The following is a 72,089-nucleotide window of genomic DNA, read 5'->3' on the forward strand; positions in this document are numbered from 1 at the left end:
AAGTTGTTTCTAAAGGAAGAGTTTGTGGAGCTGTGCAAAGGAGCTGAAAATACCATCAGATTTCTCCTGCAAGGCAGACATTTGCTTTTGTTCTGTTTTGCTGAGGAAAGACGAGTTATGCAGGCAAGTTATGCAAGAAAAATACTACATCAGAAAGTTACTTTGTGGTTATAATTAACCATTGTTCATTTCATGTCTCCTATCCCATGCTATTAAGTAAATTAAGGCATTGACAATCTTTTTCACTCCTCCATTTCCTTCTCTCCAGGCTGTCATTTACTCTCTTCACATCTCTACCTCTGAACTCGTAATCACTGTCAATCAACACATGCCCACCATCCTATGCATACATTCACAGACACATTTGACATCCTTTATGGTACATTTGCAATATTTGCAAGTCAGAAGGCGCAATGTTTGTGCAGAGGAAACACTCTGAGTCAAGTGTCAGTATATCTATAAACAGTGTTATAGATAATGCAAATTTCATTCCAGGTTTGATAAAATATAAACACTTTACCTGCTTGGTACCACTACCCACAGTATTATCATAACATGTTATGTGTGGAATTGTTGAGTCTCTTAATGTTAAGCGCCTTGAGATAATTTTATATTGGGGCTTGGTGCAATTTTTAATGAAACTGAATTGAATAAAGCATTGGTCATGTCCTGTCTGTCTGTTTAATTACATGTTTGAGTTTAAGTGGAAAATAAAGTCAATTAAAACCATCCAGCTAAACCAAATTACATGTGATGATGCATTTCAGTGCATTGGATAAAGCAACTAAAAAGAAAACTTAATAAAGGTAAATGTGATAAACAGGCTTTTTCCAGCAGCTGGACCAGAGCCACTGTAAAGAGAGAATATGGGACATATTGTACAGTCATCAGCAGCTACTCAATGATGATTTCATGTCTAACATTTTCCATCTTTGTAGCTCTCTTTTGGTTTCAAAAAGCTCTTAGGTGGAAACCTCTATGGCCAAATCCCCCACCACCATATTCACCTCTCTATTTTGTGCTGGACAGGTAGCTGAGAACAGTCAGCAACAGCTGCCTGGAGTGGCTGTTACAAAGCTACCACAGAACAGTAGGGATGAAGAATTCCATTCAATTTCAATTCAGTTTTATTTATACAGCACCAAATCACAACGATTGTCATCTCAAGAAGTGAACAATTTAACTCAAAACCCGATTTAACATTACAGATTCAATTACAACGATGCCTGGACAACTGGGACGGATATTATGTGCCATAAACTAGTTGATGGCCCAAATTCAAAAGTCAGTTGACTAAGGTTTTGCTGCAGACCCTGCAGAGTCAAAGCTAGTTTTTCCACATCGATGATAGAGAAAGAGTGGGAGTGCACCAAGTGGCCTTTGCTAAAAATTTGAACTGTGTGTCAGCTGGGCTGTAGCAAGATGCTCCATTTAGCATTGAAAGCAACATGTGCAACCATCATCCTTGCAAGCTAAGTGAAAAAAAATACGAATACCAACAACCAACAGTGGCATAGTTTAAAATGCACCATCTAGAAATAATTAGAATTTTATAAAAAGGAAGGAACATTGGAGAAAAAGAAAAAAATATTGAGCAAAAATTAACACGACAAAATGTGAACAATCTCCCGGTGAGATGTTATGGTTAGTCCCTGGATGCCAATGCAGTTAGCACCGGCAAAGTAATAGCACAAGATAAAGATGAAGAAACAGATATTGCATACACTGCTTTATTATAACTTAAGCTGGGTTATAAAAGCATGTGACATATGCACCTCAGTACCACAGATATACCGTATTTTTACACAGTTACAGCAATTTTCCGCAGCTATTTGACAACTGGTAGAAAAATGCTGTGCAACGTAGTCAACTCAAGTCAACTGTTCTTCTCTTACACAAGTAATCAAACCTAATTAAAGGTCCAACATCGTGTTATATCAGTGTTTTCTTGTCTAAACATATTTCATCATCTCTTTTGGCATCTCAAACTGTTGCTAAACTAATTAGTCACTGTTTCTAAATGTCCTAATTATTTAGCTTAGAAAAGGCAAACAGTCTACTCTCATGCTTCACTATTTCTACTTTTTAAGGCACTTTTGACTGATAGCGATTTTAAGAAGCTATCATAAAGTGAAGAGTTGAGACCAAAAGAACAGGACATAATTTGAAATAATGTGAAATGAAAACTCCAAATAGCCTTGGCTGTTGTAACAAATAAGTGATATATTCTATTTAACACAGTTTTGTTGACCAAGAGTGAAATAGCATAGAAACAAGCATACACAAGTTGACATATGGTTGGACAAGATCCCTTGAGATCAAGCAACAGAAGAATTCTTCTTGCAAGTGGAAGTGACCAAGCAGAACCATAGAACGCAATGAAGTGAGGAGACTCTCATCCTTGAATAGTTTTGTTGCTTGCTGCATCTAGAGGTCAGCGTATAGGTGAGGAACTGCATGAGGGAATGACTCAGAACAAGACTTACCTCGAAGCAGGGCAAGAAACCAAGATCTTCTTTTATGAGACCCATCTCTGAACCGAGATAAAAACTATAAATAAACTAAATATATTCAAGGTTCATTCAATATATTCAGAGTTTCATTCAATATATTCAAGGTTCATTCAATATATTCAGAGTTTCATTCCATATATCCAGAGTTTCATTCCATATATTCAAGGTTCATTCAATATATTCAAAGTTTCATTCAATATATTCAAGGTTCATTCAATATATTCAAAGTTTCATTCCATATATTCAAAGATTAATTTCCTGAACGGCATGCCTCTAACCCTAACGGCAAATGGGGAGACCAGTTGCTGGACCTTTGGGAGATGGCTGTTGTCTACAGTTTGCAAACAGACATAAAGCCATAAGAGCGCTCTCGGTTTGGAGAGGCAGTTAGCAGGATTGATGGCCTAACTAAGCTAACAGCTATTTAAAACCGAGACAAGAGAAGAAAGTATTTTAACGATCTAAAACAACTCAAACCTCATAAACGTATAGCAGTTGGAGCTAACTATGGTTTACTTTACACCAGTTCTCTTTGGCCACAGAAGGTTCCTTTCTTTAGTGCTACTTTTCATCAACAGAAGAATGTGTTTGTTGTGCAGGTAGTGCAAATCCACCGGGCAGTGATTGCTTGTGCAGTGCCTGAGTATTACTGGCACAACACAGACATTCTGCTGTTGAAAAAGTATATTACCAGTGTGAATATCTATCTGAGCCTAAAGAGAAGCTGTGTACAAATCCACACTACAACATTACAACAAGGGAAAGGGACACTCCTTTGAGGACATTAATGTACACATTCTTTGACAGAGAAGACAGATTGTTTGAGAGAGGAGTCGAGGAAGCCATCTATATTAAAGTGGAAAAAACATTGTTGAACAGAGGAGTTGGTCTCGGGTATCACCTTCCCAGCATCTACACTGCAGCAGTGTCTCTTCTCCCCAGGCAGTTTCACAATCATTCACACCTTGGATCCTAAGAGCGAAACTCGCCCTTTCCGACAGGTATACAATTCAGAGGTGATAATGACTCTAATAACATGTACATTGGTATGGGGGTGCAGTGACGCAGGCGACTGTAATGACCCTCTCTGCTTATAAGCTGATACTCCCCACCATCTAGTTTAGAACTGTAGAAGCCTTTCAGATGAGAGGTGAAATGTCTTCAAGATCCAAAAAGAAGTCCAGTTGCCCTCATTCAAGATCTTATGATTACCATGACCTGGATGACATATAACCTTCGACATTAGCTCAAACCAGTAAAGGTTTATAAGGCTTGCTTTTGATGGTGAAAACTTGTTCTCTGCCTGTTCTCATCTTGAGCAGCCACTAGCTTGGACCGCTCTTTGGTCCTGCTCCCTGCTTTTTTAAATTCAGACTGTTGTCCACAGCAGGTAAGGTACGAACTACTCTTAACAACTTAACTTACACCACTCCAAGAAAAACACAGATATAGCTTTAAAAGCATTCAGTAAAGACATTTTAATTAATATAGATTCTTAAATGGTTATTTTTGTTAAAAAAAATGCTGCACTATGTGATTAAAAAAAAAAACTTATTGTAGGGACCAGCATGAGGTTGTTTTCCTCATGGCACAGTAAAACTACTGAGGTGCCAAACATGAATTGAATTAACTTGAATTACTTTAATAGTGTGTAGTTTGCAACTGCTTGTTGCAGGAAAATGCAAGTATTGGAGTGAGCCTCAGACACTGGGACAAAAAATGTGATAAATGGGATATCCCTATATGATACATAATCATAAGTCAGGGGCCATACTACCTGCTTAATCAGTGCGTTGATTTTGTCAATGACATATGGGTATACATTATTCTTGATGTCATAGCAGCAATTTATTAGTAAAAAGTGAGTTGGAACAACCAAAAGGCGAGATCCTCTGTATAACTCTATATAAGGATGTTTAAAACAGTATACAATGTAGAGACTGTATGTCATTAGGTTAGCTTGCCAAATAACAAGTTAATGCTGAAAAATTATGTTCACAAACAAAATCTGCAGCAGTTTCTTTATTTGCAGGCTTCTCTCTTATACAGAGGGTTTGTTTAGCTTTTACTCCAACGTGACCTGGTTTGAGGCTCAAAAACCTGGTGACTTTTATAGCACAGACTGAAATAACGGGTTAGATTGGTCTCTAGGTACAAAAATAATCCTAATGTCTGGAATTGGTTTGCTGAGGAGGAAACACAGATCAGAATGGACCTGATAATCTTTTTGGAAATGAGAATTGAGTTGCCATAGGGAAGGCGCTTTGGTTTTCTTTGCCATGTAATATTAAAATAGGCTTTGTGTGTATGACAAACTGTTTTTTGTGAAAGAGTCCAAGCTGTGGGAAGAGGCACAGGAATACTGCTTTACTTATGAGATGGACCCTAATTCAGACAACAGCAACTTCATTATATCTGAGTTTTTCTGTACATAGGCTTCAAAATGACATTTCGGACTCAAACAGGAAATACTACTACTGCTACTACTACTACTACTAAATACAGGTCATAAATAGCAAGATTGGGTACTGGTAATCGTTCTTAACTTCAAAACTTCTATTGAAAAAAAATTTCAATACGTGAAATTTGGATTACAAATAGATTGTACAAATAATAGAAATCGTAAATGATGATCACTAAAATAAGATCATGGTGCAGTCTGACAGCTGATTGTGTTTTCTCAGACCGTATAGTAGTAGTATTATTGAACAGTGTGAGGCTATCATTGTGGACCTATTATTACAGCAAAGCTCAAGAACCTTTTTTACACTATTGTTTGAACAGTATGTTGTCTAAAGGGTGTGTAATATTGTCCATTACACTGAGCAGCTTGTGCAACTTTACTCTCTCCACAATCAGCTCTGCAGCTCCAGAGCAGTCTCTAGGTTGGAGCCAGTTTGGGTCTCTGGCTCGAATGTTGCTGCCCCAACAGATGGCTTCAAAGAAAATTATACTTTCTATTAAAGACATTTAGAAGGAATGCAACATATCGCTGCAAACATTTAAGGACCTAAGCTCCCTCAAGAAGTAGAACCCAGTCTGTGTCATGTAAGCGTGGTGTTGAGGGGGGAGGACCCAGATGCAGACTTCAAGGTAACTTGGGTTTATTAACAAAAAAGGCACAAGGCAAGAACAAAGGACGCAGCTGAGCCGGTTATCAAAAATACTTAACGGTGAAACAAAAAACAAGACTAGGATTAAACAAGACTATGAAGTAAACTATGAGGCAAAAACCCTGACCTGATGAGACTGTGGTAAAGCGTAGCATGAGAGGTAAAGTGCGGTGAGGATTTTGCAAACTGGGAACTAAATACTGTGGGGAGGTGATTAGTGATGACGTGCAGCTGTGGAACTAAGACAGGTGATGTGAGTGAAACTTAACGTGACAGGGGAAAAAACATGACAAGAATGAACCTAGAACCTGAAAACATGACAAAACACAACTTAAAACGTCTGTTGTTCAGGAACAGACTTTACAACCTCCACCTCTTCTCCGACGATGATAATGGTGTCCTGTTTACTCCTAATTGTCAAGACAAATCATCTCCTTTGTCATGTTTACATTCAAGATGAGATGATTGTTCTCATGCCATGCCACAAAGCAGTCTAATGGTTGTCTGTACCCAGTCTCCTGCTCAGTATAACTATGGGTTGTAGTGTAAGTCTTAGGTGTGCAGAGTGAAGGAATAGAGTGAGAATGTAGACTTCTTCAGGGCTCTTGTGCTGCTAAAAACTCACTCAGACACCCAACCATTCAATTGTGTTTGTGAACTGGCAAATAATTGAAGCAGTTGTAGAGGCATCCATCTGTACTTTTCTGAAACTTGTTATAACCTTGGATTATTAATAATGCATGCACTCTTTGGACGGTTAACAGACTTACTTAACGTCTGCAACAACACTCATACACAGGTAGCATCTCACCGGTAGCAGCACATGACAAGGGGTACACCTCTAAGCGCTCCTGGGGGTCCCGGGGTTCATTAATAAAGGTTCAGGATGCAGTACCCTTATAAAACAGTAACACGATTTCAGTTTGTGACACTTATCATACAGCAGTGGAGTTTAAATTGTATACTAAAGAACATGATCCTGACAATCCCTGCTTTGTCCAGATGCAAGTGGGCTCACTGAAGCAGAGAGATAATCTTCAACCTCAGGGTGATACATAAACTACATTGGGCCCTGAACGGTGACTGCTTAGATGAGCAGTAACCGTATCTCCCAAGACTTTCTTTATATGGGATGTTGGTTTATAATCACTGAGGGCAGATGGATGAAAAATGTTTAGATACCATAACAAGGTAGGATATCTTCCACTGCACTGGAACTAGGGATGGCCAATATGGCAAAAATAAAACGATTTTTTAGAAATAAAATCATGATTTCGATTTTATCACGATCTTAAATTGAAAAATGAAAAAAATTTAGTCCAAAGAACTCGTACCGCGGGTCAACTACTTTAAGCATGCGTTTGAACCCCTCGTTTTCTACCATCTTGAACGGTACCATATCTTTTGCAAGATAAAAGGTAACTGCTTCTGTTACCACTTTCTATCGCTTGCTTGACTTGTCATACAGAGTGCCTTTGTCAAATGCCTGTTTTAGTGTTGTCTGCTTTGGTCTTATGCTAGCTGCTGCCTCCGGCTGCGGTGCCGGTGCTGCCGGGCTCCTCGCCGGTTGGCTCTCAGCATACTGTTTGGGATGCTTCCTCTTCAAGTGATTGAAAAGGTTTGTGAACCGTTTCTGTGCAGACTTTGCTAATTCCATTTGCTTGCGCTTGATCAGTTGCAGAAAATCCAAATCAATTCCATATAATGGAGGTGGAATTTTTTTTAGCTACCAACTCCTCCGTTTGGCTTTCAGCCATGTCTCTCCATGCGGCTACTGCTACACACAAACAAGGAGGCGGATAAGAAAGCGCGTCACTGCCTGTAATTCACTATGATTGGTCGGTCAGGTTGACGACGTAATATGTCTGGTGGCTACATCCCGGTGCATCTGCATTAGTGTTGGGAACTTTGAGTCTTTTGGCTGAATCGGATCTTTAACTCTCGAACAGTAAATTGAACGAATCTTTGAACGAATCATTTCATTCATTTTTCCAGCAGGTGGCGCTGTAACCCTACAGTGGGCGTTGCACAAAACGGCCACATTTCTAAACACTTAACACTGAAGGAAACATAGTTTGCTTCAGCTGAGCTGATAAAGTACAATATACAAAATGCCACAAACAATTCAAACCATGTGAAAACCTGGGAAAGCAAATACAAAATAAGGTGACTTGTGTCTGTATCCTCCCTGCCATTGTTGTTTAAAGCCCGACACTGACTCAGTAGCTGTCAGGGCTGAACGATCGTTCTCGTTCGTTAATTTGTCACGTGACAGCTGGTAGAAAACAAGTGAATGTCAAACTCACATTGATTTTGACAATTAGTAACACAATTAAGTGAGAAAAAAAGTAACAATAAGGTCCCTAAAATGTTAAATAGTGCATTTATTGTGTCTTATTATTATTATTATTATTATTATTATTATTATTATTATTATTATTATTATTATTATTATTATTATTATTATTATTATTATATCATTTTATGGTAGAGTATAACACAAAATCAATATGTTGATATAATTGTCAAAAGTATCTATTCACATTATTACATTATCATTTATCTATTTACACACAACACTATACATATCTACAAGAACCGAAGACCACTAATTAATTATGATTTCATGACAAATGAATGAACATCACAAATCAGACGTCATTAATTTCCTTCTTCGTTTCTCAGTCCACAGTAGAGTCCTGTGCGGGACTGTTTTCTTCATCCCGCTCCCGCTGAATTTCTGACCATTACCACCGCAACGTGTGTGTTACACTCCCGCCCGCAGCCGCAAAACTTTGAGAATTTATGCCCGCACAATAAAAGAAATGCATTGATTTTGTGTCTTCTCCCGTCCCGCAGGAGAAAACACGTCATTTTATAGGCTATTAATAAAGAGATTCACGGACAATTGAGAAACTTCTCCAAATATCACACTTGCCTTGCTTTGTCTTTGTGCTGTAAAGACCTTCTTTGAGCTTCCTTTCCACATCATTTATTGACATCCTGTCGCTAGGCTACATCCCGATCTCACAGTGTTTTTAGCCGCCAGCCGCCAGCAGTTGAGTTGTGAACGAATCAAAACTGTTTCCTGTGCGAGGAGCCATAACCCGAGGAGTTGACTCGTGAACGAATCAAAACTGTTTCCTGTGCGAGGAGCAGTAACCCGAGGAGTTGACTCGTGAACGAATCAATACTGTTTCCTGTGCGAGGAGCAGTAATCCGAGGAGTTGACTCGTGAACGAATCAAAACTGTTTCCTGTGCGAGGAGCAGTAACCCGAGTAGTTGACTCGTGAACGAATCAAAACTGTTTCCTGTGCGAGGAATGAATCAAAACTGTTTCCTGTCCTGCTGACTGAGTTTATGCAGCTGCCGCCTGCCATGTGGCGAGAGAGGGTACTGCATGGAAATGAATTAATCATTTCTGTTTCCTGTCGTGCTGACTGAGTTTATGCAGCAGCCGCCTGTCATATGGGGAGGAAGGGTGCTGCGTGAAAACGAACAAATCACTCACTGAGACTACTCGTTACTCCCGAGTCATATAAAAGATTAGTTAATATCGAACGAATCGTTCGCGACCGACACATCACTAATCTGCATAGAACTGCAATTTATAGAATGTGCCCTAGACGATCCTGCGATCTCTGCAGTTTGACAGATTGTCTTACCGTTGTAATCCAATCTAATATCGTCTTCACGTTGTAATCCGATCTAATAGCGTCTTCACGTTGTAATCCGATCTAATATCGTCATATCGCCCACACCTAACTGGAACCTTCCGCTGACAGGCTAAAGTGAAAAGATGCTGTAGCTACATGCATAGCTGGTCCATGTAAGCCTTCAGAATCTTAAAGATGATATAATTTAGTGCTACAGCCTTGTTTTGTGATTCTTTAGAATTCCAAAACATGTTCAGTGATGTTTCAACAGTAGCTTCCTTGAATTGCTGATAATGAGGTCGACAGAATGATAAATATTCTGTAAAGATTATAGTGTGTTTCATGAAACACAGTGGGCCCTGTGATATGGCTAATTGAGTGTAAATTGACATCTTTGACAATAGCTTTGTGATAAAGAATCACTTTGCCTGTATATATGTGGATAAAGAGATTTGAAAAGGGACAATAAAATCCTGGAAAAAACTGAGTAGAAGAAAACAAAACAGTCTTCTATTGACAAATGGGAATGCCAAGATTATATTTACATTATAACAGCACATCTTCAAATGCTGAATCACTAGCTACGAAAAAGTACACAGTTTTTGGAAATTTGTGGCAGATTTTGGGTTGGGAGCATAGCTTTGTGCAATTAGACTGCTGCAAATGTCCCAGCTAGTTATGATTGAACTGAGTTATGCTGTTGAGGCAGTTACTAATGGACCGATGTATTACATATATAATTAGCTGTGACACAGAACATGTCAGTCAGATTAAGATTGAATGCAGGACAAAGACCACACACTGAATAGATGCATGCCATTTAATTTGGGACAAACACTTCATGGTCAGATCTAAATGTTGTATTACTGTGAGTAAAAACAAAAATCAACAAGTGCTACGGTTCTATATCTTTCTGTGTTTTGGATGTTAGTGTCATAGTGTTTTGGTCCACCGCTGGTTAAGACTGAAATATGTTAACAACGACTTGATAGATTGCTGTAAGATTTTGTACATAGATCTTTGGTGCTTCAGAAGCCTCAAGAGGAACTCTATTTCTTCCTCTATCCCAAAATTGTCCATTCATTAATCCATTTTCTACCACTTATTTAGAATCTGGTTGCAAGAGCAACAGTCAAAACAGAGATACACAGACCTCACCTCTTTACAGCCACTTCCAGCTCCTCCATGGGGACACTGTGGTGTTCCCAAGCAGGCTGAGACGTAATCTCTCCAGCGACTCCTGGGTCTGCACCGAGGGCTCCTGCCAGTGGTACATGTTTCAAACACTTCTCTGGGAATCAACTGGAAGGCATCCAAATGAGATACCCAAAACACCTAATTAGGCTCCTTTCAATGCGGCTGAACAATGACTCTACTCTCTTTGCCCCCCAAAGGGTGAGTGAGCTCCCCAAATCACTAAGGGTTTGCCTAGAAAACCTTCAGAAGGAATCTAATCTCAGCTACTTGTACTCATGATCTTCTTTTTTGGTTACTACCAAAAGCTATCGACGATCAGTTCAGGTTGAAATGTAGACTAATTGGTATATTTGTGTTGCACCCTCAAAATGAACTGCCAACAACCTTCGTTTTTGCAACTTTTAATAAAAGAAAAACTGTCCACGGTTCAACACAAGCACACATTTTGTTTTTTCCTGTATGTGCAACAACATACTTCACTCGTCCTCTTAAAGTGACAGTACTTTTTCTAAAGGATAAGTACAAACATTTCCAATTTTCAAAATATGCAGAAATTCAGGTAAATAATATTTTAACTTTGAAATAATTATTACAGTATGAATTAACTGTAACACATAAACCAAATTACTTCCACTGGACACTGATATTCTAACATTAAGAAATATGAAATTGCTGTTACAGTGTGCCACATTTGGATTTATTTGGTAGAAATTTGGAAAATTGATTTGAAGAGAAGCTTCAATGTAATCTGTTGGATTTCTGAGTTAGGCAACTTTTTTTTTAAACTGGCATGCTATGAATTGGACTAATGTTTTATTGATTTTATTTGAATATATTTGTATTACAATGAATTGGATTATATTTTGCTAGAATTGTACTATATCTTTGAGGTGCCTTGAGATGACATAGTGATTTGCCACTGTATAAATCAACTGAATCAATTTCATTTGAAGTGTTCTTTATTTTATATGATATAATCTAAAGTATTTTGCAGTGCACACAGAAATCTGCTACATATCTTTAAAGTTTACATGAGCAAATCTACAATAGTCCACAAGATAGAGCACGGAGCCAAAGGCAGTTTAACGCTTCATGTAACTGATGTTACTCTGTACCTGACCTTGAATCATTTATTTAACACAACCTCATCTTCTATTATTATTCTGGATAATGAAAGTGAAGAACAAAAAAACATGTCCATGAGCTGTTCATGAACACAGAACACCCTTGGTGATATTCTTTTGGCAACTTTGGGTAAAGACGAGCCAAAAGTGTTTCAGAGAGTAGATGTGCCTTGCTGAGTTGTACAAGACGACGCAAAGAGAGCTTTCTTCTGTGAACGAGCGTGTGTGTAAGTGATGCCCTACATTACCGCACCCCTCACCTTTTCAGTCGTTTTACAGGACATGCCTACCTGGAAGGCTCTGTTCAACAGTAAGAATCTCACACAATCCTATTTAAAATCAGCTCTGTGGATTTAAACACTTTTTGAATTCAAATCACTCACACCGCAGTGTCAGGACAAAGAGAGGGTGGTAGGGGCAGCTGGAGTTAATATAAAACCCAAATCCCATTAGAGATGGACGGCAGCGAAAATGAGGGGCTGGCACTGCTCAACTTAACACACTATGTGAAGAGAGAGCTCTTTGATGGAGGTTAGAGATGATGTCCCACACTGCGCACTTTTTACTTTTTTTGTTTTCACATGTCTACCCATCAAACTGGAAATAGCCAGAAGTGAAATGTATCATTACAGGATCTGTGTCCACAGAGGAGCAAGGCTAGAAGGAGTAGGTGACTTATCTGCCACAGACGAAGGTCTTTGGGGTAATAAGGCATGCATGAGAAGCTGTTTCCCTCCTCTGAATGGGGTATCCATGTCGCTTGGTCCCTGTGTAGCCTGCAGACTCTCTGAAGTGGTCGACTTAGCGTGGCCTTCTTGTATAATTAGTCTCCTGAACCATGTAGGATGTGTTACTCACCTCCTCTATTTTCATTTATATCTGTTCCTCCCTCTCTTTCTTTCTGTCCTGCAACTTGACCAAATTCATTTTCTCTAAAGGCTACAAAAACACAATTACATAGTCATTGTTAATATTATTACATCATTTTCCCCAATGTTCATAGGTGGTTTTCATGCCTTTATTGTTTTTCAATTTTTACACAACAAAATTATAATATCAAGTTTTTGATGCTAAACGAGCCCTCCGGTACTCTCAAGTGTTTTTTTTATGTGAATATCCTTTGTGTTTTTCTTCCTTGCAGTTCATTCTCAATAGAGTAACAAAATGGAAGATTACAAAATTGTGTTTCTGTGTGAGTCTCCTGGGAGCCTATAGTAACACTTTTTTAGTACAGTTTGTTTTGTCCTTTTAGTCAAATAACTGGAGCAAGTTCAATGTAGATGCTCTTATTTCTGCCCTGAGAATATCATGATAACTGCTCAAACTGTCTGATTTCAAACAATATCTATGAGGAAATTCAACATCTATCACGTTCGACAAAATCAGACTAATGTACTAAGAAAAAGCAGTTGGGAGTCAAATTACTCGTGCATATATTCGCTCAGTTGGACCCAAACTGAACCCAGGCCCTTTGCATATGCTCTACACTTCCTGCCATGGGCTTGACTCAGAAGTAACAGAAAACGTAAGTTCTCAGAAGAAAAAGAAGCTTGACACAACAGAGAATAACTACGAGAGATAGCGGAGCATCTCATTTGTAAAACAAAAGGTGTACAACTCATACAAAATGTACAGAGAAGTAATGCTGTCCCACTTGCCACCTGATATGACAAAAATTTGCTGCAAGTTAATTGTTTGTCAATAATTTTGGCATGTGATGTAATAGATCAACTAAAAAAAAAGAGCAATGCTTAAGAGCTGAAAGTGGGCACACCACCTCCTATCATAGCAAAGTCAGACATATTTTGATTAATTGATTTCCCTCTCATCCTTATATACAGGGACAAGCAGTATACAGTATGTATACAGGTAGCTCAATTAGATGGCTAAGTTGAGTTATAAATGTAGCTCTGCTTAACTGAGTTTCGAGACATGGGGACCATGATGGGTTTCCATACTGACTAAACCTGAATCACAAAAAAACAAACAAAAATCAGTTTGCAGCTTTACAGTGCAAAATGGGAGCAGCACATACTAAAATCTGACAATCAAATGTTTGCTGTACAACTTTTGTTTGACCTTGTTTGAGGTAAAAGCAAGCAGGCATACTGAGGTCATCTGGTTCAAATGGTCAGATTAGCAGGGGAAAACTATTGCGTAGGCAGCCAGCCTCTGACCTTTGGAAAAAATCGACCAATCAGGTGCCTTTGAGCAAGGCCCCTTAACCCTCAGTTTGGCACTCGAGTAACATTAGGGGACACAGTTGGACTTTGGAGCTCATCTGCGTGGGTGTTCATTCGAACATAGTTGGTTTAAGAAAAAAAAAGTTCATCCTTTGTCAAGCTTCCATGAATACATTAACCTTCTGGCAACAAGTTTGGCTCAATGTATTGTAAAACTACTTAACCAACTTAAATAAGATAAAGAGTGCCACTTCCTTGGTTACAATTCTTCCATGCTTCACTGTGACAAAGATTGTTCAGAAGTTCATAAAAAAGAAGAAATAAATGACTGAGACATGGAAGGGGAGGAGAGAAGCTTGGCTTTGCTTGCCTCTCTGGTTAAAGCAAATAATAATTACTGGAGCAATACAGCAATATATCAAATGATCATGTCTATTTTGACCATGCAGGGGGAATTATTAGAATGATTAACAAGCTAGAAGAGTTGTCTTGCTGAAATTGCGAAATCTGTGAAAAAAAAAACTTCAAGTTAATAACAGAAGACATTTTACAAATTTATCAATTTGAAAAACATCAGACCTATTGGATGAAAATCTTTTTTTCCACTGCTGTTTGTAACATCTGGTTTGCCACATCTTACTAGAATTTTAGGATTTTCCATTTTGTGATATGCAAACAACACAGACAATTTTCAGTATATTCTCAGTGAAAGGATTTATCTCTTCTCTGATATCTTCTGGTATGTCTACAGATATAGATCATGTCTCTCAAAGACAGCTGTCCCTGAGACGTAATACCCTAGTTACATCAACGGCCCCCAGCACAAGTACAGAAAGCATCAGATGAAAATTTATTTCCTCAGTTGTGCCTCTTTGGGCCACAGAAGGTTCATGGGATCAACCCAATCCCAATGAAATTACAGCAATTTCAAAACAAGGCACTTTTTCTTTTCACAGCGTCTGCCTTTTGACCATCTCTATTTGGCAATCTTAGATTATGTAAAGGCATGAGGTGAATGATTATGCCTATGGGCTCCATTCACAGTTTATTAATACCCTCAACAACTGCTGCATCTAAGAACTGTGTTCCCGGGAAAACGTTTGTGCTGGAAACATTGCGTTGTGATTTTTTTGTTAGCTGTCCCACAATACAGGTTTTAATTCAGTAGCCAGGTTTCCATCAACACCTTTTGATGTGTATTAGAAAAAGTTGGTGGAAATGGAATAATTTTGGGGAAAAACAGACATAATATTACAAAAAAGTGCATATGCACACTTGAAGTGATTTTTGGCTTCTTTCCAAAAAGATTTAGACTGTGAATCATGAGAGGACATCTGATAGCTGAATTTGCAAACATTCATAAAGCAAAGTGCAACACTCAAGTTAGAGTGATAAGCTAGAAAGATAGAAACAATATAGCTGATATTGATGCATGTATAATGCTGGGACAAATATGTCCAGAGTCAAATCATGGAGCTATGCAAATAATATTTATGGTGTTCATTTCAGCTAATCAATCTTCGCTCTCTTTAATCATAATCATAACTCCACCACAGCCCAAATGATAAACCATCCAGTTGTAGCACACTACATTTATCTCTGGAGTTCCCACAAGTGGTAAATGTTCCCTCAGCTGGATTTATATAATATATTTAAAGCATGGAATCCTATCTTACCTCTTTAATTAATTCCATAAATCATTATTAATAACCTTTAAAACCCCCCATCTGCAAGGTTATAATCACCGCAGTCAATCTTTGGTGTCAGTTTTGATTGCCAATCCATGTCCTTCTTTAATTGACCTTGTCCAGTGAGGGAAGAGCAGACAATATTGCTTTTTCCCACTGGTGCCCCACTCATTTCTTCTTGAAATGAAGGCTGCTCCCAGTTTGTTCAGCAGATTCCCTTCCATCACTTTATCTTTTAAATAGCTGACTTACAGTTTACTCTAAGTCAAAGTTATTAAATACGTGAAATTCTCGCCAGCATTCAATAAAAACAGATGTCGGCACTTCCAACACTATTCAACCATTCAAACATGGGGATACAGCTACACTTATGGATTATTCTGCATAGATTTTAAACAGTGCAGAAAAAGTCTGACAAGTCTTCTATACTGTTTCACTAAGCTTCATTAAAGCAGAACTTTATCAAGAATATCTTTAGTCATATCTGCTAAAATGGACACTATAGCCTGATAGTAATACATCAGAGAGACAAACCTGTGAAGAAAAACGTTTTTCCTGTTTCCTCCTAAAGCTCATGAAAACTAACAAGAGCCTCAGAGCCTGAAAGAAAACAACCAATTTGAAGCCAGGAGGACTTTCTAATGAATGTCAGTCACTGCCACTTCTACAGTTTCCATGTATACAAATACAAAGCCAGTGGTCTAATTAAATTGCCAGGTCGAACTCTAACTGTAGCCTGACTCAACAGTGTAACTGTACCAATGACGTTTTGGAACATTGCTCATATGTGCCACAAAGTTGATCAGGTTTCCTGCATTTAGCTGATTCTGAGCAGGCTGTAGAGCTACATGCAGTTCATAATTCATCTGACCCCTGATTTCAGTCACTAATAAATGTCAGTGATCAAGTGCAATTGGAAGCCATGCATCCAAATGTCATCAGCAACCACAGTGCCTCTGTTTAACGGGTAATGTTTTATGTTTCAGATCACAAACTGTTCCAAGGCTACCTACTTTTTCCTTCTGAAATTGTGATTAATCTCTTTTGTTTTGTTTTTCTGAATAAAGATGGCTTGTTCCACAGATCTCCTTTTATTAGATGTTGTAGGTTTATATTAATAGCTTTCAAATATATGGGGCAGGAAATGTATTTTGAGTTTCCTGATTGCTGTAATTACTAGTCAATTGGGTATCTGCTTGTAGTATATAAACGCGAGATGGCATGTTACGTCTCTGTCATGCTTTGAGCTCTCCTCTGGTGTTGAGTGCACGCCCTGTGACCTGACCTCCGTTGCTCTTACAGGTATGAGGCAGGTATGATTTTGTAATATTTATTGTAAGCATTTACTCATCCTTCGATCATCTCACTGTGTGGCTTCCTCCTGTCCTTTTGCTTCTTACCTGTCCTTAATCTTTAACATATTGATATTAAGCGGATGCTTTGCTTTGCCGCAGGTTTATAACGCAGATATTTGGATAAGCGTCATGCTGCCTCCTGTGTTGGTGTTGGGAATCACTGCCCCAAAATTAAACCTAACCTGCTGTTTTATTTATGCTAGGGATCCTGGGCCTGTTTTGAGGTCCTTGGTTTAGCTGGGATGTGATCGTTGCTCACACTGCTGCAGCTGTGTTTTAGGCTGCGGGAATACTTCTGTTTTGCCCTACTTCATTAATTCGTTGTTCGTACTTTGCACTCCTGTTATTTTTTTCATGTTAGGCTTCTGACTTAGTTATTTGGGTTCGTAACAATATGACTTTGTGCAGGTTTTGCTCAATCGCTCACTGCTACTCGCGGGCAGAGTGCAAGACTTCCTGGTTACCGCAGCACTGGCAGGCGCTGTGGCATGAGTGTGTTCGCTTTGTGTGAGGGTGGGGAATGATCTGATTCTTAAACCTTTTGGAAAGAGAAATGTTGTCTTCCCTGTCTGTTCAACAGATTGCCTGGTGTTTTATGTGATTTATCTAAGAGTAGCTAACATTTTTGTTTAGGTTTCTTTTCATTTTGTTTCTGTTTCTCTGTTGGCGGGAGGCCTTATCTTAGCTGTTGACCCAAACACATGTGCTGTGGGATGATTTGAGATGTCTTCTATCCCTTAACCTGCCTCCTCCACCGGTAAGCCTCAGCTATATTTTTAAGCGGTTTTGATTGCTTGTTATTTAATTTTTGTTATTTAGAGTAAATAAACTTTATTTTTGTATGGAACATGTCTCCTGTTCTAAGTTGAACGAACCTGAGTGCCTTTTATTCTTGAGGTGGTAATTGTAGTAGTTTCTAATCACCTTTTAATTAAGGAATAAATAATATATATATATAAAATATATATATATTATTTATTCCTTAATTTGCATCTGGGCAAAATGGCTCTTGAATAAACCACGAAGACCACATCCAACTGCAGTCGAACCTGACTCTACAACACAGAGGCTCTATTCTATTTATGGTATTCAACAAGAAAAATTGTTATAGAGTAGATAGATATTCAAATGAAGTAAAATATGACAGTGTTTGCTTGTTATCACATCAATGTAGCTTGTCTGTAGATTTAATTTTATTTAGCATCTAGTCATAACACATTGAATGTGTACCTGTGCAGCTGAATTACACCAATATTAGAACTGGTACTTACTTAGCAGAGACATGGAAGGCCAGTGTCAGCTGCTGGCAGATGGAGATGTGAGCTGGGCCAGATTATCATATTAATAGCTGTAGAGTCACATCTTGAGCAATTTTAAAGGCATGAAAGACAACTAATTATACAATTTGAAGCTACACAGGTCTGGTTTTAGAGGATTTATAACAGCCAGAGCGGGACTTAAACATTTATTGATTCAGTGTCGTAACTAACGAGACTTCAACCTCAACCTGTTTTTCTAAGAGAGATGTTAATCACATTTTGAGACCAGCTTCTTTTAAAATGCTACAAGTTTAAAGTGATGTAAGGGAGAAAGGACTTGGAAAAGGACTTGGAAAGGACCATGGTCTCGATTCAGCTCTTGAACCTCAAAACTATCCAGGTTATGTTTAACTTTTGTGGCACCCCCTAACTTAGAAGTCATGGTATGTGCAGTGTATTAAATTGCGATGCTTTGATAAAGACTAAAAACTATTAAACAATGCATATATTTGGTAAAAGATAACAGTATAGGCCAAGTTGAAGGCACATCTTTTTGTCCTTTGTTATTCCTCACCTTGTCACAAACTATGCTGAAGAAAACAAGTTCTTGAAGTGACCTGATACACATGCAGTCATACAGTAGATACACATACACACAACAGCAGGGTGATTTATTTTAAGAACCAGAGTCTAAGAATGCCATTTAGTAAAGTTGGCAGTGGGTAATAAATCCTCATCAAGTCTGATGCATCCTGTTAGCTTCTTCTCTCCTAGTGACAGCTTTTTAATAAGCTGTGTGTGGTCCTGTATGTGCACTTGACATTTACTAGCTGACGTTACCCCTCCTTGTCCGTCAGTGCACATTATGTATTTTCCACTATACCCAAGCAAAGCATTAGCATGTACTATAACCATGTCATTCATACCATTCAAGCTCTAGGGGAATGGGGCTAGCCTGTTTGTAGTCATAATTGATTTCTTTTCAGCTGCACAAATGAGTTTCTTATTTATTTGGAAGTTATTTATATGGAAATGGTAAGATGTTGTGACTACATTAAAGGAGTAATTCTTACCTCCTTCTAAAGTCACTACCTCCTGGGGAAACTCCTTTTTTTTGCCATTTGCTATTTGCTGATTCTGTCAGCAAAAATTAATTGGTGTCCATTTTAACTCCCTCCAAGCCTTAATTTCTATGAGCAGAGAGATACCCGGGCCCAATTACGTGGCGTAAATAACATTTGCTCTATAATTGCTTCAATAAAGATTTATCGCCTTTTCGTCATTGTCCTTATGTTAAAGCATTGCAAGGCAAGCCAGAGGAGACTGGGGCATGAAAAAATTAGCTCACAGTGTGGCTATGGCAGGCTATGTTGTGTGCCTTGCCTGGAGGAGGTCAGGGGAACAGAATAGATCAATATTAGATAGACTCTGATCTTATCCATATCGATCATTAATTGAGTAAAATTCCATCAAATGCAAATTTCCTCTCAAAACAAAACCAGGTAACATGAAAGAATTCTCTGCTAACTGAGTGATGTTTCTTTTTATGACCACCTGAGCCTCTTTTTATCATAAGCCTTACATTTCACAGCAACAAGTGTCACTGTAATAATGTGTCCTTGATTTTATGATCTAACAAAGTCATATTTTATCAGCTGTAACTACTTTGTTAACTGCTGTTTTCAAGGGTTCAAAAGACTGCTGTTTTGCCTTCATAAGACATTCTAAGTCATGAGGCTTTCACTCCAATCCAATGAGGTTCCAATCCATTCACATGACCAAGGTGTCCAAATACTGCTGTTCAGTCAGAGCCAATGCCTCTCTGAGATACAGACATGGTATACTTTTGGCGTCGTAGACTGACACACCAGTTGTTTCAATATTAGATTCTGCAAGGTTCATTTGTTGCAGGTGCTGAAAAACTACATTATCCATTATGCATGGAAAAGCAACTAGTTCCTCATAAGACAGCTGAAGGGATGGTGGAGGAAAGTCACAGGACTAACAAAAATGATCAGTGATGAGTAGCATCGTGCAGGTTCTTCATTCTAGAAAATAGTGACCTAGAAAATAACTATCTGATGCAAAAGTGATGCTGTGTACAAGACTTTTAGGTTTGAGTTGTTTGAGACTATGAAAACATGCTTTTCTGTGGCCTTGCTTTCAGCTTAACTCTCCCATCAGAGTTGTTTACTACAGGTAAGACACTAACTATTCATAACTACTTCACACAACCCAGTGTTGATAGTTACAAATGACAGACAGCTATGCCATTTATTGAATTTGCCTGGGCTATTACCATTATGACACATAATAACCAACAGTATGTGAATACTTCCTCCACCGTAAATTGGTTTTTCATAATGTCTCCCAATACTCAGCAATTCAGAGACATCACATGATGTATTTTCTGGATGACAAAGTTTTCCAAACTTTGAGCAGCAAAGGTTTACTTTCATTGCACACAAATGGCACTAGAATGAGGTCAGCCACTTTAATAAAAAAACAAACAAAAAACAACCCACAAATGATGCAAATGGATGCTAACATTTTTGAAAATATGTCATGCACATCATGCATACAAGTCAACCTCTTGTTACATTAGACTCTGTCTTAACTTGTCTGCATCATACAGGAAGACCAGGAACAATTTTAGAAAACTTTCTCAGATGACGTGAATGAATAAATACTTCATGGTTGTATTAATGGCATTTAAGGGTATGATTTGATTTTTAATGAGGGAGAACCTGCGATATGATCAACTGCTCATCGGGGACCTTACGTAATTTTTTAACCATTTTGAAAAGCCTTGCTTGCCAATTCATCCATTTCCCATGTACAATCCAAATAAAGATGGCATTGCTTGCCAGGTGGATCTGGGGCTCGCCATCTCCGCTCCTCAGTTTCTTTTCCTGTATTAATAGCTCCTCAGGAGAGCCAGAGAGGTCTGTATGTCAGGTTTTATCTCCAGAGAAGAACAGGGGGAAACTAAATGAAGCCTGAACTTGAGAACAAGCCTATCTAAGCTTCTCAAGGGGATGCTCGGAGCACATTAAGGGAAACATCAGTAATGTGCAAAACAAATGGAGAGATGTGAAAACCCCTGAAGACTTCCCTACCACAAGCTACATTGAGCCTGTGCCATAAATCTCAGGACCCCTGTGCACAATGTTGTATCCTGACTAGATGAGAAAAAGAGAGACGAAGCCAGGTTTCTTCCACATGGAAGCACTGTAACTGTCAGTCGGAGGCTTTTCATTTCACTGCTTAGCTGTGAAGGTGGGCTGCTTGTTGTCACTTTGCCAAAGGCTTTTTCAGAGTTGATGTACTAAACAGTTAGTCGAAAAGTTAAAGCAATTATCCATCACTGATGTCCGGAGAGTATTTCTCCTGCCTTCAATGACAGTCTGTTTGTAACTACATGATTTGGATAAAGACTAATGGAGAGTGTGGAAAGCACAGAAGCAATGGGATTATACTAATAAAGATGTATTATGGGAGAGAACAAAAAGCCTTGGCAAGGTTTCCGACCACTGGGGCTTGTGAGTTGCTATGGATAGGATGGGTGGGTGGAACACACTGAGGTGTATATTTTCCCTGATGAAACAGGGGCATACTTTAGATGATATTGCAGATTACACTGTGAATGATGGAGAAGCAACGCATGATGGAATTTTATTATTAGACCATCTTGATTTATCGATTAAACAGTGATCTTTTTGGATTCAGGGATAGTTAAGTTAGTTTGTTATTTAGTCTGACATTTTGGTTTAGACTTAAAGATCTGATTGATTTAGGTGAATTTACTTGAATTCTTAGTCATTTATGGCCCTAATAGGTCGAAGCCAACTGATTTAGCTTAAAAGTGAACAATACAGATCAGGAGAGTGCCACTGTCATTGCCTAATTCGTTTCCCTCTTCTTTGCCTTCAAAACCTCGTTTGTTACTTTACACAGTATATTTTAGGTCTTTGTTCATCTGTCCTGTAAAGCACCATTCAAACAGCATTCCCACATTTAGCTGAATATGAGCAGATAGTATTTATCCCTACACAGTTTAGAGCTCGGCCAACTGCTTCTGTCTTTGCCATCAATTAAGGCTGTTGACCCCTGTGTAATACTGCTTCCACCTGCTGCACAGATGATGATTTCATGTTCATCCTGTACTTTGGTACTGGATGATCTTAAATTTCACCTTTCCAAATAAGAAAATTTGGTTCAGTTAATCTTATTTAACCACAGACTGTACAGAAAAATTAAAAACAATTCTTGAGGTTTATGAAGGATTTGCACCTTGTGGTAAATCCTCAGCATTTGCTCTCAAGAGGTCCTCTTTTTATTTTAGACTTGGGTAACCTGCCTTTTAACATTAGGCTACATAAAACCTGAAAAAAATTGCAAATTGCTAAATTTTTCTCAAAAATATTGTGAATAATAATTTGTAGCTGAAGCCTATTTCAGCTGTCACTGGGTAAGAGGCAAAGCATTTAAGTGTTATTTTAAATACCGACAGCAAATTGAACAAACCCCATTATGTACAAGCAATAAGATCAGAGTAACAAACATTTTCTCACTTACTTAAGAAAAGGTTCCAGCGATCATCCACCTCTGTTGTCTTCTGGGTAGTTCCTGCCGTTTTTGTTATTCACTGAGCCGATTCCTTTCTCAGAATGTGCAAATCTATTGATTTGGTTTCTATAGTCTGTCAGATGTATTTGTTGTATTTTTGCAGTTTAATGACCCTCTGGGAGGGAAAGTGACAATAGTCCAGCTTCGCTCCGAGACCCATTACTTTGGCTTGTTCGGCATGACAGTTTACTGCTGTTACAAGTGCATAGCTTGGTGAACTTTTGATGTGACAAATTTCCCCACAGCTAACAGACATGAGGCATCCATTGAGGCACTGAAGGTAAAATGGAAGTTTAACAGAGGCTGTGTGTGTCTGAATTCCAGAAAATGTATAACACAACTCTGTGGTTGGAAATGATAATTGGACATTACTGGTGCTGAGTATCTTCTCTGGTGATGCTCTGTACTAAACTTAAACTCCAGCTTGTTCCATGGGCTTGCCCCTTTATGTTTCTTCTTCAGCATATGGAAGGTATACTCAATTGGATTTAAATCGGACTTGGCCATTCAAGAACTTCTCTTTTTCTAGCTTTGAGAAACTCTGGTGGTGCCTTAGCAGTATGTTTAGTATCATTATCTTGTTTCAGGATGAAGCACCATCCAGTGAGTTTGAAGGCATTTACTGGAACTTAAGTAGATAAGATGTTTCTATACACCTTAGAATTCATTGTGCAGCTGCCATCAGCAGTTACATCATCAATCAAGATTAGTGTGTCAGTACTTGTGGTAGCCATACATGCCCAATCCATAACATTCCCGCCATCATGTCTAACTGAGCTGGTTTTCTTTAGATCATGGGCAGTTCCTCTTTGTGTATTCTTTCTTCTAAATGATGTTCCAGACAGTTGATTTTTGTACTCCTCAGGCTTGCCAGATTTTTCTAATGGTTTTATTCTTGTATTTCAGCCTCATAATAACTTCCTTGACTTTCATTGGCACAGCTTCTCTCCTCATGTTGAACAAAGGCAACGACAGATAACAGAGTCTAGAAGCAATCCTTATCCCTGCACTGTAGAAGCAATGAAACACACCTGAGTAACCACAAACACCTGGGAAGCCAACTGTCTCAAACATTATGATGCCCTGAAAAGAGGGGGACTGTGTATGAAAGGTATTGCAATTTCTATATTGTGGAACTGAAGTCTGGAATGGGCACTTTAATCACATCTGAATTGTTCGTTTTATAATTTTACACTGCAGAACAGAGGGAGAACTAAAAAGAAAAATGGGACTTTGTCCCAAACATTAGGATACTGTAGTAGTAAACCTGAAGCACATTTTAGGTGTGTTTTAGAGTAAGCAATATGTAGAAAACAGATTAATCTTAAAGCTGGTATTATATTCACTGCACACAGACAGAGACAACTGCCACCAATAAAATTTGCACCAACCAGTGCTCTGTATCCAGCAGTTTCCATATTCTTCCTCCAATTTGGATGCTAATATCGTACTGTCTAATTAAAGTATGTTTTAATTATATCAATGTAACATGCATTCCAAAGACAAAAATGTATATACGATAAAAATCATACATATCATTTAAAAATTTATACAATATGATGAAGGAAGTATTTAGTAGCAGCTTGTCAAGCTAATAGTTTGTTAACTTGTTTGCAACTTAATTTAACCACCTTTCAGGCTCGTTTACTTTGTTAAATAACAGTGAGGAAAAATGAAAAACAATTTGCAGTCCTGTTGGCACGGTATATAAGTGTGGTGCCACACTTATATTTAGCACATTTAAACATGCAAACACAATAAGTTAAAACTGCAGTGGAAGAGAAAGAGAAAGATATTTCGAAACCACACGGCTGGAAAAACTCCCACCCACTACTCCTCCCAAAGCCATACCTTAACGAAGAGCAACGAGTTAGCCTTGGACTAACACCAGAAACCGTGTCAATGAAATACAGCCACTGACACAGTGCAACTACATACTGTACATACTGTGCTTGCTGTATAATAAGCCCAAGTAAGCCATTCATGTCCCCCATTCAGATTAAAACAATGACAGAAACATTTCACAAACAGCAGTAGTATAATATAAGAGTGATAAAAGTAAAAACTGAGTAAAAACAAAAAGGTTTAAAAGAGAAAGGAAAACAAACCCAACCATTAACTGTTCAGCAGAAAAACAGTAGCCAAGGTGTCAGTAATTCCCAGAATGGTAGCCATTGTGTAAAATCCATCCTTCTGTTGACTCTGTAACTAATGTGGAGGGTTTAAGTTTTCGCTCATTCTCTGCCATTACTGTGCGGTCTGCTGGTGACTGGCCCTGCAGCCATCTGTAGAATAGGTGACACTTGATTAATACACAGACAGTGCACACAGGAGGAACGGTGACCGGGAAGAGGAGCTGGTAGGGCATCCAATAATTGCATTTATGGTAAATATATTAGCAATGACATTTGTGAGCATGATAGCAGACTGCTGGTACCATCAGATTAATAATGCTATGTCTGAGTACTGCACCACTGAGCTGTGGCATGATTTTGTCTCTTAGATTTTTTATGCACTTATTGTAAATGTAGGTTCATTCAATCAAAAATAAGTGTACTAACTTCTTTCTTCATTATTTGTAATGGCAAGCTATGACAAGAACCCCTTTCATACATTTTAATGTCAAAATTAGCAGCAGTTAAAATGTTTAATGCTATTTATCAGCCGACTAAAGGTAGCAAAGACATTTGTAGGTTGGGTATGAATTACCATTCTGCTCCTTCCCCTCTAACTGTTGCTCATGCAGACTGGTCAAAGTGGCTTTCCTGGCCTCATTTGCTGGTTAATTGCATTTTATAGTTGAGCTAAAGACCTGTCATCTGTTTCTCTGGTTTCATTTATCTTACAAATAACCCAGATAGGGTGGGTTAAACTACCTGTGCAAGCTCAATAAACTCTTTTGCTGAATTTCTCTTAAAGCTTTTACAGCAGATAAAGCTTTTTCACGCTTTATTTCATGGCCTTGATGAGACAGAATTCAATTCTGGGAATCCGTGCAGCTGAAATTATTGGAAAAATTAAAACATGAACAAAAGTATCTTCAGATTTGTGAAATAAAGTTGTCAGTTAAGAACTTCTAAAAGAGAAAAAAAGAACTTACATCCTTCATAGTGGGAATCTTGTCCCAGTTTTTGAACAGCAAATTTATTAAAAATCCACCTACCTAAAAGCAAGAACAATATCAAAACAGCTGTGCTGCTGCAGCTCACAACACAGTGTTGCATCCTCTTTTCTTCAAGGTACCGTGTATTCCCACTGTGAATGGTGTCCCCATTCCTTGTAATTATGCAAATGACACATTAATGAGGTGTAATTGTAAATTCATAAAACAGCAGGGGTAAACTATATAAAGATGCAATGTCTTAATAAGGGTAGTGGGAAGCTTCATCATTGAAGGGCTGAACACGCTAATTGTTTACCCACCACTGCTACTTTAAGTAGCACATATTCATTTTGGGGGCATGAAGTCTAGTTATGAGTGTTTATACTACTTGATGAATGGTGTTGAGTGTTTGCCATGGCGAAGAACATTCACAACACAAAGTGTACATTTTAAGCGACAAAGAGCCGGTGTAAAACAGCCGGGAGCAAGCGCTCAGCTATTTAGCCTTGACATAATTTGTTCCATACTTCATGTGAGATAATTAGTGCTTTGCATTACTCCTTATTGCTGTCGGTGGCTTTTTGCAGTTGAGGTGAGTCAGCTGTTTCATAAGCAGCATAACATTAAAATGTGTCTAGTGAGAAGAAGTAGAAGACTTTCCATAGTGTTTCGAATATGAACAATTCAGGATTTAAACTGTTCATGAATCTAAATCATCTGTGAAACATGTTTCCTTTCACAAACGCCCCTTTTCACCACCTGTTCTCAGACTAACATAATTAAGTTATTAACACGTCTGTCTTTTTTTAATCATGCATTTTGTCAATAAATTCATAAAGGCAAATTTATTTTTTGCCCCTAAATTGAAATACTTATAAGAGCTGCGATGTTCTTTCGTACATCTACTGCAGCACTGAAGCTCTTGTCTCCTTCTATTCAAATATCAGCTTTTTGTTTCTTCACCTGAATGTTTGAGCTTCAATGAATAAAACCACTTATATGTACAGAATTTGACACATATTCATCTGGCTTTCTCTGTGCAAGCATAACACTGAATTTTGTGACATCTTAACTAGGATGTATTACAGAAGTACAAGCGTAACCGTGAAGTGGAGACTTAAAACACGTAAACAGCACTCATTAAATTGACTTTTCTTAGTGGTAGGAGGCATTTTGTGTCTAGTATAACTTCAGTTCCTGAAGGATTGGAAAGCTGTGTAAGATTTAATTCAAAAGCAGAATTAAATGTTTCGCAAATCTCATAAGTAAGCAAGTAAGTAAGTGGGACTGAAAGCTGGAGGTACATGTTGCATCTAATTTGGTGAATTGGCAGCATTAACATGGCAGTAACCTGATCAATAATATGATTGCGTGTAAAAAGAGCAGCTTAAAAGGCAGAGTCTCAGAAATAAAGATGGGCAGAGGAGCAATTTCAGAATAATGTTCCTCAATGTAAACTGTGGAAACTTTGAATATTTCATTATTTAGAGTACATAAGATTGTCAAAACATTCAGATAATCTGCAGACACGACACGGCTGAAAATCAATATTTGATGCCCGCGATCTTCAGGTTCTCAGGTGGCACTGCATTAAAATCAGACATGATACTGTTTGGGCTCAGGCACACTGACAGAAGTTTTTTGTTTGTGGACATAGTTTGCTGTGCCATCCACAAACGCAGCTTTTAACGCTCTATCATGCGAAGAAGAAACAATATGTGCTTCATTTAAAATGGGCTCAGGCAAAGCTGAAAACTGTTCTGTGATCAGATTAATCCAAATTCCATTGCTTTATTCAAAATCATCAATGCTGTGTCCTCAAAACTAAAGAGAAAAGGGACAGTCCAATTTGTTATAGTGCTCAGTACAGATCATCAGATCTGCATCTCTGAGGGTATGGGTTTGTATTAGTGTCTGTGGAACTGGCAACTTTCACATCTGGAAAGGCACAATCAATGCTGAAAGCTATATACAGATGTTTGAGCACTATATGCTTCCATCCAGATTACATATTCTTCAGGGTAGGCCTTGAACATTCAATAGAGTGTGAATCACTGCGTTCTCTTTCTATTAACATTTTACACATTGTCCCAACGTACCTGAAACTGGGGCTGTAGTTATAAAGGAACAGTTCACAACTTAAGTAGGGCACTTAACAGATAAAGTGAACAAGCACATTTAGATAGAGTACAATTTAATTTAATTTAACAATTTAATCCATCATAATATCTGTATTAATAAAGACTTACATGTATAAGATGAAGCTACCTTCCACTGTAAAAAACTACTAGCATCAAAATGTATCAGGAGTATTGATACTTATTGGACTTGATAAGCAACAATCAGAACTGTTGCTAAAATGTTACAGAGAGGTATTGATAGTTCTTACTGGTTTTTAAATTTAATTAATGGTGTTCTTGGTAATGATCAGGGCATTTTAAATGATAAGTTGCTAAAATCACTTACAGCCTGTGGCTGATTAATGAGATAATTTTTTATAAAAATGTGAAAACATTGTTTTCTTTCAAATGAGTCGTCAAATCTACAAAGGTTGCTTCACTGCTACAATACAGTCCAATAACAGAAGAAAAAGATTGCAACCATTTACTTTGATAACCAGAACCATAAAACAACACCTGAGCTGGAACAAAACAATGGTATTTTTTTCTTTAAGAATAGACATTAAAGAAACAACACCTATGGGAAAGCTTTTTAGTATTCAGACACAAGGTGTTAAGGTGGCAATGCATCTGCTGAAAAACAATAGCTGTGTCACTCCTCTTTGGATTTTAAGTAGCTATGCGAATGTCAGCGGAGGAGAGAGAGTAGCACAGAGGCTGTGCTTTTGCGTTTGTGACACATATAGATGTCTGGAATCAACTGCACATATCAGGCCTTTAATTAGTTTCAACATCAAATCGATGGGGTCTGATTAATTAGACAGGGGCCAGTGCGAAGGTTGAGGCAGGTTACTGAAACAAGAGAGCTTGCTTAAGGAGAAAAACTAATTGTATGAATTATTGAGCAAGCTGTCCACTGTGAGCAATGATGCAATTGCTTTTTTGAGGAATAAATAAATAAATAATAAAACAAAATGTACCCACTGGACCTAAAATTTCCTTTAACTTGATTTAGTGTAGGAGAACTATGGTGGATGAATGAATATTTCTTTATAACTCTAAAAGCTGCTTAATTCCATAATGAGAACCCATCAAAGTACTGATTGATAGCATGATCGTACTTCATAATTCTGTGAAAAAATCATATTCATTTTGGTTTCTTTTTGAAAGTCTTTTGTGAGTGTGGGCACCCATGTGTAGTTTATGGGATCAGCTTTTATACTGCTTCCCAACTGTTCATATTCTTAATGCCCTTCTTGTAAATAAACAGTTTTCCTGAAAACCTTAGCTGACAAATTTAAGAGAATGTCTGACAGAATGCCATTAATGCAGGAATTATAAATGAGAAAGATCCTTTGGGAGATGCAGGCACTGTAAAATAAAAACCTCAGAGACCCATGCAAAGTGTGGAAAATTTTGTCTTGTATTAATGCTTTTAGATTAATTAATAACTCTTGTAATTGGCTTTTTATGAAAATGTTTCTTCTATTATATTCTTCTATTATATTATATTCTATTCATGACACGATTGTAAATTTAAAATCAGTTACTAACAAATTTGAATGACTCCCTGTTTGATAAAAAGCCTTTTTATACCAAATATGCAAGTCTTAGTCCAATTTATTTGCCACAATCTATTTCCTACTTACTGTAGTGGCTGGCTGTGAAAGCCAACATCCAGAAAATGTCTTAAACACACAACGTGATTGTCAGTAATGTGCTGCTGCTGTTATTCTGATGGAAATCCACAGCATGCGTGGTGAAACAAAACAGCTGCGCAGCTCTGTCTCTATACTTGAGCAGACTCTGAAAAAAGCACATTATAGAGGGCATTAGGGTCAGAGAAACTATTTGCTGTTAACATGTAATCACTTGACCTCTGACATTTGTGATTATAAGGCATATCTTTGTTGATTATAATTTCAGTGATCGACTAAAACAGTTGAAAGGAAATTTATCCATCTTTTTATGATTCTTGCTTTCCTTTAAACGAACAGCTTGGAGAACAGACAGTAAAGCTAGAATTAGCACCGTGCATTGGTATGACTCAACCTGTCAAGTAGCAGTTTACATCCATCGCTGCTTCTGTTTCAGGTGTTGAATAATATTCAGAAGTGGTTTTGCATTATGAGTATTATGACGTCTCAGTAAAACTAGCTTTTGATGATTTGGGTATATAATCACATCAAAGATATTTATGTGCAATTTGATCATGATTACAGGGCTCCAGGAGCATTCATGCAATTTGCGATTATTCCTGTTTGTTTTCTTTAATCATCATCATATATCTTATGAAATACCACGAGGGAGCGAGAATCAGAGTGTATATAAGTTGTTTCATCATTGTGTGTGAGTCAGAGAGAACTAAAAGCTAACGACAGGCTTTAGTCATCATAACAGTACAAGGTAAGAACAATTCTCTGTCTGGCTCTACTTAATAATTAGCCTCTTATAGCTTGGCCTTAGAACTGTCTTTTTTTTTTCAAAACTAAAGATTATTCTGAACCTTGTTAGCCACTATACTCCCAAATTTCTCACAAGGAAAACATGAGGAACTAGCAGGTGATGTTGTCAAAAGACAAAAAACTCCTCTATTTGACATAAAGGACAGTTTTTTATTTTGGTGAGATCTTGCAAAGAAACTAATGCTGCCTACTGTAGGCAGAGCCCTCGGTGTGACCCAGCATTCATTGATTTGTCCATACATAGAAACATGAAACACTGTAAAGCCAAATAACATGAAATCATAACTCTAACAGACAAATTCACCCCTGAAAAAGCAGCACATCTGCCAGTCATGGTCTGTACTTCAGGTTATGTTCATTTCCTTGAGTATTTAGTCATTGTTTTTGAGCTTTTCGCTTTCTTTTGTATTTTCTGTATCTTTTACTTCCTGTGCTTCCTATGAAGCAACTCTTCCTATCTGCATTTTAATAGGTTTTGCTTCCTCTGTTGGCTTTGCTCCATACTCGTAACTAGCTTGCTAATCTAGTTAATCACACAGTCCATTTTTTTCTTGTCTTTGTGTCTTGCCTCTTTAACCAATCATTGCTATGAGTTAAATTTTAACTCTGTTTTTGCCCAGCTTGTTTGTATTCCAGTTTGAATTTATGTTTGGGCTTTTGTTGAAATTTCCTGCTTATGCAGAACCTTTTTGTTGGTTCCTGCAAGTTTAGTTGAAGTCTTTTTGTTCTTTATTTGTTGGTCTCCTGTGTGTGTCTCTATTTGGGTCCTCTTCTGAGCTGCAGCAGAAATCTACTAACTGGTCTGCAGAGGAGGCTGAAACCACAATAAAATTCAATACAGTTCACATCGTAAAGGAACAGTTGCCATTTACTTCACAGGTTACATTTAATTATTTAAAAAAACCAAACCTATAGAAGCAACACATTATGTGTTCAACTCCGTGGCAGGAACACTATGTGTCGTCCAACTAACTTACGTCAATATTAATCATAAGAAATTGGCATGATGATTATATTACTGATAAATGCTTTGGTAGCAAGTAATTGCTAAAGTTGTAAACTTATTAAAGGGCAGAAAGACAACCTGAAAACCTGATCCTGTTCACAGGCATAAAAATTGGAGGTGGAGTAGAACTGGAATGAGAGTCGGACACTCAGTCCAAGTACAGAACAGTGTGTGGACCGAACACAGACAAATGCCGTAACACTGTCTGAGAGGAGGCGGGCAGACTAGATTGACTGCCTGACAGCTGCTAACCAACTGTAAATCAGTGTCCTTGTCTGCCTGAGTAATAGCAAACATTTCAACTGATCAGCTTTTTGTCCAATTGTTTATTTTAGTTAACTCATCTAATGCTTTCCTTACAGGAATTCTCAGACATGTTGCCATGCAGAATGATGAAATGATGCATTTCTTTTTCATCACTGACAAATACAAGCACTTTTGTTTTACACAAAAGTAGGAAAGTGCAACAAATATCTTACAAGAATGTGTTTCCTACCGAGAATGTTGAAACTACTGGAAATGACTTGCTGGCTTACTTTGAATGCATGCCGAGTTGTACAATATGTAATGTTGAGGAAGATCCATCCTACAGCCTCAAATTTGCAAAAAATTTAAAATGAATAAATCAGTATCAGGGTAAATTCACAATACAAACAAAAGTGGAAGACCTGAGAATAATGCTTTTAAATGCAGGTTAGTGGTTGCTGCACCTGTCGCTGCTGCTGCAAAGAAGAGGCTTCAGGTACAGCAGAGGGACCAAGAGCTGATCACCTGAGAGCAAATAGAGCAAAAAGTAAATAGCGAAATTTACTGTCTTTGGCTATGTATTGAGGTTGACATGTTTCTAATTATTTTTAAGAATGACAATGAAATTGTACCATTTTTCATCACATGAATAAAACATTGGATATTACACATTCTGAGCTTTTTACAAGGAACATTTGTGCAGTCTAATGCAATCCAGCTCAACAGTTCAGTCATATATTACACTTCTAAATACTTAAATTTAACTGTTTTATACTGCAAAATGTTCAGAATATTTAGCCTATTCACATAGTGAGAGGGAAAAATATTAGGAAATCTTTTCAATATGGTTCAGTCTAGAACCTATTACACCCTCAGCAATAAACAGAAGTAGAAAGACCACCTCACTGAACATCAACAAATATGGAAAATCCTGCTTTTACCCAAATGAAAAAAAATCTACACAGCATCAAACAGTAATAAATGTTAAATGTGATTTTGTGGCATGAATGTGCTGGTTTGTTGAGAGTAAATACACAAGAATTAGGATACTGAAAACTGCTGGATTTCTACTCAGTGTGCCATGGGAGGCAGCGAGAAGCTTGCTTGCTTTGTCCTGATTGAACTTTCTGCTAACTACAGGAGCACCGGGCTAGGTGGGTAACAGAGTGAACACAGCAGATGCAAAGCTTAGAGAGAATCTGCTTCACTATCAGGTGCAAGCTATCTTGAAGGTCGCGCACCCAAGTCTTCGCTCTGCTATGTCCCAGCTAACCAAGCATTGCTGGAGCTAGCGGCTTCTACTTCAAGCAAACATCCAACTGTTTTAGTGGCTTCAGCGGCAAGCGACCTTCCTGTCTGCAAATGCCACAACTGTTGTTGCATGGCCTTGCTTCTGCTGATTGCCAGTAATCCTAGCAACTTTACTACCTCTGGGAGCTCTGTGCTAGCTAGCATCTCTGAGATAACTGGGCTCCTGTGTCTAGCTCAGTGTTGCCAGGTGGGAAATGTAGTATTATCGTACCAGAGACATAAAATTATCGTATTTTGAGGGAAATTTTCGTACACCTGTCATAACCAAAATAACAATTCTATTGATTCGCTATAGTCAGTCTAGTGTTGAATAGCGTCTAACAGGCACTACCGGCTTTGCATCAGCAACCCCACAGTTGGCTTAGGCTAAATGTCCCCAGTAAACAATGATGAGTGGGAACTAATGAGCCAAATAATGAGGCCTGGAGGCCACCTACTGTTAGGAACTTCTGAGGAAAACGCATGCACGTCACTCGTAGCTCACATATAAAAGCATGACTGGCTTGAAACTTGTCACATGGAAATGGAAATGACTTCAGGGTTCACGAAAAACTCTGACAGAGAGTTGCGACAGGCTGATTACAACCGATTACTACCACACATTCACAGAATGGTCAAATTATCGTATATTTGGCCTTTTTTAGGATTATTGATCGTACATCGTACACAGGGCAAAATTATCGTACAAATACGATAATTATCGTACACCTGGCAACACTGTCTGGCTGCACCTTCGCAAAGTCCCTTCCACAAACTGCTTCTGTTGCTTCTATTTTAGCAAGAAATTGGCAAAACAGAACGATGGTGAAAGCTATATATATATATAGTGAAGGGTCAATTGCTGAAAGCATAGAAAGTGAATGCATTACCATTAGGATACTTTTACATGCATTTGACCTCGTATAATGGAGCAGTGATGGGGTACGAGGATTATATCGGACCAAGGACCAATCAGGGAAAGCCAAGTCTAAACCATGGCTGCTCCCCAACTTTTGGACCAATAACATTTATATCATATTTGAATGGCAATATAAAAGTTTGTTTTTCAAAAGAGTGGTACCCTTTTTCTGATCAGACTGTCTGGCAGAGGTCCAAAGAAGTCCACAGCACTGTGTAACTTGAACCATTTAATAAGCTCTGAGCTGGAGTTTGTATTTCCTCTCTCAGACAAACGAACATGACAGTACACACGAGTTTTCCAGGAGTTTAAAAAAGGAGGACTTTAAGAGATTAAGTCGCTTCACAACAACAATCTTCGGAATTAAAGAATTACCTGATATCTTTGGGAAAAAAAATCATTTTTGAAATTTGAGCTGGCATATTAGAAAGCTAAGCTAATGTTGATTTAGCTTGCTTGTTTGGGGAACAAAGTCTTATTATCGGGTTTAAATGCTACAATAAAATTACAGATGTTTTTTTTTTTTAATTCTGGACAGAGTACATAAGAAAGGGAACACATGAAAAACAGGAGCACGAGCTGCAAAATAACAGAGAAGCAGCATTTGAGAGCTTTTCAAAGAACGTGAAAAACCTGAGCTGTCATGCAAGCTGTGTAGATACTTCAATTCAGCAACAAGGGAGCAAATCTGTTCCACCAGATGCACAAGACAGATCAGCATTGAGGGAACTTGCTTTCACTTTTCATTTAAGAGTACTCCCTGATCACTAGTATTGAATACTGTTGTTGGAGATAGTGTAGCTGGTGACCTGCAGAGTTATCTAAGATTAACCTTATTTTAATACTAAGCAGATTGGAGACAAGTGTCTAATCAACTGACAATATCTTAGAAGAGACTGGCTTAACTTCTCATTGCAGCAGAGTTCACAGAGACCACTGCGCATATTTGCCTCTGCACTTTTATTTCATCATTATTTTCCACAATCATTTTTTATGTATTTCTTAGTCATCGAGTTGTTTTGTCACACAGATGTATTTAAATAATTATTTCAAAGCTGCTGTTGTAATGTTGTGTGTGCAACTGACACAAATTGTTTGTGAATTTTGTCATTTGTTTTATACAAAGAGCTGTCAAACTCTCACTATTCATTATTTAAAACAAAACTCTTACTGTTTGTCCCCTGGTTCAGAGACTGTAACATTACTTACTACATTACTTACTATGGTTAGAGACAATTCCTGCAAACTTCTTCGTTCTACATATGGCTTATACATATTTAAATCAATCACAGCTATAAACGACCTCTAATTTGTCAGAGTTAAGCATGCAATGCTGTCTTCATTCTGTCTCCCTGCATTGACATTGGATTCATAATTAGACAAGATTAAGAAAAGGAGAGTAACCACCACGATTCACCAGAAAGATGTGTTCACCTGCCAGCCCTGCAGCATCACCTATGATTAATGTGCATATGTCAGAGCCTCTTTTGGCAGGGTCTTGTCTGACATGTCTTAAAAGTTCAATTGTATTCATGCAAATCAGCATTTAATTCAAATGAGTGCATTAGAATTGCAAATTATACTTGATGGTTTATAAGTGCAAGTGCAGTGTCTTATTAGGTTGGGTTAAATATATCTAGGTGGAATAATAATTCAAAGGAAGAAAGAAGCTGTGCCAATATGTGTTGTGAGGTGGAACAATGTGGGACATAAAATCAAATAAACTGGTAGATAAAAGGGCCAATTGCATCTAGGCTGAACAGCTGGTTGATTTTTTTTCTGATTAAGGACAAGAAGAGTTGGTGAGGATGAACTCTCAGTTCACAGTCATGCCATCACAATTCCCATCAAATGCTTGTCCAGATCAACCTGTTAGCTCTTCGCCACTTTGCAATGTCTCATTTTGAGTACTCTAAACTGAAATAGACAGAAAAAGACAATTCCACTTCAGATTGGCTGTTAATCACTTTGGCATTTTCTCCCAATGTGCCAAATATTTCTTGGTGTTCAGAATTTTCATTTGCATGCTAATGAAGGTGAAGGGCAGAAGCCACTAATTACAGTCCAGTAAAGGCCTGCCTAATGGTCCACTAAAGACATAGCATGGCTGAGCCCATAATTCCATTATGCAAATGCATAGTCAGGAATGAAAAACCTACAGTCATTGCAATCTCGATCCACTGTTCCTGGACTTCACACTTAGACAGGATGTAAAACAATATACTTGTCTTTGTGGTTTGTATGAATAATGGTCACTGACATACTGTAGACAACAAGATTTTTATCTTTACATTTAGCTGCTAAAAACTATAATCTGATCAGGGAGCACATGCATAACAGTCGAAGAACTAATGTTATTTTGACCCTGGTTTTACAGTGCAAACCACTCTGAGGGAACAAGCAATATTTCTATGTATCTACCGCAGGTGTATCTAAAATGTGAAAGTGACTACTTAAGGCACTTACAGCTTTCAGCATCTTCGTCTAGTGCTTGATTTAGTTGCTAATAAGCAACTTAGTTGATTTTGTGAACATATGAGCGTATCAGCGTATCTAAGTATATCTTACCCACAGTAAGTGTAAAATGAGCTCCATTTATAATACTGTGACCACATTAAAGCCCAAGTGACACTATTTTCAATATAATATAATATAATATAATATAATATAATATAATATAATATAATATAATATAATATAATATAATATAATATAATATAATATAATATAATATAATATAATATAATATAATATAATATAATATTTCATTATTATTATATTTACTTTTGACACTCTATGCACACATTTAGATACTTTAACACATGATGATAAGAACACTTGTTTTGATTTAATTGCAGGGCATTTAATTGCTAAAAAGTGTAAATGCTTTTTAAAAAATGTCTTTATTTAGTTTTATTATAACTCTGCAATATTGCTTCCACCAGTGATGTCTGCTCTGGGTAAAAGAAAATGCATTGTATATATTTTTTCAAATCAAACTGAATAAATACTTGGTTTGCATGAGTGACAACTAAACACAGCTTTAATACTGCCATGAGACAATGAAAGGTGACCACTGAGGGTAATTCAGGAGATAATAGATAATATCTTGCAAATCCCTCATGTAAAGGTAATCTGAACACAGTATGAGGATGGCAGACGAAAAAATTAAAACCTTTGTATGAAGAAAATGACAGAATGTCAATATATGTTGAATGAATGTTGCTTCAAAATTGCTGGCCATTCAAATATGAGAAACAAGATTGAATTTAATTCATGATGTCAACCAATTAGGACTTGATGCAACATATGCACATAGCTCCCTTTCAGACCTGGAGTGGCATTTAAATGTCTTGACCTTTCATTGTCATTTTCAACAAACAAAACTATATTTATTTATTTAAAATGTTGATTATTATAAGCGCTAAGTCAATTTATTGTAAAGACAGAAGGTGTAACCTCTCAAATGGCATAGTTTCGTCAAGATTGTCCTCTTCCCCAAAACTTGCCCATTTGTTCATACAGGTGGAAATGGCCAATAATAACGTTCAAAGAACATGAAACCTCCAGTTATTTATTTATTTTTCTTTTTTTCTTTTTTTTTCTTTTCTTCCCCCTTGTCCTGTTCAGCATTATGGCAGCAGAATTGTAGTCTGAATACCTTTGATGCCAAACAGATTTGCTTTGCCAAGGGAAGTTTTATAAATGTAAAGCTCCCCTTGATGCCCATTTATTTATTTCTGTTGACAATATATGACATGTAATAGAACTGAACTGGACCAGGGGACAAGGAAAGAAGAAGAGGAAAGAAGAGGAAACAGAACAAAAATAGAAACAAAAACCAGACAACCAGCTGCTCCACCTGTAAAAAACAAAACAGACAACAATCCATGGCCTCTGAGGGGAATCCAGCCTTGGCGCCACCAGGAGCACCTGAAAGCAGACAAGCAGAGAAAAAACAAACACACAAACAAACAAAAACAAGCACAAGAAGCGGTAATCGCATACAACACAGCTGTGGATATAGATGACCTGAGACGACATGATAATACATCAACTGCTTAGCGAGCATGCTACTGGGCTAATAAATGTGTGTGTGAGAACATGCAACACCCATGACACAGGACCTACATGATAACCGTGCTTAGTTATGAGTGTATAAGTGTACAGAGCCACAATCCACAGCCCCCCCCCCCCCCCCCCCCCCCCAGCAATCAGAAGCAGGCAGAGAGAGCCACAAGACCCAGGCCACCAGCAGCCCCCACGGATCACAGAACCCAGGACGCCCACCACAGGGACAACCACGCATCCACCCAGAAGACTGCAGAGGAAGCCCCCGGACAGAGCCCCCATAAGCATAGGGCAGAGGCCCTCCGAGAGCCAGGGGCAACAGCCCACCGACCCCGCCAGGCCCCAGCCGCCCAGACACGGGCCGTGCACTGGACCCGGGCCCCAGGAGCCGGAGCGCCCCCAAACACCCCGGCAGAGGACCCACTCAATACCCAGGAGGGCCAAGCGCCCCAGACAGCCACACAGTGGGTCAGCGCCTGCCCCAGCGCCCCTGGCCAAGTGCCCTGGGAGACAAGACGTGCCCACTGGTGGGTGAAGTCGCGAGCAGCGGGGAGAGGCAACACCGCCCCCCCATCGGGAGAAGCACAGGCAGGCCAGGCGACAGCAAGTCCCAGATCCAGGCCCAATCATTACCACACACACTTTCACGTCCCACACATCCACACGTCCTCCCTCCCTCAACTCCGCTGGGGTGTAGCGCAGCGGGCACACCAGGGGGCCAGCAGCCCCCCAGCCACCACAGACCCCGAACCAGCAGAACAATTAATTAATCCTCTTGGCCCCTCCCGCCCCGAGCAGCAACCAGGAAGCAGGGGTGTGGGAAGAAGACCCCTCCCCTCACCCTTCTGGCTCTTCAATATTTTCTAATAGTGAGCGATTAAAATTGAGGGGCAGCCAAACTTGTAGAACTGGGAGCGCGGCCCCCTGGGCAGCCTACATACCCAAAGAGCCCCGCCCACCAGATGCCACTCAGTGTAACCACCCCCCAAGACCTAATGTGTGTGTGTGAGTGTGTTTGATAAGTAGTAATGTCTAAAGTGTAATTAAAACAGGGGCGGGGAACTGCAGAGTGCAAACAACGGGGACCACCTACGTGGCCCCATCCACTACAGCCCACCGAACACACACGCCCCCAAAACACTTCATGTGTGAGTGTGTGCTGTGTACAGGAGCCAGAAGGGAGAGGGGTATGGGGATATACACCGGGGGAGCTACTCTCCCCCGGAGAGGGCAACCAGGGACTGGCTGCAATAGGCATCCCCGCTACCCGGGAGCCAACCCAGGGCAGGAGGGGCTGATGTCCACCAGGCTCGGGGCCTGCAGCGACCATATTCCGGGAGCTACTGTACCCCCAGAAGGTACCCATCCCGCCCCACCCCACCCCAGAGGACCTCTACAAAAAAACAAACAAACAAACAACAACAAAAAACAAACAAACAAACCACCCGGTCACACCAGTCGCAGCAGCCCGGGCCTGAGACCCACCATCACCCAGGCCCCCCCAGGCCCCCCCCAACAGGGGAAAAGCACCCCCCCCCCCCCCCCCCCCCCCCCACCGCACGCCCCAACACCCTGAAAAAAAAAAAAACAACCATCTGCGGACACCTTGGAGGTCCCAGAGCAACAAGCCCGGTACCAGGACCTGCACCAACCCACCCATACTGTGGGTTAACCTCCAGTTATAACGAGAGCAACTGCATGTGAAGTGTAAAAATAGCATCCAGAAGGGCTATGAAAATTAATTTTTTTATGGATTGTTTACCAAGTGGTTTTGATTAAAATCCAAGCTGACCTGGAAGTGACTAAATTTTGTTGTAACACGCGTGTACACACAAGCAAGGCAACTGGTACAGTGGTCATCAAGGTGACATCAAGGTGACATTCATGTTGAAAGAAGAAGGTATTTTATTGTTTTGGCCCATAGATGAAAACACTTTGTGGCTTCTTAAACAAAAGAAGTGAGAAATGCATCTGTTCTAATGAGGAAGTTCGAAAATAAAGCTTTCAGTCAACAGTGACACTTCTGTCAAGTGTTTCAGGAAAAACTCCCTTTGAATGACGAAAAGTGAACTGTGCAAAGCCAATGCCAAGATCTGTGAGACTTTGTGATTTACGTAATAACGCATTATGTAAATGACACGGAAATCCTCCAATATTTGCCTGCTTCATAGTGATTTGTAGTCAAGGTTAGGCAAACTGAGATTGTGTCTAAATCCACAAACACACACCATCCTCACTTCCTAAATGATAGAGACAATACCTCCCAGCTGTCACGTTTTAGGTTTTGATTCATGTCTTGTCTCGTCATTTCCTGTTTTATTTTGAAATATTAACTCTCCTCTCGTTTCAGATACCTTGCCCTTCCTCCTGTCTCAAGTGTCTGATTGTGATTCCCAAAGTGTTTCCACCTGTTCCCCATGGCTCCTCATGTGCTCAAATAGTCTGCGTCTCCCTTGTCTTGTGCCAGAGTGTTGCCACATGTTATGTGCCTCACTCTCACGTCTTTGTCCAACAGAATCCACAGTTTTGAATCCATGAGCCTGAAGTTGAGCGATCCTCCTTCAGAGCTATATTTTGTTGTAAGTTATGCCATAGCTATAGTTTATGCAATGGTAAGTTCTATAGCCTGTTTCTGTTCCTCTGTTTTTGGAGTGATTTTGTGTTTTGTATTTCAGTGATCCTGTTGTGCCTCCGTTAAAGGAGTGCTTTAAGTTAATTAAAGTTTCATAGTGCCTCTGTTTTCGAGAGAGCTTCTTTTGTTTAAGTCCGCCTCATTAGGAGAGCGTGAAGATTAGGAGGAAAACAGAAAGTTTTGTTTGATAATTTTCATAGCTGCACCCTCCTCGAATATAGTTATTGAGGAGAGTGCTTCAGGAATTTCACAGCCCTTTTGTTTGCTCTGTTTGGAAATCCTCAACCTGTTTGTGATTAATAAACACTCTTGATCTGAAACTACCCTGCATCTGTGGCTTGTGACACCAGCGTGAATTTCTCACTTTTTCAAATGACTACAACCATTGCAGCTAATATACCACATTGTCAACAGCAAGTCAGGTAAGTAGGAGTCGAAGTTCCCCTCAGATAGAATCAGAGAATATGTCATTTAGAAAGAGGCTTTAGGGTGCAAAGGTGCCAGGCTTGGTGGATTAATTTCAAAGCTGAGGCAATTTGCACTTGTAATTGGTAATGAAGGAGCTATTTGCTTGCATTTTTCAGGGCTTGTTTGCACCACAACTTGATTTACATAATTCTATTAGGGAAATAAGGAAAGGTGTTGCAACTGAATTACCACTATAGATACAAACTGTCTTGTGACTCTCTGCTTACAGCACTGCAAGAAATCAATGCTGATTTTCAGGTACTCTTGATATTTTTGCCAGTGCTATTGCATCAGACATATTTATGTATTCATGTTTTCATGATTGGACCCTCACCGGTCTCACTCGGATCCATGCAAAAAGGAAGATAACTCAAAAGAGCAACTCCCCCCTTCCAGCTATGCTTCTGTCATTGAGTGGCAGTCAAGTGTCTGTTTGATTTGCAGCAACCTGCCAATGATCACAGTATCCCTGGGGGATGTACAGCCGCACAGCAGGTGACAGTCATTTAAAAATGTTGGCTTGGCTCTAGATTCCTACATCAAAGATGAAGAAACAGAACTAATCTCTATTCAGGTTTTGCTTGCGGCGCTCTCTGTTCAGTTACAGAAGGATCACTCTGGATCGCTCCCTTATTCTATATTACAAACCAAAATCATAGTTAAACACAATCAAATACTTAAAATGGCAGTGTCTGTTGGATAGGTTTTCACCCATAATATAAGTTTCTTATTATTTAAAACACTCACACTGCAACAGAACTGTAATGCAGTGTCTATATTGTAGTCACAGAAGAATCCAGGGAGCAGCATCACTTTTTATTAAGACCCTATGGAAAGCTGCCAAAAATCGGGATGACTGGGAGATTTCCCGGTCGGCCGGCCGGCCAATGAGCTCAAGAGAACCAGCCTGCACATTGCCCTGCACAGCCGTGTGAAGTTCATGAGCGGCCCATTGAGTTAGAACTGTTGTCAATCAAGCATGTTCCCGTGAAAATCTCCAAGATCTCTGACAGCTATATATAACACTTATATATATATAACACTTGTTGTCTCTCTACATCTCACTGGTTGCTGGAGTGTCAGACTCATGCTCATTAATCCAGCCTTCTGATTTTGTTTAGCCTCCTATCTTGATCTAATTCTTTTTATTCAGATGTTACACTTTATTGTCAATTGTGTGATTTTGCCTTCTGCTATGTAGTTATCATATTTCCGTTGAGTGCATGTGTTTTGTTTGTGTAGTTGAAATATGGGAGGATGGGTTGGGCCGGTGGTGGGCCGGTGCAGTCAGAAATGTCCCGGTGGATTTTTGTGTCCCACTCCGCCCCTGATTTGAGCTATTTGATTTAACCATTCCAGTGCACAGAGGACTGCTATGGCAGGTGGGAGTTCTACATAATTTTGGTTTCTTGTTGGACTACTGCCTAGTCTGGTCTCACGTTACTGTCTAATGTAATTGATCAGATCCTAGTCTCACAGAAAAACTTTAAGTGGCCACAAAATCCAATCTATTGTTTCATCTCCATAGGCACTATTTTAGTTTTTTTCTTCTTTTTGCACTACTGGACTCAAAAATAACTCAGCTGTGTCAACCATTCTGTCATATGGTCATGAAATGACTGATGCTTCACATTTCATTTTTGCATTCAGTCACTGTATTTCTTTGACTTTCATTCTCTGTTTCATCGTTGTTTAACACTTTGACTTTTCAACATATTTATGACATTGTTTTGGTCCCATTACTTAATGTGCAAGGTCACTGAAGCTGTATAATTTGGTGTCTAAACCTCACAAAGCAACTGTGGTACAAAATAAGAAAATGAGTACTTTTTATTTTTTTTTACCTTTATTTATACAGGTAAAATCTTATTGAGACCCAGGGTCTCATTTACAAGAGAGAGCTGTTCCGGATAGGCAGCAGCAAAACACAAAGTTACAGACTAACTGAATGTACAAGAGACAAAACACTAACATAGGATAACTAATACAGGTACCAAAGTACAAAATGAAAATAACTAGTTAAGTACATGCGCAGACCCCCACTGACTGTCTCATCAGCCTTCCTACAAGTAATTTGAAATCCCCAAGCGAAATATACTGTGTATATCTATGATGCCACTGGCTTTGAGAAAATGCAGCTAAGCTTCTCTCGATGAAGTGCAATAGTTATGTTTGTTCCCAGTATAAAAATGTCGTGTTGCAGAAAAGACCCCCAAACCTGTGGAATGGCAGTGTTTTACATTACCTATTGTTTTGTAAAGGGCAACATATGACACATGACAGATAACCCTAAAACATGCATTATTTATAGTTTTTTTTTTTTTATACCTAACTTTAACAATTTATTTTTTAAACCTGACCGTGCTTTTTTTATACCTAAGCCATAGTAAAAGACAGTGAAGACGGAATGTCAAACAATTTTAGAAAATGCCAGAACCCAAACTGGGGTCTGTTGCAGGCCAACCTGTAGATTTACGCTACTGGATGTCCTCTTCTTAAGTGTCCTTCCTCTTCAAAAGTGGAAAATATTTTTTTTGTAAACTTTACATGAGTATTGATAGTTTCATGTTGTCTTGAATTTTTAAAGACAAACATAGTTATGTAAGGATTTGGGAGTCTTGAGCTTGTAGTCATTTTACAAATTCAGCCTGTGTTGTGAAACTGCGAAGTTTTGCAATGTGGACCAATGTAGCTATTACATATTCAGGAGTGAAATTTTTACAGCAAAATGGCTTTATTTAGTTGATTTGGGGAAATTACCATTTTAACTATGAACTGCTGTTTAATTATTTTGTCCCACTAATCATATATTTATCCAACCACCTTGACATAGCTGCGAGACCCAATTCTAGGTTGTGGAGGAGATGGAGTGTAACAACAACCATGCACACTCACTCCTAAAGTCAATTTAGAATCACCAACCAGCCGAATATTCATAGTTTTGGATAGTGGTAGGAAGTGAGAGTACCTAGAGAGAATCATTGCATCCAAGGGGAAAACGAGCAAAAAAAGGGCCAAGCACCACACCACTGTGCACCCCATCATCTGCTCATTGATAAATATGCATGCAGTGGATAAAAAGTTACAACTAGGGGACCAATGAGTGTCTCTTTTGCTGTCCATAATGTAAAGTATGACAAACTTTTTTCTGTAGAGCTGTGATAGGTTACTCACAGATCACATTAACATAAATCCTCTCTATGTAGGCTTTTGACAACTCAGTCCAAGCACAGGAATAACTAGAGGGAAAACTGTGACTGTACTTAACTTTTTAACCTCAGGATGGACTAAAATAGCATAGAATATAGTACAGTAATTATAGTTGGAATCACCAATGGAGAAATGGCTCTGTCTCTAAGGCCAAAAGTCTAAGACCCTGCACATCTGCTTTGAAAGACAAAAGAAAAAAATCCAACTTTTCTTTCCAGTCCATATGGCCAATTAGAAGAGAAATCCTTAGTGAGTTTGGTTTTAATTATTTCTCCAACTCTCTTCCTCTCGCAATGAATGGAATCATTTTAGCGTAAAGGACTTCTAATCAAGGAAAAAAAAAGTCATATTATAGCTTTTAATGGATACTCCCCTCACTGGCGTAAGAAAGTTTTCAAGTGCAGATGTGCTTAAGTGCAGATGTGCTTAAGTGCAGATGTGCTTAAGTGCAGATGTGCTTACGTGCAGATGTGCTTAAGTGCAGATGTGCTTACGTGCAGATGTGCTTAAGTGCAGATGTGCTTAAGTGCAGATGTGCTTACGTGCAGATGTGCTTAAGTGCAGATGTGCTTAAGTGCAGATGTACTTAAGTGCAGATGTACTTAAGCACATCTTGATGTAAAAGAAAAAAACAGGCATTGTGCAAGCATCTGTGAGAATGTATTATAACTCAATAAACTGTCATATGCAACACCTCTGTGCAGTTTACAAAGCAGTCGCTTCATGTGAATAAATGATTCTGCTTATCAGGATTGAAACAGGAGAAAGGCCTGCAGCGGGCGTCCCTCCACATAACAATCAGTGTTGTTCCGCAGGGACCGTGTCATATCAAACACATCTACAAAGTGCACTCAGGTATGTGGAGTCACACAGAAAGCTATAAGCCTGATTTCCATAGATAGCATTCTTTCTAATGCACACTCGCACTTCTTGTGTTTCCCAATTCGCTGTACCCTTGTTGAGCTTATTTGCACTTATTTAATGTGTAAAGCAAAAGAACCCAGACAGCTCATTTTACTGGGAAAACTAAATGTCTCATGCATTTTCCAACTGTTTTGAAGAAATATAAAGTAAGAACAAAGAAAGTCGTCTTTATTCATCGTGTTCTAAATCCCTTCTGTTCTATACATGAGGGAAATTTTAGTAAGAGCCACCTTCCTTTAACACCTGTCATTTAATACATATTCTAAAAAATGATGGTTTCCTCCAATTGACTTGTCTTTTTTGGGGGGAGAGATAAGCAATGTGGATTTAGTCTTTAATTAAACGTCAGTTTTGTACTTCCAGCTTTTTCCCTATTTATATTTCTTCTTTCAGTTTTTCTTTTTTTTTTTTTAAATTCTTCATAAAACCATCCAAGTCCGTTTTATTCTTCCACTAGTCCTGCCAGTGTCCTTGAAGAATGTGTGCTGCTTGTATGAATGAGCCATGTCATTTAGGGGATAAAGAGTAAGAAGAGAGACATTTACCCTCACGCTCCGCTTGTCTTTTTGCAATCTAACCTCACATGCTCTAGGTCTCAACTTGCTCAGTCTGAAATGCAACGCTCCGTGCATAGCAATGGCCCCGTCTTCAGATGCTGTTGGCCCATGCAATCCCTCTCAGTCATTCTTCATTACACAAGAGATGGAGAGGCTCATCCTCTCCCATATTGCTTTCGTTCCTTTACTCGCGCTGGTATTTAGATGGTCTCATCTCTCTCGCTTTCTGTCTGGCTTTTATCATGCAAAGGTGTCTGAGCTTGAAACACACATTTGAGCTTTTTTATGTTCTTTCTGCAATAAAGAGGTAAGAGAAGTGTGGGGATGAATGACAGTTCTATTCTGCAGAAGCATGTGTGCACAGTCTTAAAATGTACTTATTTAGAACAGTTTGTGTTACTGTGTTTCTATAAATCAACAAATCACAAAAACATACAAACACAGTTTTGTTAAAATTGATTTACAAATAAATTCTGACTATTTGCCACAGCAGGGCTACATGTGTGGGACTGACTCAACAGTGCTTATAATCATGGTAATGCAGCAAAATGCCAACCTGTGCAAAAGGATGATTCATTGCAGAACAGTAATGATGGTTTATGTCAAAGACAAGGAAGATATTTCTGGTCCCAGCTACTAAAAACAGGAGAAGGACTCTGTAGTCATGTTAGAAGCCCTGAGGCTACACTTAAGCAGCAGTGCCTAGACATTATATCCAGTGCTAGCAATGGCAAAGTTAAAATGCTGATATTTTACAGCTGACATTTGTCATGTTTTCTGCCATTGTTTATTGGATTGGCATGTTAACATTAGCAGAGTGCAACGCTCATATTTTGGCATATATCAAAGTTTTGGGCAAAGGGAAATTTTGACGGCTTAATGTCCAGAGCATATATGATTTAAGAGGGATGTTTTGTCAGAATGGTAAATGGACTTGTACTTGTATAGCGCTTTTCTAGTCTAACTGACCACTCAAAGCGCTTCACTACATGCTACATTCACCCCACTCATACAGCACGTCTTAAGATACACATAACTACGTGCTTTCTAATCATTCACACACATTCATACCCCCAATGATACACTGGGGGGGCAACATGGGGTTCAGTGTCTTGCCCAAGGACGCTTTGACATGTATCCTGGGGAAGCCAGAGTCGAACCACCGACCTTCCGATTGGTGGGCTCTTCCTCCTGAGCTACAGCCGCCAGAAAAGATGCAAGATAATATGCCATGTTTACACCTAGGGGTTTTTACTGTAGCCCAGAGAGGACAAACTGAACAACAACACATTTCTTGCCACTGTGGTTTCTAAACCAATGGAAGGGTTAGGTAAGGTCAGGGGGACTCACTTATTTGTTTAGTTTCTCAGAGACAGTTTCTATGCAGCCCAATCTCACAAGAAAATATGTAATGGGTGTAGTTTGTTCACAAGTCCAAAACTTAGTAGTGTCACAATAAAGTTGGAACAAATTTGAGCTAGTAATACACTTTTTTTGCCAGTTGTTTTGCACAAGGCAGCAATTAGATGACAAAATGTGAAACTGTAATAATGTATTCATTAATATTTAAACTTATTAGCGTATTTTGTTTTTAATCCATAATGAAATACCTACATTGGCCCACAGTTAAAAAAAACATCCAATATTGCAATTTCACAATAATGCCCTCCTCTCTTCTGCAGCATAGCTACTGTTATGCTGCCAATGACATCTACACTATCGTCACAAAGTGATGATATCAAAAGTCCACACTGTTAACTAGGACAACAATGACTTATTAGGGGGCTGGATGGCCTGGCACAGGGTGGAAAACCTCTGACTTTCAAGCAAGAGACCACAAACTCTAATTCTATCCTGCACCATACTTTCATTAGTCCACTCGCCTTTACTTACTTTATCTTTTTGCCACCACCCACAGATAGGTGGGGTTGGAAGTTTAAAGTACATTGTAAGGGTTAGAAATGATGTCCGTGATTATGCTGGGATGTTTGGACGACACAGTTTAGTGGTTACCGTCATGTAACGTGATTCTGGTTGACACAAAACAACTGAAGAACAATATGTTGTCATCTCAGTTTTTAACTCAGAGTTGTGAAACAACTATATTTTCTATTTGAGGACAAGCTTGCATACTACATGTTTGCTGTTCAGACTGGGCTGCACTAACCCTAATTATGTATCCATCATAACCTAACCATATCCATGTGTTTAATACCTAAATGTGGCTGACTATGACACAGAGCAAAACTAAAAAGTGAATATTCCTTAGACAATATTAAGTTGGACAGGGCTCAAGCTTGATTTCATGGTATGACAATCTATGATGTAACGCTGCAGTCCACCAGCTCTCATCTCCTTATCAGTGTTTTTATTCATAGTGCAGTATAACTTTTTGTACTTTTATAACTTCATGTAACATAAAAACATATGCACATTACATTTTGTAAATGTTCATCATGCATGACAGTTTCACATAAAAATTAAAACGTTTTAGAAGTCGGATGCAGGGTAATATTTTCTATGATTGGGAAGGATCATCATTTTGAATTATTTGAGCCTTTTTGGTTCAACTGCTGCATTCTGAGCCATGGAACAACTAATACACATTCAGACCATGATTTTCTATGTGTCCAAAATACAACAGTACTCTAATAGTTATTTTTGAACATAAGGAAATGTGACAGATCCAATACCATTCATGTTAATAGGCGAACAGACTCGTGGTAATACAGTACTGAACACCAAAGCGTTCTATTTCAGTTCAGTTTCCTTGAAGCTGACAGCTCTTCATATGTTGTTATACAACCTCACATAGAAAAACACTATTCTTAAAAAAAAAAAACAGCTCTGAAAGCAGAAGTGGGTGTTTGGCTTTAAATTGAGACAGCTGTCCTTGTTGTGTAAGATTGTCTAAGTTCTGTTTTTCAGACCTAATTTGTCACCTGAGGTGGAATTAAATTAATTCAAGTGTAATCAGTGAATCAATTTCAAACATAATCTTCACACAAGTGTTTGAACAAAATGTGAAAATAAAATGCTTGTGACAGCTCCTCATACATTTATGCAATAGATCAAATATTAGGGTATTACAACAAGTTGACACATATGCCGCAACCTCCCTGAAGTCACAACTCAGTATTCATCTCTTACAGCTATAAATGGATCAGCAAAGTGTCTGTTATTGTTTGATAAGTCCCACCATGAAGAGATTTAGGTGCACTGTCTGACACTGACGTTGGATTAGACTTGAACTGGCTTCAGGGTGACTAAATTGCACTTTCTCGCCAGCAACGATTGAGAAGTAAGACTTCATGCTCCTGAGCTGTACAGTCAAAAATAACCGCACCCTTTTTCTTGATGCGCCTCCATCTCTATGCATTCTGAAAGCGTGACAGCTGGATTGCAGTTGTTTTAGTTCGCTCAGTCAGAAAGCTGCTATTTGGAACAGCTTTTTATTCTGGTGCTGGCAGTCTGTGCCGCCTGGCTTGACAAATAACCCTTGAGCGATTTCCTCCTACTATTCTAATCCAAGAATATGCACCTCTGCAGTCCCTTACTTGCATCTGATAAGACAGTAAATGGTGAATATTTCTCCCAGCAGCTAAGTCCATCAGTCCTCTGCTGCTGGTTTTGGGATCAGATGCAAAGAGGCCAGTGGGAGTCTAGTGGCAGATGGTTTCAAACAAGAACTGGGTGGTAAGCTTTGACTGACAGTCCCTCAGTGGCCCCCACAACACTTTCTTGCTCGCGGTGATGGCTTAATGGTGTCAACAGGAGAGACAGGGTCCTGACTCCTTTATCTGGACAAAATCTTAGACCCATCACCTTCTCTGTTTGCAGTAATTGCAGGAGCAATGTGGAGTCTAGCGGGGTAAAAAGGCAAAGTAAAAGCCAAATCAAAAGGCTCAGCTTCAATCCACTTGACCGAATGGGTCATCGGGAATAAATGACTTTCCTTTGACTGCCTGTACATTCATCCCCTCAGTGTCACCACTGTCAGGGACACTGAAGCCTATCTCTGCTGCACTCCTGCTGTAATAAAATGAAAACAGATCTGTGGTTTAAATAAGTAAAGTAAGGAATCCCTGTTGGCTCTGTTATCAATGAGAAACTATCCATCTGTGGCAACATGCACCCACATCACTCGCAGATATTGTATGAGAGGTTGCGCCAGATGTGTGAACCATGAGAGGAGTTAAAAAAGTAAAAAGAAAACATGGGAATCATGGGATTCTGTGTCTACACATCTGGCACTTTCAAGTTTAAGAATCTATTTGTGTGCACTTGTATATGTGTGTGTGCATATGGGGACTCACTCTACATCCCACCTGATAAATAGAAGGAAGAGGGTGATATTGGCACAAGCAGACGTGGCAAGTGGCAAAGCAGATGGCTTTCTGCTCACCACCATTTTCTCTCCTATAATGCTTCAGGAGCATAGAGCACAGAGCGCATACTACACTCTTGTCTCCACTCAGGATGAAGTAGCTACAGGGTACTCATTTTTACGGAACAAGCTCAAGTACTACACTGGAGCCCAAATTATTCAATACCCACCTCCAATTATCTTGCATTTTTTTCTTTTGAGCTATTAAAGGACACACAGGGGAAAGAAAAAAAACAAGATTTGCATGAAGAGTTGATGATACTAGTCTCTCCTGTTTAGCCACCTGCCTCGTTAGGCACCTTGCAGCCAGTGCCAGTGAACTGGACGACAAAATCAATTGGAGCTTTTCATGATGTTCCCCTTCTTCTTGGCGCCCACAGTTCTCTATTCTTTTTATTGGCTGCCCAGGTGCCAGATGGAGCCCATCGTCTCTGCTCCACCCCAGGGCTCTTTCTCTCCCTTTGAGTAGGCAGAGCAAGACCTGCTTACACTGCTCCAGCCATCACACACACACGCACACACACACATACAGGACCACATTACCTCCTTGTTTCTGTTGGTATCTTTCCCTGCTCAGAAGGTGAACTATTTTAATTGTCTTGAAATTATTAGAGGCATTTTCTGCTTACTTGCATTACAGTAACATTGTCATTCTCACAATAGTAATCTTATGAATCTCTGCTTACATGCAAAAACCTCCCCAAAAAAAACCACAAAGACAAAAAACTAACAACATATATGCACATCCCATGTTTTTCGTCTATCCAAGGTTACGTGGGCCCTGTAATGCAAAGCAGGCTAAACATATCTGGTATATCTTTAGGTGATCTGGCTTAACTAACCCTTACAATGGAGACCTTGCCAAGCGGTACAATGATGCTGGTTATCAACTTGATACGTCCACCCAGGTTTTCTGACTCTGGATATGTACGTGTAAAACTTCTTGTTGGCATCAGTTGACCAGTTGTAATCTATAATTCTGTCAGACTGAAAAGCAGCACAGCTGCTGTAGGAAATTCAACAAAAAAGGAGATAACTAATAACAATTGCCAGCACCCGACAATATCAATGTATAATCAATAAGCTAATCAAGTATCACTGCCATGTTATTGAAGCATCAGTAGAGGCATTATATTAATTAAATGCAATACAGATATATTCTTAAAGAATTTCAGAAACTTTCAGTCTTACTCTGTCAGATTAAATAGTGGATGGTCTAAGGGCTCTTTACACCAAAAGAGGCCAAATGAATAAATATAGAACCAATTCGAATCAGTCAGTGGACTTCCTTGTAAATGTCTAAGTAACTTTTCTGTGATTCAGTCTTTTTCAGATTAAGATGTATGTAGATATGTAAAGGTATAATTGATGTATACTCATAATACATTAGAAAAAGGCAAGGAGATATTTTATATTTCAGTAATAGTTTTTTCAAATAAAGTCATAAATATTAGTTTTAATTCTTAAAAATCAGCAGGAACCAGCTTTAGAGTCATCAATCCCTATTTCAGGCTACATAAAAATGTCCTTTGGCTGACACATTTCTAATAAAGATACTTCTGAGTGAAAGTCAAACAGCGTAACACGTCTTTGACTCCAATAAAAGTTGGACAGAAACTCTCTCACTGTTAATGCACAGATGTCTTATTTATTTTTTCATTTTCCAAAAGAAGATATTGGTTGAGAGGCTGTGCTTTTATGTGTGTTGATCTCTTCCCTCGAAACCAGACCTGCCGGGGCAGAATAAGTCACCATGGTGATACAACCTGGTAAGAGGTCAACCAGCGTCATAATATTGAAAATCCAGAGCTGAATCTGAAGTTACCTCGCGAAGCCTCTGATCCTGCTTCGTAGTACAGGCCCCTGGAGCTTGATGAAAAGAAAAGCTCGTAAATGCTTGTATTCATTTGAGCATTTGCTTTGTGCTGTTTCAAGATATCAAGTCCATAAAGCCAGAACAACACCCCAAACAGCAGATGGCTATCATCTGATTTGGACAATTTAAATCATCTGCTGCCCTACTTCTGCTAGATCCCCTGTTGCTGGTACATCACCATTTTGTTAGAAATATAGTAAGTAAATATGCATATGAACATGATTAGATTATTAGGGCTCAGAGATTAGAGTTAGGGATGGCTTAACAAACTACCAGACAAGAAAAAAATTACATTAGAAAGCAGAGTAAGGTGTAGTACAAACATTTGGAGAAAGACATTTGCAGTCAAATCTGAGCTTGGCAGTTAGGCAGTGCCTTATATTGTCTGTAGAGGGCATAAAAGAACATGGACAGCACACAGGTGGGAGTGTGAACATTTTTCTTTCTTACCATTACGCAGCTGATAACTGAACATAGCAGCCGAGTCAATCTTATTTAAAATGCTCTGAATTATAACAACAAGACACAAAATATTTCAATCTAAGCAGGAGTTGTCTGAAAAAGATGGAACCCTTGAAGATTTTCCCACTTTTCACGATCACGCTTAGGGCTGCCATCATTCAGCATAATAGGTAAAAGCCAAAGCACTGCTGAGGACAACAACCTGCCATTCATCACTATTTTACCAACGCTTGTATGATTATAAGAGCTGTCATTGACTAACATAAATCACAAAACTAAACCTGTGAGGTGATAGAATAAATCAGCAAACATTAGCAGGGCCTCTCCATTTTTCAGATAATGAAGACAGGTTTATAATCATCTCACATTCAACCCAATATAAAACCCCACAGTAAATAAACCACCCTTTTTCATGCACTCACTAACTTGCCTCATGATGCGCCTGAGCTGTAAATAATCGTTCTGTGTGCATACATCGATATATTTCACCACAGACAGGTCAAAAGGCATTATCCATGCCTTCTACTGCAGCCAAGAAGAGTTGATGCTGCAGGTGTTTGTCTGTGTGTGTGGGAGTTTGCAGCACATCTGTGTAAGTGCATGCCTAAATGTGTCTGTGTGAGAAATATAACAGCTTTGACTGGCACAGCACTGCGGCAATGTAATTGGCTTTTGGAGAGAGGTAAAACAGGACTGCAGCCACGTGGAGGGCAGCTGAAGATTGACCTTCAGAAAAGTCAGCGACAAGAACGGCCCAGTCGGCACCTTGCTGCTCAAGCTGTCATCTTACTGCAGTTTTGACATGGGAGCTGTTATCTATTTATTTATTTTCAACCTTTTCTCTGCTGGGGGGGATGAGGAGCGGTGGGGTAGTATAATCAGACCCACCTTCCCATATCTGCATTACTCATTCGAAGTACTTTGTAATGAAGACGCCTTTGCTCGAGGATGTCTGGGCTCCTTGTGTGATCGGGGTCACTCATGTTTCTCCCTCTGATAAGGCTGGTCGGTAAGTGTGATTACTACACATTTGCGGAGGTGAAAGCAAGACACCTGCTGAGAGCTTCTAAAAGGTGTTAGAAGCAGGGTGACGGTGTTGTATGAGGTTTCAGCCAAGGATATTTTACCCTCCTAACCAGGGGGAGAGACCTCACTCTCTGTGGCTGCACACAGATGATGACAGGCTATTTGTTGATCTGACGGCTCAGTGTATATTGCTACATGGCTTTTCGTGCATCCGTGTTATGACTCAAAATAATTATCTCCACAAACTTTTAAATTTTTAAACATTTATATAGCAACAGTCCTTCAGTTCTAAAGTTTTATGTATCAGGACACAATAAAAGAAAAACATCAGCTTCTGACCAGGTCTTAAAGGTAAATTCGAACTCAGATTTAGAGCAACACATAATTTATTACACCATGCCTTTATTAATTTGAAAAACACAGTAAAAATGCAGAATTCAACCCTATCATTCAGCAGCCTGTGGAATAGCCTTTAGCAGCAATAACTTGAAGTAATCGTCATCTGTTGTTTTTGTTGTCTTGTTCATCATTTTTTAGATTGATTCCCCTGTCCTCTCAAAGAAGGTGGCAGTATGTCGCAGGTCCTCCAGTTCTCCGTAGAGCTTTAGGGCCGCTGGGATTGAATTGGGCCAGGTTTTGTCTCGAAGCGCTTTGTGGAGCGGGCAGGACTGCAGCAGATGTTCTGTTGTCTGGCTGCCTATTCTGCAGGGGCACTTCTCTATGTTGCCGATACAGAGTTTTGTATATAGGTGGTGTTTCAGGTGGTTGTGACCTGTCCTGAACCTGAAAATGGTTACCTGCTCTTGACGAGTCAGCAGGTAGTATGGGTCTGCTCTGTTCAGACATGGATGTTGCTGCTTCCACTTGTTTAGCAGCTTAGCCTTAATGATGGTCCTGGATTCAGAGTAACTGGTAGTTATATCTCACACAGGCTTCCCCCTCTACTGGACTCTATAGGTATAACCCTCCTCCAATCGCGTACACGCGATGGCCCACTGAAAATTAACATGTACGTAGCCGGCCATTTGGGCGTGCCTACCTTTCCCGCGCTTGAGCGGGTTATATAAGCAGGTGCATCGCCATCTGCCCTCATTCCTTCTACTTTCAGCGTCGGCGAAAGTATTGCCTCAATGGCATCCACCTTTGTCTGTTACAGGGCCAAATGGTTGGGTTTCCAGCATTGGTGTGAGGAGAGGGGAGTGGACCCACTGACATGTCAAGTGGGGGACACTCGCCATCTGCCCTCATTCCTTCTACTTTCAGCGTTGGCGAAAGTATTGCCTCAATGGCATCCACCATTGTCTGTTACAGGGCCAAATGGTTGGGTTTCCAGCATTGGTGTGAGGAGAGGGGAGTGGACCCACTGACATGTCAAGTGGGGGACACTCTTTCCTTTTTGCAACTTTTGGTTGATAGAGGGCTGTCCCACGCAACCATTAAGGTTTACGCTGCAGCTATCTCATCATGCCATGAAGGGTTGGGCGGAAGTCCAGTTTTCGCCCACCCTCTGGTAAAACGGTTCCTGCAGGGGGTCAGAAGACAGCGGCCAGTGACTCGCACTTCTGTGCCACAGTGGGAATTACCGTTGGTGCTCGAGGCCCTCACGAGGGACCCCTATGAGCCTTTGGAGGCTTTTCACCCCCCCCTCATAAGGATCCGAGGGAGGCGAAACTGCATCTCCTATGCCCTGTGCGTGCGTTGACATACTATGTTGACCGCACGGCCACCGTCAGGACCACCAGCCAGTTGTTGGTGTGTTTTGGTGACGGGATGGCTGGCAGAGCCCTGTCCAAGAAGAGATTGGCGAGGTGGCTGTGTGAGTGTATCTTCTCAGCCTACAGTCAAGCGGGCCGAGAGCCCCCCGCTGTGATTCAAGGGAATCCACTACAGGGTAACTGTGTGACTTGAGCATAGGGAGGTGAGAGAGAAGGACAGGTCATTGAGTTCTGGATCTGTTTTTGGACTGAAGGGCCTGCAAGATGGATAGGGCATCAGTCAGGAAGACAAAATTGTGGCTGGCGTTTGAGCTGACCTCGATGTGGGCTGCTGCTGTTTTCAGGGCCTCTGCTTCAGCTCTGTAGTTGGTGGAATACAGTCCGGTAGCGAGGCAGATCTTTTCTTCTCTGCCTCTTGGATACTGAACATAGACTCCTGCCCCTCTGTTCGGTGTAGACATGAGTCCAGAACTCTTTGGGGAACTAGGTGTTGAGGTGTTCAAGAGTGAGGGCGGCTGTAGCTCAGGAGGAAAAGTAGTCGCCCATCAATCGGAAGGTCGGTGGTTTGACTCTGGCTTCCCCGGGCTATATGTCGAAGCGTCCTTGGGCAAGACACTGAACCCCACATTGCCTACCGATGTATCCATCGGTGTATGTATGAATGGTTAGAAAGCACGTAGTTATGCATAGCCTTAAGACGTGCTGTATGAGTGTGTGTGAATGGGTAAATGTGGCATGTAGTGTTAGAAGCGCTTTGAGTGGTCAGTTAGACTAGAAAAATACATATATATATACATACAAGTACAGTCCATTTACCATTTCTTTCAGGGTTGCGCTGGGAATCTTTGGGGCCAACACTGGGGATGTTGTACTGGATGAGGAGAGGGGTTCCTTTACTCCAGTGAGGGACGGCAAGACACTAGGGTATCACTTTGGGGTCATGGGCAAGGATATCTTGATGTTGATATTCTAGGATCCTACTCTGGCGTACAAAGCTTCCTCTCTTCAACTGTCCTTTTGTTGGCTGGGACAATCTGTCTTTCATGGGGTGGCCTTGCAGCCTCTACTTGGGTTAGGAGTTTGGCGTTTCTGCGGTCATCAAAGGGGCTGGAGCTCTGATGGTTTCAAGTTTCTGAATTGGTGTAGACTTCATGGCCCCTGTGATGATACGGGGAGCTTGATTGAGTTGGATTTGGCTGTAGTGCCCCACGCTCCAGCACTGGCCTGACTCTACCAGTTTAGAGTCTCCTGAAGGTTGAGTTGTCTGCGCCCCATGTTGTTCCTGCCATCTTCTTCATGAGTGCAAGTCAGTTTTTTTTTTTTCTGCTTTCTCTGCTTGCTTCTTCTACATTAGGTGTTTGTTGAAATTGAGTCCCAGGTACATGGGGTTGTTCTCAGCAAGCAGAGTCGTCTGTTCTTTCGGTGAGAGGCTGAAAATAGTGTAAGTGGTTGTCACCAGTCACTGTTTTGTCCAGCCTTCAGGAACTATCGGTGCCTGCTGTAGTCTGTAGTTGGCAGTTGTGAGGTGTTCTTCAGAGCACCATAGGACAAGATCGTCTGCATAGATGGCTGCCTGGACTTTGTGTAGCATATCTTCGACAATGTCGTTGACAGAGATGAGGAATGGGGTAGGGCTGAGGACACCACCTTGAGGGACTCATTCTGTCAGTGTCTTCTTCCAACTGAATGTTTTTTCTGTTGTTCAGGTACTATGAGATCCACTGGTACATACAGCAAGTCCCACCACCCTTCTGGAGCTTCCTCCGGAGGCCATCCGTCCAGACTTTGTCATGCGCCATCTCCATGTCTATCTCCACCGCAAGTGTATGCTGTTTGTCCTGGAAGCCATCCTTGAACTTCTGGGCTATGTAGGTCACTTGATCTTCTGTGGAATGAAGTTGGCAGAATCCTGCCTACTCTGGAAGATGTTGTTCTGTTCCAGGTGCCAAACCAGCCGTGAGTTGATCACACACTCTTGGAGCCTGCCCACGCAGCTGGTGAGGCAGATGGGGCGATCGTTATCTGTATGACACCAGTCTCTCACTTTGTTGTAGAGGAATTTTAGTCAATTCTTCTTCACAAAGTTTCTTCAGTTTATTGAAGTTTGCAGGGATTAACTGCAAAATACCCAGATTGTTTAGCTGCAAAATAATCCCAAATCATCAGCCCTCCACCACCGTGCTTGACAGTTGTTATGTGTTTGTGCTGATATGTTGTGTTTTATTTTTCAAAACAAAGCACTTCCACTTTGGTCTCCCCTCCCCTGTTTGTTCACCTTCCATGTTCTTCCATGTTCTTTTTTCTTGGCAAGTCTTCAAACAAGCCATAGTTGAAAAGTCTTTCTGTAGCTTCACTATCATGAACTTTAATATTTAACATGGGGCCTAACTGGGGCCTGTAAAGTCTGAGATGTAGCTCTTGTTCTTTCTTTCTTTCTTTCTTTCTTTCTTTCTTTCTTTCTTTCTTTCTTTCTTTCTTTCTTTCTTTCTTTCTTTCTTTCTTTCTTTCTTTCTTTCTTTCTTTCTTTCTTTTTTTCTCTCTTTCTTTTTTTCTCTCTTTCTTTTTTTCTCTCTTTCTTTTTCTCTTTCTTTCTTTCTTTCTTTCTTTCTTTCTTTCTTTCTTTCTTTCTTTCTTTCTTTCTTTCTTTCTTTTTCTCTCTCTTTCTTTCTTTCTTTCTTTCTTTTTCTTTTTCTTTCTCTTTCTTTTTTTCTTTCTTTTTCTCTCTCTCTCTCTCATATGCTGGGAGTTAGTCTGGAGAGTGCGTGGTGAGTTCGCTGAGAGTTTGAAAGCATTTTCTAAATGTTTTTCTCTTTTTTTGTGTGATTGTGATGTGAGTATTTGTGTTTTTTGTCTGCGTAGTTAAGTGTAGGTTTTCTTTTTTGTTGGTGTGTTTTGGTGGAGGGTTAGCCGTGTTTCACGGCAGGGAAGGCGTCCTCGGGGATGCTTTCCCTCTCAATCCGGCACGGGGTGCGGATTCAGCCAGACCCGGCAGTGCCGGTGGAGGAAGTTCTCCTGGCTGTGGGAGATCAGGTTGGGCACGCCAACCTGTCCCACGCCTCTAGAATGAACAAAGGAGTAGTGGTCTTTGTTAAAGAGGAGAGAATGGTGGCCGATTTGTTGGCGAGTGGTGTGACGGTGAACGGGTTGTACCTGCAGGTGTCCCCGCTCGCCGTGCCCTCCACACGGGTCACCGTCTCCGGTGTTCCACCGTTCATCCCCAATGAGGCGCTTGAGCAGGAGCTGCAGCGGTAAAATGGCGAGCGGGTTCAAAACAGTGGGTTTAGGCTGCAAGAGCGATAAACTTAGACACGTCCAGTCGTTCCGCAGGCAAGTGTTCATGTTCCTCACCTGTCCGTCACAAACACTGGACGTATCATTTAAGGTAAAACATGGTGACGGGTTGTACATGGTGTATGCTAGCACGGGGAACTTAAAATGTTTCGAATGCGGGGATGTGGGGCACAAGCGGGTCGCCTGTCCTCACAGGCCCGCTGAGGGAAGCTCCCACACAGCCGCGGTTTCTGGAGATGAGGCGACGGCTGCCGCCGCTAAACGGGGGAGCAACCCTGCCCCTCTGATAGAGTCTGATGGAGGAGAAACCTCCAAGAGACAGACTGAGGAGCAGCCAGCTAAGACAGCAGCTGAGGCAGCAGCTGAAGACAGCTCGGCTGTTTCAGAGAGAACACCAGGAGGAGCAGAGGAGGTCAGTGGGGGACACAGCGGTGGTGGACAGGTACCAGAGTCTGACCAAAGTCAGGCCGCCGTGCAGAGGTGAGGAGGGGGGAGGCAGGTGTGACTGTGGGTGAGGAGGAAGATGAGATGGAGTGTGACTCAGAATCGGACTGTCTGTCTGTAGCAGACTCACAGTACAGTGGTGACATGTACTCATTAGAGGATATTGACAGTTTTTTAGATGAAACCTTTGGGCAATCTGTAAAAATTCCTGATTTTTTTTCCAGATCCGGACAAATTTATAAATTCTGTAAAAACTTTACAAAAGATGGTCAGTCTTGACATCTTGGATGAAAAAAAACTTTATAGATTAAGGAAACACGTAACACGTCCAAACGGTTAAGAGTGCATAAATGAATGATAATGATGATGATGATGATGATGATGATGAATGGGATCTTTTTTCTACTGCTACCTCTGTCATTTTCTGTCTTTATTTATTTATTTCCTATGGATAAAATAAAAAGAGGAACTTTAAATATAAACGGTGGGAGAGACCAAAATAAAAGAGAACTCGTGTCGCAGATGATCTCGGACAAAAAGCTGGACATTATTTTCCTGCAAGAGACACACAGTTACATGAACAATGAGGTGGACTGGGGTCTGTGGTGGAGAGGCCATCACACCTTGTCGCATGGCACTAACCTGTCTGCAGGTGTGGCCACTCTGGTCTCTCCGGGCCTGGACGTTACCATCACCTCCACCTCTGAGATCATGGCAGGCAGAGCTGTATCTGACAAAGCCCAAATTCAAGGCTTCAGTTTCTGCCTCCTTAACATCTATGCCCCAAACCTGGGCTCAGAAAGACTGGACCTGTTTCAGAAGGTCTCCGCCTTTGTGAAGCAGTGCAGTCAAGATGACTGCCTAGTTATGGGAGGAGACTGGAACTGCACAACAGATTTCACCCTGGACAGGACCGGGCAGGAGCCCCACTGTCTGCTGCAGCCTTGAGGCAGCTGGGCGCGGAGGTGGGGGTAGTGGATGCTAGTGTTGGGAACTTTGACTCTTTTGGCTGAATCGGATCATTTACTCTCGAACAGTAAATTGAACGAATATTTGAACGAATGATTTCGTTAATTTTTCCAGCAGGTGGTGCTGTAACCCTACTGTGGGCGTTGCACAAAACGGCCACGGTTCTAAACACTTAACACTGAAGGAAACATAGTTTGCTTCAGCTGAGCTAACAAAATACAATAAACAAAATGCCACAAACAATTCAAACCATGTGAAAACCTGGGAAAGCAAATACACAATAAGGTGACTCGTGTCTGTATCCTCCCTGCCATTGTTGTTTAAAGCCCGACACTGACTCAGTAGCTGTCACGTGACAAATTAACGAACGAGAACGATCATTCAGCCCTGTCACGTGACAGCTGGTAGAAAACAAGTGAATGTCAAACTCACATTGATTTTGACAATTAGTAACACAATTAAGTGAGAAAAAAAAGTAACAATAAGTTCCCTGAAATGTTAAATAGTGCATTTATTGTGTCTTCTTCTTCTTCTTCTTCTTCTTCTTCTTCTTCGTGTGAGAGGTGTGGAAGTGGAGCTGAGAGAAAGACTGAGAGTGAAAGCGATTTTCTTACCTTTTTTTCTCTATCTTTGTCTAAATTTGTTCAATGTTTTATTAGTTGTGTTGGTTTTGAGTCTTTTGTGTAGTGTGTGGAAAGTTTAATTTCGTTTTTTTGTTGTTTTGTTTGGTGTGCTTCCCAGCCTTGCTGGGAGGCCAAAATGGCGTCCGGTGGCTTCTCCATGCTGTCACGGAAGCACGGCATCAGGGTTGGTGCCGGCTCTCCGTGCAGCGTGGAAGAAGTGGCGCTGGCCGTGGGGCAGGTGATCGGGCACGGCGCAGTTAAGTCTGCTGCCCGCATGAACAAGGCGGTGGTATTGTTTGTGGAGAAGGTGGAGCAAGTAAAAAGGTTGGTGGAGACAGGCATCACTGTAAATGGGATGTTTGAGCCGGTGCTGCCGTTAACGCAGCCGGCCACGAAAATCACCTTGTCAAACGTCCCCCCTTTTATTAGTGATGAGTTCCTGATAAAGGAACTATCGAGACACGGAAAGGTAGTGTCTCCTCTGAGGAAGGTTCTGTCGGGCTGCAAGTCTCCCCTGCTGAGACACGTGGTGTCTCACCGCAGGCAGCTCTACATGATCCTCAACAACAAGGAGGACGTGTTTGACTATCGTTTCCGTGTCCGTGTAGATGAGTTCGAATATATTCTATTCGCGACATCATCGTTTGTAAAGTGCTTTGGGTGTGGTGAGGAGGGACATTTAATCAGGGCCTGTCCCGGCCGCGGTGCTCCGGCCGAGCGGGCGGCTGTCGCCGCTGGACCGGCCGCGGAGCCGGCCGCCGGGCCGGCCGCTCCCGGTAGGCGGTGGGCGGCGGTTGTCGGCGGCCGGCCCGGTCCGGCGGTGCGGCATGCGGCCGCGGCCGATACCGGGGGGGTCTGTGCTGCGGGAGAAACTGCAGGAACTGCAGAGAAACAGCAGGCTGAGGAGACCCAGAGCCAGGCTGGAGGGAGCACAGAGGTGAATGGTGAAGTTGGGGGGGTTGAAACGGGTGAGGTGACAGGTGATAATGTAGGTGAAGTAGAGGGTGAATTGAACACAGAGGTGGATAAAACGTTTGAGGGGAGTGAGGTGGGTAATGTTGGTTGTGAAGTGGAGGGGGGACATCCGATGATAAGTGTGTTGGAAGGGGCAGGTGGGGATGTAGGTGTGTTGGAAGAGGTAGAGAATGTGACCGGAGGACTGTGTGAGGAGTCTGCAGTCGCTGACCAACAGTGTGACAAAAGTAAAAAACTGGAGACACAAGACACTGAAATACGAGAAAACGAGTTGTGCGAGGAGGGTGCAGTGGCTGAAGCTGAGGAGATGGAGGCCTGTGAGGCTGGGGAGAGCTCTGCTCCTCAGAAAAAGCGCACCAAGAGAAAAAATGTGGTCATTGTGATGGCCAGCGGTAAGGCTGGACGGCTGGCAGGCACACCGGGTGCTGCAGAAAGCCGGCCTGCCTGTCTGTCTGACAGCAGCGACAGCGAGGGGTGCGTGTCTGACAGCAGCAGCGTGCTGTCTCACACCCAGCAGACTGCTGTTCAGATGTATCCTCCTGCCATGCTGAAAAGTTTCCTACAGAAGACCAAAGGCATGAAAGGTCTCATAATAGAGCAGCACTTCCCTGACCTGCAGGGGTTTTATAATTCAGCCAGGACCACGATTAAACAAAGAGCTGATTCAGACCTGACTGAGCAGGAAATATACAGGCTCAGGAAGCAAATGATCAAAGTCAGGAAACAGCTCGGTCTTTAATGTTAAATACACCACGGATTTTATTTCTATTTCTTTTACTGTTTGTGTTCACTGTGCATTTTAACATCATTATGGATGCTTTTAAAATAGCAAGTCTTAATGTCAATGGTGCCAGGGAAGAGAGGAAGAGGGCACTGGTATTTGACACAGCTAGAATGAAGCACATAGATGTTATGTTTTTACAAGAAACACACAGTGATAATAGAAATGAGACAGATTGGAGCAGAGAATGGGAAGGGGAGCTGATCTTAAGCCATCATACCAACCTCAGTGGAGGTGTGGGCTTCCTGTTCTCCCGAGAATTCGCTCCAACCTCTGTGGAGGTTCGGCACGTTGTGGAGGGGAGGTGCCTTTTAGTCAAAGCCCACTTTGAGCTTTTTAACGTGGTTTTTATCAATATTTATGCCCCCAACAACGGTACAGAGAGGAAACGCTTCCTGGAGAACTTGAACGATGTTTTAAACAGCTGCAGCTCGGAGGATTTTTTATTCATGGGCGGGGATTTTAACTGTACAGATAATGACATTTTAGACCGCAACCACGCAGAGCCTCATCCAGCATCCCAGCATGCCTTGAGGCAGCTGGTCTCGTCCCATGGCCTGGTGGACGTGTGGAGAAGGATGCACGCAAGCTGCAGACAGTACACATGGTCCCACGTTAGCGAAAACGGAATCTCCTCGGCCAGACTTGATCGCTTTTATGCTTTTAAACACAGAGTCAGTGTCGTCAGGATGTGTAAGATTTTACCGGTTGGTTTTACTGATCACTCTCTGGTTTTATGTAGCGCTTTTATTAGGAATATTTTACCCAAAAGCGCATATTGGCATTTTAACTCTGTTTTAACTGTTGATAAATCTTTCAGGGAGGTTTTAAACTTTTACTGGAATGATTTTAGACAGAGAAAAAGTGAATTCGTCAGTCTGAGGCAGTGGTGGGACCATGGAAAGGTGCAGATTAGACTTCTTTGTCAACAGCACACGCTCAATGTCACACGTGACATTCACAGATCTATCAAAGACCTGGAGACTGATATTGTGGATCTCGAGTGTGAGAGCGAGTCCACAGGAGATCGAGGATATATTGAAATCCTCAAGTCAAAAAAGACGGCGTTGGCCGACCTGCTGGACACTAAGGTACAGGGTGCACTGGTCCGGTCCCGGGTACAAGACATCAGGGAGATGGATGCTCCATCGAGCTACTTCTTCGCACTAGAGAGGAGACGAGGGCAGAAGAGACAGATCCACTCTCTGCTCTCGGAGACAGGACAGGAGCTGACAGAGCCGGGTCTTATACGGAAAAGAGCTGTGGAGTTCTTCGCCTTGCTGTTCCAGAGTGAGCACAAGGAGGACGAGGAGCTGATGGAGGAAGTCTGTGGTGGGCTTCCTCAGCTGTCTGACGAAGTTAACTCGCAGCTTGATAAACCTCTGACCCCACAGGAGCTGCACGCCGCGCTGCAGAGCATGCAGGGGCAAAGGGCTCCGGGTATAGACGGACTCACTGTGGAGTTTTATAAGGCTTTCTGGGACATCGTGGCCCAAGACATCCTGGATGTCTTTGAGGAAAGCCTGGTGTCTGGGTCACTGCCGCTGTCCTGCCGGAGAGCGGTAGTCACCCTCTTACCGAAAACCGGCTGCCTCCAAGACATCAAAAACTGGCGTCCTGTCTCTCTCCTCTGCACGGACTATAAGATTCTGTCCAAGGTCTTGGCCAACAGGCTGAGAGGAGCCATGGAGCAGACTCTCCACCGGGACCAGACGTACTGTGTGCCCGGCAGGTCTATGGTAGATAATATCTACCTTATTCGGGATGTTTTGGAGGTCTCCAGTTCATTAGGCATAAACACTGGATTGATCTCATTAGATCAAGAAAAGGCTTTTGACCGCGTTGAACACAGCTTCCTCTGGAAGGTCATGGAGGGGTTTGGGTTCAGCGCAGGTCTTATAGCCAAGATCAAAGTGTTGTACAGTGACAATGAGAGTGTGCTGAAGTTTAATGGTGGCTTGTGTGCTCCTTTTAGGGTGCATAGAGGCGTCCGGCAGGGCTGTGCACTGTCCGGGATGCTCTATGCACTCTCCCTGGAACCCCTCCTGCAGAAGATCAGATCATCTGTTCAAGGCCTGCTTTTACCTGGTTTTAACAGTCGTGTTGTTTTATCTGCTTATGCAGACGATGTTGTTGTTTTTATCAAGGACCAAAAGGATGTGAGCATTTTAAACTCTGTTGTTGAAAAATTTTCTGTTGTGTCGGCTGCGAGGGTGAACTGGAGGAAGAGCGAGGCCCTGGCTGTTGGCGAGTGGCGTGAAGGCCTCCCAGTTCTCCCTCACAGCCTCGCATGGAAAACAGAGGGTTTAAAATACCTTGGTATTTATCTAGGCAACACCGACTTCAAAAAGAAAAACTGGGACAACATCAACACAATGGTTGACAGCAAGCTGGCCAAGTGGAAATGGCTCCATGGCAAAATGTCCTTCAGAGGCAGGGTGCTGGTCCTGAATAACCTGGTGGCCTCTTTATTGTGGCACAGGTTGACCTGCCTGGACCCTCCATCGGGCCTCGTTGCGGAGATCCAGGCAACGATGGTTAATTTCTTTTGGGATAGGTTTCACTGGGTGCCACAGTGTGCGTTGTTTTTATCCAGAGATGAGGGGGGCCAGGGCCTGGTCCACCTGGCTAGCAGGACAGCCACCTTCAGGCTCCAGTTCATTCAGAGGTATCTGACTGGACCTGAAGATCTGGTGTGGCGGGATGTGGCCAGCTGCATACTCAGGCGTGTCAGCAACCTGGGGCTGGATGCTGCTCTGTTTTTAACTGATTTTAATTCTCTAAGAGTAAGTGGGTTGCCTCCTTTTTACCAGAGTAGTTTTAAATCATGGGCGATGTTTAAACATAACGTGAGCGGGAAGCGTGACTCTCTGTACTGGTTGTTAAAAGAGCCTTTGATATGTGGTGCCAGGCTAGATGTGTCTTGCAGCATCGTGCCTGGGCTGGCGGGGGCGCTATGCAGGTCAAAGGTCGTCTGTCTGGAACAACTGGTGACTGCGGCAGGACCTGCACTGACTGGCAGCCGGGCGCTGGGCTCTGCTCTGGGGGTGCGCTCTGTCCGCCTGATGGAGAGGAGCCTGGAGCTCTGGAGGAAGAGGCTGACGGAGAAAGAGAGAGACCTCCTCCTCAGGTACGGCAGAGGAGAGGCCGAACCCGACGCCACAGACCAGTACCCAGAAATAGAGCTGGAACCAACATTTACAGAGCTCAGCGGCCCACTGCTAAAAGTCTGCGGAGGAGACAAACTAAGCCTACACAAGGCTGATAAAAAGACGTTCTACATGAACTGTGTGAAGAACTTCCACAAGAAAAAAACTGTGCAATAGAGCTGAGAGCGTATGGATGGAAAGGCTGAGTGGACTGAGCCCACAATGGAGAACTCTATATAAACCTCCTATAAAAAAGAGGACTGGAGATCTCCAGTGGAGGATTTTACATGGTGCCATAGCCACGAATGCTTATTTATCTGTTTTTACTCACAGTGTTTTAAACGAGTGCCCTTTCTGTGGTTTGCCTGAAAACATTTTTCATGTTTTTACTGAATGCACTAGGTTAACAGAGTTTTTTATCGTTTTAACTCGTGTTTTTAACCTGTTTGGTGCTACTTTTACTGTCCCTGGTTTTATTTGTGGTGTCAGATACAAAAAGACTGAGAAACAAAAATGTCAACTTTTAAACTTTCTCGTAGGCGAAGCCAAACTGTCCATTTATCTGACCCGCAGGGACAAACTGCAGGGAGGATCGACCCTGGATGCTGTGACTCTGTGGAGGTACAACGTTAAAGCCAGGCTGAGGCTGGAGTTTTGCTTCCACAGAGTCACCGGCAACATTGCAGAATTTGCACACCACTGGGCTCATGAAGAGATTTTATGCCAGGTGGCTGAAAACGAACTACAATTTGCACATTTTCTGAGATAATTTATTGATCCTTTTTTATTGTTGAGTAAATTGTGAAATGTGTTTTGACAAAGTGTAAATAAAGTGCTGTTAAAAATAAAAAAAAAAATCTTCTTCTTCTTCTTCTTATTATTATTATTATTATTATTTTATGGTAGAGTATAACACAAAATCAATATGTTGATATAATTTTCAAAAGTATCTATTCACATTATTACATTATCATTTGTCTATTTACACACAACACTATACATATCTACAAGAACCGAAGACCACTAATTAATTATGATTTCATGACAAATGAATGAACATCACAAATCAGACATCATTCATTTCCTCCTTCGTTTCTCAGTCCACAGTAGAGTCCTGTGCGGGACTGTTTTCTTCACCCCACTCCCGCTGAATTTCTGACCATTACCACCGCAACGTGTGTGTTACACTCCCGCCCGCAGCCGCAAAAATTTGAGAATTTATGCCCGCACAATAAAAGAAATGCATTGATTTTGTGTCTTCTCCCGTCCCGCAGGAGAAAACACGTCATTTTATAGGCTATTAATAAAGAGATTCACGGACAATTGAGAAACTTCTCCAAATATCACACTTGCCTTGCTTTGTCTTTGTGCTGTAAAGACCTTCTTTGAGCTTCCTTTCCACATAATTTATTGACATCCTGTCGCTAGGCTACATCCCGATCTCAGTGTTTTTAGCCGCCAGCCGCCAGCAGTTGAGTTGTGAACGAATCAAAACTGTTTCCTGTGCGAGGAGCCATAACCTGAGGAGTTGACTCGTGAACAAATCAAAACTGTTTCCTGTGCGAGGAGCAGTAACCCGAGGAGTTGACTCGTGACAGAATCAAAACGGTTTCCTGTGCGAGGAGCCATAACCCGAGGAGTTGACTCGTGAACGAATCAAAACTGTTTCCTGTGCGAGGAGCAGAAACCCGAGGAGTTGACTCGTGAACGAATCAAAACTGTTTCCTGTCCTGCTGACTGAGTTTATGCAGCTGCCGCCTGCCATGTGGCGAGAGAGGGTACTGCATGGAAATGAATTAATCATTTCTGTTTCCTGTCGTGCTGACTGAGTTTATGCAGCAACCGCCTGTCATATGGGGAGGAAGGGTGCTGCGTGAAAACGAACGAATCACTCACTGAGACTACTCGTTACTCCCGAGTCATATAAACGATTAGTTAATATCGAACGAATCGTTCGCGACTGACACATCACTAGTGGATGCGTGGAGGGTCAAACATCCAACAGACCAACAGACAAAAAAAAAGAAACAAACAGACAACCTTTTTTTCTAAAGTTCAGGATCAGAGAGTATTTTCTAACAGAGCACAGGATGTCCTTCACTCCCCATATATTTACAAACTCCTGTGTTTTTCCAGTCATCTTATAAAAACTGAAATCTATTTTGAGCTGAGCTGCCATCAGTGCAGTCACCATGGCCACCACGTCTTCTGACCCCTGACCTCTGACCCTGTTCTTTCTGGTCATCCAAATGGCCAACTTTGCTATCCCTGAAACAAATTGATCAGTTCTTTTTGGCAGGTTTTTTTTTTTTTAGTGTTTTTGTTTTGATTTTTTTAGCTTTGGTTTTGAGTTTGCGAAAAGAATACTGTAAATAGAAGGATTTTGGAATAAAGGTTGTTTCAAAATCAAAAAATCTTTGTTTCTTTGTTTCTTTGTTTCTTACTTACTTACCTACTTACTGGGTTAAAGTTGCTGTGATGACCACTCTTGGGAAGACTTGAATGTTTTCCAATTGTTAATAATCCTTCAAACTCTTGGATGCTGAACTCCAAGTTTTTTTAAATGGCCTTATAATCTTTCCGAAATTTATAATCAGAAACAATTACTTTTCAGTTGCTGTACATGCACTGTAATCCTCCAGACCAGCAAAATAAAAAAATCTGCTATTAAGAAGGAGCTCAGATGATCTATCGATAAAATACATTTGATTAGCATCATCTGCTTTTAATACTAATGGACTCTGTTAGAGTGGAGTTAGTTTTTCACAAACTGCTTCTGCATTTTGCCTTACTTTCTGTAAATAATGACACTGTGTAATGTGTTGGGCGTTATTAATCTATTTACCTGACATTAAGACCTGATAGGAACCAAATTATTTTGTTATTATTTCCTGATGTTAATGTTGAATTGACAGAGCTGTACCTCTTGTTCAGATTATTGTAGATGCAGCTGTTTCACCCTCCCCCTTCTCCCCAGGCATATACACACATATGCACATCGTCCCCCTACAACCTTCTACTTGTATAAACAGTATTAATGGAATGGATAATGGCCCTTTGCCTGGTTTACAGTGGCAGTTTATGATAGATGTTAGAGACTTTAATTGGAAATAACGAGCCTGTTATTGGGACATCACTCCCTTACAATGTGGTTGAAATGACTACAAGCACACAATCTAATGCAGCGGGTTGGACTACTAGAGGGCTGGACTGGTGTTACTGAGAAAATGTTGTTATCATGATTACAATATTGCTGCCAGCTGCATCACCTCTCCTGTCCTGGGTAGACTATTTTTGATAAATAAAAAAGAGCAGTGAAGTGTGCTTGATTATCCTCAGCTAAGATGGCCAGCACTGTACAATGATGACTTTCCTCCACTCAATCTTAATTAGTGAGTGGAGATGCTTCCACAGGTTTGATGAGGTCAAAGCCATTCATTTTCCAGCTCAGCGGGGACCTCTCTCACGTCTCCCTTTTGTATTGACACTTGGGGATAATCATATCGGTGACCTCTCTCCCGCTCAGCTACGCCTCTGCCTCTTGCTGAGCAACACAGCGTCTGGTCTCGCCTGAACTGTGAGGGAATCAACGCCCTCTGATAGTTCTGCTGAAACCCAGTAAAAGAGAGAGAGAATCAATCGAATCTTAGGCTTCTGCTGGAAGAAAAGGAGAGTGAGTGTGACAGTGTTGTTGGCTAATACCACTGCTGACAGATAAAGGTATTGGGAACAGCAAGTCATACGCTGAATCTGCTCTTGTTACTGACACATCAGCCATAACATACTGATAGGCAGGATGATAAATGGCAACCAAGGTTCACAAAGCACTGGCAGAATTTTCAAGAGTAGATAATGTTACAGCACAAAAAACTAAGCTTTTGTTGTGTATTAGATTTTCTGACCTCACCATTCACATCAACAGGTGAATAATATTCAAATTTATCTCAGCAAAATAGATCAGTTGTTGGTTTATGGAGAGTAGTTGGAGGCCTCTTACATTTTTTTTGTCATTTTGAGGTGAACCTCCTTCAAATCAGGTAGGGGATATATATGTGGATGTGACAATTCATTATCAGCATCTTAAAGGAGAAAGAGGCCGCATCATCCCTGTCCCATTAACTCCGTTATATGGATATATCCCTATTGCGAGTTATCTAAATAGCTTTAGAAGGACGCCGACTTTCACTAAACTGTTCTCGGTGAGTAGATAAACGTATTTCATGCCAGAAATAAGGTCTAGGTTTAAAAATACCGGAGTTCCCCTTTAATCCAAACACTCAGGAGGAACTCAGCCGGATGTTTTAAAGGGAAATGTCCGTTGGCATCTGGCACAGGCCTTTATTTCAAATGAACTGTGCTGCACAGCAAGCACTTGCTAGTACTAGCACTTACTTAGTGTTTTGTTATCTTGAGGCTTTTGCTCACTTAAGATGTGACAGCAGAGCAGAGCTAAGCCAAAAGGTTATAATGGGTTAGAAAACAAAAGGTGTCTGCTGATATTACACAAATTGTACAATTCGCTTATATTTGTTTTTTCTTTGAAAATAAAAGTAACCTTTGGAGTTATCTAGCAATTTGTACTTGGTGTTTTGTATTCAGTATCATGAAGAACATTGGAACCATTTTTGACCAAGATTTGTCTTTTCATACACAGAACAAACAGGTCTCAAGAGCAGCTTTCTTTGAGTAATATCATCAAAATCAGGAGCATTCTGTCCCAAAGCGATGCTGAAAAGCTGGTCCACGCATTTATCACTTGTAGGCTGGATGACTGCAATGCCAGTACTGGGTATCAAAAGAATTCTCTTAAAGTACTGGAGCTGCTCCAAAAAGTGAGAGCTATAAATGCTATTGCAAAGAAAAATCACATTTCTCCTGTTTTAGCCCAATAGCATTTAGCACAGAATTTTAAATCCTTCTGACCACCTACAAGGCCCTAATAGCAAAGCTGTAGATTTATCTGAAATACCTAATTATTCCTAATAAAAACATATACGTGCTTTGTTATAAAATCTACTTGTTGTTCTCAGAGATTCCAGGTCCAGAAAGGGAGTAGAGCTTTTAGCTTTTAGACTCCATTTCTGTGGAACCAACTGGGGGTACGGGATGCTGACTCAAAACATACCTTTTTGAAAGACCTTCGATCTAATTCCCTGATCTTTTATATTTTGTATATTAATTGTTTTAAATGTTCCCTCAGTGTTTGTACCATTTTTGATTACTTTATTTTGTTTTCATTCATCTGTGCTGCTATTTTCAAAAAGATTCCACGAGTGTTGTTAAACTTCAAATTTTCTAATATTTAGTGACTCTGTCTTTTAAGTTTTCTTTTTTTTCCCCTTGCAAAGACTTTTGGTTTACACTGCAGTTTGAAAAAGTTAAGTATCGGATTTAACTTTAAAGCAATGGTTTTTCATTCTGAGCAACAATATCCAACAACATTGTAAAACAATACAGCTGTCCTTAATGATTTGTGTGCATGTTTGTGCGCTATAATTTACAAGAAGGATCACACAAATAACATAAAAGTGTTCATTCTAACCATAAACAATGCTAACCACTGCGAAGTAAGGAGTGTCACAACGATCCATGTATAGTAATCAGCTACAATCTCTTCCTCGCTCCTTATGTCTCTGCAGCAACACATGGAAAATGGATGTCGTCTCATGTGTACACATAAACATGCTGATGAAGAATGTTGTTGTGTTGCCGAACTGAAACCTAAGAGGAAACTCTGTCGGGAACAGTTATGCAATCGTAGACATTGTACAATTTTAAGTATTTATGGTGAAACTGTAACAGTTTGTGCTGCAGAACAATATACGTATTCTGCATGCTGCTATGAGAATGGGTTTGCTCACTGTGAACTCCACCAAACTGTTTTTGGTGCATCATAGTAGTTGGGGGTTGAACCTGCAGGATCGATGTCCAATGGCCAAATCACCTTTCTGTAGCTCTTACAGTCAGTAACCTGGCTTGAGCAGCAGAAGTATTTATTGTGGTATTAAATATTGGTTAGCAATAGAATACACTTCTGTTTATATCTCTGTTCTGACTGACCTCATCAAGAACTCAAGTCCGTCCTGTTGTCACTTCAGCAAATTAGTGTCCATTTGAGAATGATATAAGCTTGACTTTATATTAGATCCTTTATATGCCTAATAAAGCCAACCACCACCTGGTAAATCTGACATAAAATAGCAATAAAACAATATGTGAAAGTTAATGCAACAGCAGAAGGTTTGATAAAAGATTAATCTCAGAATCCACACAGGGGACAACTATATCCTTCTTAATATACAGTCTGCAATCACCGCTGTTTCAAAGGCAAATACAATCTAAAGCAAAGAATCTGAAGCAGGGCTTTGTTGTGCTAAAAAAATCAGGTCCTAATGCATGTTTTATACATTTTAGAAAATAAAGTGTAAAATCAGTGTATATTTGGCTAAATATGTAATAGTCTCCATCAAAAAACATACAAAAACAGTTACAGTGTAGATGAAAGATGGGGGTTTTCCTTGCGTGTATTAAACATTTAAGAATTCTCAAATGCAGTCTTGAAATTTATATTATCTTTTTTAATAAAACTAATTAATTATACAGTAGATTATCTAAAACAGTCCTATTTGAAGCAAAGAAAATTCTACTGAGTCAAAGCAAAG

Source organism: Leuresthes tenuis, unplaced genomic scaffold (genome assembly GCF_036924035.1).
Source record: "Leuresthes tenuis unplaced genomic scaffold, fLeuTen1.0.hap1 SCAF_2, whole genome shotgun sequence".
Taxonomy (NCBI): domain Eukaryota; kingdom Metazoa; phylum Chordata; class Actinopteri; order Atheriniformes; family Atherinopsidae; genus Leuresthes; species Leuresthes tenuis.